Below are 72,089 nucleotides of genomic sequence, written 5' to 3'. Positions count from 1 at the left end.
TTCTCAGATCTTTTCATTGAGAGTGGCTGAAGTTGTTGGGTTTATTATATTTCCTCGTAAAACTGCCTCTGATCTCCATAGTCAGACATTGTATCCTTAGTCTCCCTGGGGTATTTGAATTGATGGACTGTATAAAAAAATTTAAGGCTATGTTATAAATAAAAGGTCCAATCATATCAAGTTTTTGTGGAGGGTTTATTGTCTTCCCTTTGGAGCTGGGGCCCCTGGAGGAGGAGGAGCTATTAAGGGAAGAAATTTATAACCAGGGAGCTTCAGAGGATTTCTCAAAAGCAATCCTGGCATAGGTCCCAGGAGAAAAAGGAAAAATCTCACTATCCTTTGTTCTGGTCACAATAAAAGTTAGTATAGACAATGAAATAATATCAGTACTTAACATATATGCACCAAATGATATAGAGTCCAAATTTTTAAGGGATAAACTAAAGAAGGTTAAGGAGTAAATAGTAAAACTATTCTAGTGGGGAGTCTCAATCTTCCCCTATCAGATCTAGATAAATCTAAACAAAATATAAATAAGAAAGAAGTAAAGGAAATGAATGAAATTTTAGAAAAGTTAGATTTAATAAATACTTGGAGAAAATTGAATAGGGATAAAAAGAATATACCTTCTTTTCTAAAGCACATGGTACATATACAAAAAATGATCATATACCCAGGGCATAAAAACTTCACAACCAAATGAAGAAAAGCAGAAATAATAAATGCAAGTTTTTTCAGATCATAATGCAATAAAAATTATATTCAATAAGAGTTCATGGAAAAGCAAATTAGAAATTAGTTCGAAACTAAATAATCTTATTCTTCAAAATGGGTGGGTCAAATAAATGATAGAAACAATCACTAATTTCATTGAAGAAAATGGACATGAGGAAACAACATATCAAAATGTATGGGATGTAGGACTCAGGGGGAAATTTATCCCTGAATGCTTATATCAATAAAATGTAAGAAAAGCAGATAAATGAACTGAGCATGCAAATAAAATAAAAACTAAAAGAACAAATTTTAAATCCCTAATTAAAGACTAAATTGGAAATCCTAAAAATAAAAGAAGCTAATAAAATTTAAAGTAAAAGAACTACTGAACTAATAATAATAAGTAAGTTTCTAGGAGCTGGTTCTGTGAAGAAAAAAAAATAATTATAATAGATGAGTATTGGTTAATTTGATTTTAAAAAAAGGAAGAAGAGAACCAAATTACCAATACCAAAAATGAAAAAGGTGATTTCACCTCTAATGAAGAGAAAATTAATGCAGTCATTAGGAACTATTTTGCCCAATTATATGACCATAGATCTGATAATCTAGGTGAAATGGATGAATGTTTACAAAAATATAAATTGCCTAGATTAACAAAAGAGGAAATAGAATACTTAAATAATCACATCTCGGAAAAAGAAATTGAACAAGCCATCAATGAACTCCCCAAGAATAAAGTACCCAGGATTAGATGGATTCACAAGTGTGTTCTATCAAACATTTAAAGAAGTTAATCCCAATACTATACAAACTATTGGTAAAATTAGCAAAGAAGGAGTCCTACCAAAGTCTTTTTGTGACACAGCTATGGTGCTAATATCTAAACCAGGAGACCAAAAAAAGAGAAAGAAAACTATAGACCAATTCCTTTAATGAGCATTGAGACAAATATCTTAAATAAAATACTAGCAAAGGGACTACAATAATATATCACAAGGATCATTCACTATGACCAGGTGGGATTTATACCAGGAATGCAAGGCTGGTGTAATGGGAAAACTATCAGCATAATTGATCATATCAATAATCAAGTTAACAGAAATCACATGATTATTTCAATAAGTACAGAAAAAGCCTTTGACAAAATATAACCCCCATTCCTACTGAAAACACTGGAAAGCATAGGAATAAAAGTTCTTTACTTAAAATAATAAACAGAATTTATTTAAAACCATCAGCATGTATCATCTGTAATGGGGATGTTAGAAGCTTTTGCCCTGGTCAGACCACACCTAGAATAGAATATTTACTTCTGGTGCCATGTTTTAGGAATATTGATAAACTAGAGAATGCTCAGAGAAGAGTAATCATATTGGTGAATGGTCTCAAGTTCATGTCATATGAGATTGGTTGAAGGAATTCAGGATATTGAGATATTGAAGAAAAAATTGTGGGGAAGGGAAGGCATAGGGTAGCTGTCTTTAAGCATTTGAAGGGCTGTCAAATGGAATAGGGATCGGACTTATTTGGTTTTGCCCAGAGGAAAAAACTAAGAACAATGAGTGGGAAGTTACAAAGGAAAGAAGGAAGTGAACTAACATTTATGAAGTTCTTACTATGTACCAGGCATTGGACTAAGCAGTTCACAAATGTTCTCTCATTTCATCCTCACAACAAATCGTCAAGGTAAGTGCTATCATGAACTTCATTTTACAGTAGGGGAAACTGAGGTAGACAGTCATTAAGTGGCCAGCATCATGCAACTACTAAGGAGAAGGGAAGGAAGTAAGCATTTATATAGCACCAATTGTGTGCCTGGCATTGTGCTAAATATTTTACAAATATCTTATTTGAATGTATCTGAGGCTGGTTTTGAATTTGGGTCTTCCTGAATCCAGGCCCAATGCATATTCCCTATGCCATTTAACACTAAAGAGAAGCATTTAAGTTTAATATGGGATGGGGAAGAAAGATTTTCTAAATATTAGAACTGTCCCAATATAGAATAGACTATGTTCAGAGATAGTAAGTTTTCCCTCATCGGATGTCTTCAAATTATAATGGATGGACTCCCTTTCCTTACTAAACATGACATAATGGGGTTTTTGTTTCAGATATGTGATAGATTAAATGACTTCTGAGGTTCTTTTCTCCCCTAAAATATTAGGATTCTCTGATTCTAGAACATGATATTTGACCTTCTCTGAATGGATTGGACCATTAGACAAAACCAGAAGGGAAAAAGGCCTTGGGTTCTTGCCACATGGGAAACAGTTGAAGGACATGAGGAAACTGAGCCTGGAGAAGAGAAAACATTGGGGCAGGGATGATAACATCATGAGTGTCTTAAAGGCCATATTAGACCAATCCCTTCTTTGTACAGATGGGGTAACTAAAGTCCTGAAATGTTCATTGATCTTCCCTAGGTCATATTGATAGACAGGAGCTGAGCCAGGATTCATATGAGATCCTATGACCCTTTCCACCATATCTTTCTGTGGATTAGTCACTTAACTTGAGCCTCAGTTTCCTTTATCTATAAAATGGGGGAATACTATATGTACCACTCCTTGTGAAGGCAGCTAGATGGCTCAGTGGATAAAAGCACTGGGCCCAGAGTCAGGAAGATCTGAGTTCAAATCCATCTTCAGATACTTCTAGCTGTGCAACCCTGGGCAAGTCACTTAATCCCCATTTGCTTTAATCTACTGGAAAAGGAAATGGCAAATCACTTGAGTACCTTTGCCAAGAAAATCCCCTGAATAGGATGGTCCATGGAATCACCAAGAGTCAGACATGACTGAGCAACAACAATATCACAAACCATCTCTTCTTAGATGGTTGCCTTAAACCCCTAAAGAAGTGAGAGTTTCTATTACTTTCAGACATGGCTAGGACTCAACTTTCAGAATAAATCTAGACAAAGTCTTGTGACTTACATTGTTTATATTGTTTATATGAGACCATATTCTCTTTCCTGTGGCTCACTCTTCTGTGAAACAAGTCAACAAGTCATTCATTAAATGTGTATTATATGATGGGAGAGGTGGTGGGAGGGGGGAGGGAAGAAAAGAAAATGATCTTTGTTTCCAATGAATAGTGTTTGGAAATGACCAAATAAAAACTAAAAAATTAAAAAAGAAAAAAAAAGAAGATAAAGGATTTCCTACTGCAATATTACTAATAAAAAATGTGTATTATATGCATGTCAGGCATTGTGCTAAGCATTGATGATACAAATACAAGCCAAAAAAAAATCCCAGATTTCTAAGAATTTATATTCTAATGAGTGATGATAATACATCAATAGGATCTAAAAAGAGGAGGAGAGTGGGAGAGAAAGTGCCTATGCAGGGGCTTTGGAGGGAAATACAGAGTTAGAAGTCAATTGAGAGAAGAATGAAGGATGGCTGACTGGGACCCCTTCTCAAAATGGAAGTTCTGAAAGGAACTTCCAATTGGAAGAAGGGTGCCTCAGGAGCAAAAAGGATGCTCCAAGGTGCTTAGGAAAGGTCAATAACACTTCCTAAGAGTTATCTAAGGAAACTCAGAATGGGCGAATGACTTGAATATAAAGAAGGAAACTATAAGTAAATTAGGTGAATACAGAATAGTATACATGTCAGACCTTTGGGAAGGGAAAGATTTTAAAACCAAGCAAGACTTAGAAAGAGTCACAAAATGCAAAATAAATAATTTTGACTACATCAAATTAAAAGGTTTTGTATAAACAAAACCAATGTAACTAAAATTAGAAGGAAAGCAACAAATTGGGAAACAATCTTCATAACAAAAACCTCTGACAAAGGTCTAATTACTCAAATCTATAAAGAGCTAAACCAGTTGTACAAAAAATCAAGCCATTCTCCAATTGAAAAATGGGCAAGGGACATGAATAGGCAATTTTCAGTTAAAAAAATCAAAACTATTAATAAGCACATGAAAAAGTGTTCTAAATCTCTTATAATCAGAGAGATGCAAATCAAAACAACTCTGAGGTATCACCTCACACCTAGCAGATTGGCTAACATGATAGCAAAGGAAAGTAATGAATGCTGGAGGGGATGTGGCAAAGTAGGGGCATTAATTCATTGCTGGTGGAGTTGTGAACTGATCCAACCATTCTGGAGGGCAATTTGGAACTATGCCCAAAGGGCGATAAAAGACTGTTTGCCCTTTGATCCAGCCATAGCACTGCTGGGTTTATACCCCAAAGAGGTCATAAGGAAAAAGACTTGTACAAGAATATTCATAGCTGCACTCTTTGTGGTGGCAAAAAATTGGAAAACGAGGGGATGCCCTTTAATTGGGGAATGGCTGAACAAACTGTGGTATCTGTTGGTGATGGAATACTATTGTGCTAAAAGGAATAATAAAGTGGAGGAGTTCCATGGAGACTGGAACAACTTCCAGGAAGTGATGCAGAGTGAGAGGAGCAGAACCAGGAGAACATTGTACACAGAGACTGACACATTGTGGTACAAGAGAACATAATGGACTTCTCCATTAATGGCGGTGTAATGTCCCTGAACAACCTGCAGCAATCTACGAGAAAGAAAAAACAAAATAAACTATCCTCAAGGAGAGGACAAACTGAGGGAGTAAAAACACCGAGGAAAAGCAACTGCCTGACTACAGAGGTTGAGGGGACATGATCGAGGAGAGACGCTAAATGAGCGCCCTAATGCAAATACCAACAACAAGGAAATGGGTTCATAGCAAGGACACATGTGATACCCAGACGAATTACGCATCGGCTAGGGAAGGGGTGGCGGGGGGCGGGGTTGGGGGGGAGGAAAAGAAAATGATCTGTTTCCAATGAACAATGTATGAAAATGACCAAATAAAATAATGTTTAAAAAAAAAAGAGTTATCTTAGGGAACTTCCAGGGTGAGAAGGAAACTGAGGCATGAAAGTAAAGACTAGAGACAGAAATGGAGACATTGTCTTCCATCTCTTCCCTTCTCTACCAATCCACTCAATGTAATGTTCCTTTGTCATTGATTGAACACATTTCTGCAGAAAGGGGATGAATGAGATAATCCTTTTCATTCTATGAGTCAATGAAGGGCTCTGAGGTCCCAGTGCATCAAATAATGCTGGTGTCATTATGCTTGGCTTCATGACAGACAAATGGAAGGAATCAAGTATGCACACATTTATTAAATGCCTGCTGTATGCCATGCACTAACGCTATAAAGACAAAATGGAAACAGTTGCTGTCTTCAGGGTGCTAACGTTCTATAAGGGGAAAGAGCTTGTATACATATACGTTTAACATAATTGATGGGATAGGACTGGATCTTCAATTTCTCTGCAAGGGGAAATCCTAAGGAGAATAACCTTCCTACCAGTGGCCCCTTCTCTGAAACATATGGTCTTAGAGTGCTGCCTGGGGAACTTTCTTGGGCTCACCCAGTCACAATGGGCAGCTAGGTTGTAGAGTAGATAGAACACTATATTTGGGGACAGTGAGGTGGCCCAGTGGATTGAGAACCAAAGGTCCTGGGTTCAAATCTGGCCTCAGACATTTCCTAGCTGTGTGACCCTAGGTAAGTCACTTAACCCCCATTGCCTAGCCCTTATTACTCTTCCACCTTGGAATCAATACACAGTATTGATTCTAAGATAGAATGTAAGGTTTAGGGGGAAAAAAGAACATTGGATTTGAAGTCTAGAGGATTTGAGTTCAAGTGTTGCCTCAGACTCAGGAATATCACCTAGCCTCTCTGAAACTCAGTTCTCTCATCTTCAAAATGGACATAATAGTATCTCCCTCATAGGTTGGTTGTAAGACTCAGTCAGTCACCAATAAAAATTTATTAAGGTTTGCTATCATGTGAGAGAATATATATATAAACTACTTTGTAAGTCTTAAGACAATATATAAATTCTAGCTCACATGATATTATGTCAGAGGAAAGATTTGAACCCGGATATTCCTTTTTTAAAAAGTTTATTTCAATAACACATTTCCACATAAGCTTTCCAAAGTCATAGGATCCACATTATCTCCTTCCCTTCTTCCCTCTCCTTTCCCAGAGCTGACAAGCAATTCAATTGAACCCGGGCATTTCTAACACCGGAGTCAGCTTGTTTCCCCTTATTCCATAATCCCTTTCCCATAGGGGTCTCATAATATTTTCAGACTTGCCAAGTCTTTGGCATACATTGTTTCAATTGGCCCTTATGATAAATCAGCAAGGTATGCACTGCAGGTGTAATTAGCCCCATTTTTCAGATGAATAACGAGAGACTCATTGAGGTGAAGAAATAAAATGTTTACTGTGCAAATTAAAACTGCTTGGCCTTTCCTCTGGGTGGGGAAGTGTAGATGGAGATGGTTAGCTTGTCTTCCCTTGGAAAAATGATTCAGGAATTTATGGGGGAATAAAAAATAGCCTAGCAGCTTTGGGAGTCCCCACTAAGAGCAATGGCAGGGGAAGAATGCTTGGGGAAGGATGGTTCAGTGGGAAGAGCCCTAGAATTTTTTTTTTAAGTCAAATTACCTAAATCTAGTATCAGCTCTCATTTATGCTGGGTGGCCTTGGGCAAGTCCTTTCCATCTCTGGGGGGATTTTTTTCAATCCCTCAATTGACCAACAAACAAACATGTATTAAACTCCTACTGCATTGCTAGGCACTGGAAATACAAAGACAAAAATGAATTCCAAATTTCAGGATGTTAATAAACCTATTTCTTTAATTCTCAAAAGAGCCACATGAGAGAAGTGAGATAGGAATCCTTATCTCCATTTTATTCCAGGAAATTTTGTATCGGGGTGTAGTCTTATAGTAGGCTATCAGCTTAATATCAGCTAGCATTCAAACAGGTCTGTAAAGACTTTAATAACAACCTTATCCAAGATCTGACTTTTTTGGTGTGAGAGCTTCCAGTGTGGAAATGACCTCCCCTGATTTAGATCAGCAATTCTTCAGCAATTTATAGCCTTATAGAAATGCCTGGGGCACTTAGAAGTTGAGTGATTTACCCTGGTAAGGGCACAAAGCTGGTATCTGTAAGATGTCAATTTTTTTTTTCATTTAAACCCTTCTCTTCTACCTTAGAATGAATACTGCATGGTTCTAAGACAAAAGAGTGGTAAGGGCTAGACAATGGGGGTTAAGGGATTCCCCCAAGGTCAACCAGCTAGGAAGTATTTGAACCCAGGACCTCTTGTCTCAGATCTGGTTCTCAATCCACTGAGCCACTTGCTGCCCTCAACATGTCAATTTAAACCCAGGTGTCCCTAACTACTTCTATCTATCAAGCTACTCTGCATCTCATCAGTAGGTTCTAAGGTATTATCTTCATTATCTAGATGGGAAATCTGAGTCCCAGAAAGTTTGTAGAAACATAAATTTAGAATGGGATGCATAGAATTCAAACCTGTCATTTTTGTTCTGGTTCAGTCATTTTTCAGTCATGTCTGATTCCTTGCAGGTGGTTTTCTCAACAGAAATATTGTACTGGTTTGCTATTTCCTTCTCCATCTCATTTTACAGATAAGAAAACTGAGGCAAACAAGGTTAAGTGACTTGCCCAGGGTCACACAGGCAGTATGTGTCTGAGACAAGATTTGAACTCAGAAAAACGACTCTTCTTGACTCCAGGATGGGTGCTCTATCCACTGAACCATCAAGCTGTCCTTCATCTTACAAAGAAGGAACCAGAAGCCCAGAGTCACACAGGGAATAATAACCAAGATGGCTGGGATTGGAACTCAGTTCCTTTGAATCCCAAACCAGTAGGTTTCCTAATTTGTCCTACCTCAGTTTAGCCCAGGGCAGAAGGACAATACAGCTCTCAGACAGCCTGGAGACGAGCAATGAACAGGGAAGTGAACCCTTGGCCACCATCCATAGGTCCTTCCCTTAACTCTTCCCACTGAAGTGGCCCCAAGCAGAACAATGCCCAGGTATTGCTTCCTGTCCTATCCCCAAACTTTAAATCCCTGGCCAGTGCTAAGAAAGGAGAGCCCCTGAGGTAACTAAGACTGATGGAAGATGCCCTTTCCTCCCCTTGCCCATACTCTGCTCTCTAACACACACACACACACACACACACACACACACACACACACACACACACCCTCCACTAGCTGCATTTTTCATTAGCCCCGGTGCTTGGTGACCGAAATAAATTAACAACATTTCATGGCAAGTGCCTCCTCGCAGAGATAGAAATAGAACAAATTCCCCCTGGAATGATATTAATACTGAGCAAGTTCTCTGGGATTAATGTCATTAGCTTGAACAAACACTGGAGGAATTAAGTCATGAAGTATTTGGGGCTCTAAACAGTCCCTCTAAGTCCTCCTCATTCACTAGAGTGGTGCATCTCATCAGCACGGGACCAGGCAGGAAGACATGAATTCAGATCCTGCCCGGAATACTTAGGAGCTGTGGGACCCCAGGCAGGTAACTTTCCCTCTTGGGGCCTCAGTTTCCCCATTTCTCAAAATGAGGGAGTTTGACTCAATAGCCTTTAACGTTCCAGTTTTGAATATGTGAGAAAATGTCAAAAGGGATGGGTCTATAGTCATGAAGATCTGAATTCAAATCCTACATTAGGCATTTCATAGCTATGCCTCACCTCTGTCTGCCTCAGTTTCCTCCATTCTAAAGTACAGATAACAATAGCACCAACTCCAAGGATTGGTTCAAGATTCAAATGAGATAATATTTATAAAAGACTTAGCATAATGCTTGGCACATGGTAGGTGCCTAATAAATGTTTCTTTGTTTAATTTTCTCTCTGACCTAGCCAGCTATTTGTAGATGTAGATGTAGTCTTCACAATAAACAAGTCCACTAACATTTGCTATTTATAGAGTACTTTGAGGGTGAAGGAATACTTAACATGTATTGTCTTGTTTAATTTTTGAAAAGATACTGGGAGGTGTAGGTGACTCTATTTTGGAAATAAGGAAACTGAGATTTGGAAAGTTAAGTCATTTACCCAGAGCCAAATAGTTAGTGAGAATCAGAAGCAGGATTGGAACTCGGGTTTCTCCAAATTCCAGGAAAATTTCTACATGCTAATTCTCAATGTTCTGGAGTTCCAACCCCAAATCACTCTTCCCTGTACTCTTCCATTCAGTGTTTTATTCAAGACCTCTAATGAGATAGAAGTTACAAGCCTACCTCAACCCCTCGGTAACTATTACCCTTTGCCATTCTCATCTGCCCATTTCACCATGGTAAGTCTTCTCATGCTTGGGGTAGAAATCTATGAACTTACTGAAGGGTTTGAAAGGTATGCTCAGCCTGCAGAGATGGTTTTGTTGGGCTGTGGGTGGCCACTGCTTATGCTATAGCTTCTTGGAGCTACGAGTGAGTGTTTTGAGTGAAAGGTGGACACAAATGGTTCCAATGGTCATGAAGGTGGTGGAAGAAGGCACTGTGGAGAGCCTAGAGCTTGGTCAGATTATGAAGACATCAAGGTCATCCACTGTATCCTGGGCCAGGGCCAACTTGTGCTGACTTTTGTCCTGCCACTGGATTTGAATGATTCTAGAAGAGAGAGTGAGGCTGATGACTTTATGCAACTCCGCCTCACTGGAATCCAATTCATGTACAAGTCAAGATATCATCCCATGATGTCATTGATCCTCTTCAAAAATGATCTCTTCATGAAATCATAAACAAAGCAGATGAACATAGAATAGTATACCTGTCACATCTGTGGGAAAAGAAGGAATTTAAGACCAAGCAAGAGACAGAGAACATTACAAAATGTAAAATGAATGACTTTTATTATATCAAATTAAAAAGGGTTTGTACAAACAAAACCAATGCAACCAAAATTAGAAGGAAGGCAACAAACTGGGAGAACATTTTAATAACAAAACTCTCTGACAAAGTTTTAATTTACCAAATATATGAGGAACTAAGTCAAATTTACGAAAAAATCAAGCCACCCCCCAAATGACAAATGGTCATGGGACATGAATAGACAGTTTTCACATGATGAAATTAAAACTATCAATAAGCACATGAAAAAGTGTTCTAAATCCCTCCTAATTAGAGAAATGTAAATTAAAACAACTCTGAGGTACCACCTTACACCTAGCAGACTGACAGAAAAGGAAAGTAATAAATGTTGATGGGGGTGTAGCAAAATTGGGACACTAATTCACTGCTTGTGAAATTGTGAATTGGTCCAACCATTCTGGAGGGCAATTTAGAATTATGTGCAAAGGGCTTTAAAAGACTATCTGCCCTTTGATCCAGCCATACCACTGCTGGGTTTGTACCCCAAAGAGATAAGGAAAAAGACTTGTACAAGAATATTTATAACCGCACTCCTTGTGGTGGCAAAAAAAAAAAGGACAATGAGAAGGTGTCCATTGATTGGGGAATGACTGAACAAATTGTGGTATCTATTGGTGATGGGATACTATTGTGCCCAAAGGAATAATGAACTGGAGGGATTCCATGTTAACTAGAACGACCTCCAGGAATTGATGCAGAGCGAAAGGAACAGAACCAGGAGAACATTGTACACAGAGACAGATACACTGTGGTACAATTGAACGTAATGGACTTCTCTACTAGCAGCAATGCAATGACCCAGGACAATTCTGAGGGACTTGTGAGAAAGATGCTATCCACACACAGAGAAAGAACTGTGAGAACAGAAATTTGGAAGAAAAACACATGATTGTTCAATGGGGATATGATTAAGGTTTTGATGTTAAAAGATCATTCTACTGCAAATATGAATAACATGGAAATATATTTTGAACAATGATACACTTATAACACAGTGGAATTGCTTGACAGCTTGACATGGGGTGGGGAAGATAATGGGGGAGAATCATAAATCATGTAACCATGCAAAAATATTCTGAATTTAAAAAATAATTATTAAAAGATCTCTTCAGAAACAACAATCCTTTGTTCTTAGTTCTGCCTTCTGGGGCCAAACAGAATGAAGCTAATCCCTGTTTTGTATGATGGATTTCTAAATATTTGAACATATCTCCTATGGTCCCCAAAGAATTCTCTCTAAGCAAACATCTCCAGTTTCTTTAACCCATTCTCACATAGTTTAAGATATAATGCCCTTCAGGTGAAGCTAGATGACTCAGTGGATAGAGAACCAGGCTTGGAGATGGGAGGTCCTGGATTCAAATGTTGACTCAGACATTTCCTAGCTATGTGATGACCCTAGGCAATTCACTTGTCCTCACTTGCCTAGCCTTCCCACTCTTCAGCCTTAGAACCACTATGTAGTATTAATTCTAAGGGGCTTAAAAAAAGATCTAATGTCCTTCTCGAGTTTAGATAAATAGTATATATAGTGATTACTTGGAGAAAGATGGAGGAGACTTGATGACTTGGATAAAGGTATATATACCATGTTCCCACACAAAGATGAGGGACAGTCTGAACCTACAATCTGAATAACCATCAGAATTTTAAAAAGATCTTAACACTAGTGCCCTGGACTGAATCTAGTAAAAATAAAATTAAACAAATGTAAAGTCATACTTAAGTGGAAAAAAATCAGTTTCCAAGTACAAGATGGAGGCAGTATGGTTAGATGGCAATTTGTCTGGTCGGCATATGAAACCATTAATGGACTTCAAGTTAAAGGTATGATGTGATAGCCCAAATAGTTGATGTGTTCTTTGTCTATATTAAAAGAGGGAAATTAATATTGAATTGTGATATTTATGTGAAAACATTTTCCCTTTAACCCCACTCCCAAGTCAGTCCAAAACAGTCTACCTCTATGCTTCCATTCCCCATTCTCCCTCTTCAAACCAGGTTAGGATATTTTTTTCTTTTGTTAAGATCTTAAAAGGATTATAGGTAGGGCTAATCAGCTATGATGAACTCCAAACCATTTCTAAAGTATGCTGGTATGGGAAAGAATAAGGCAAAGACCCATCTCCCCTCTGATAAAGCAATTAGGGAAGAGTTGAGGTCTTGAAGACTCTAAGTCCACTTCCTCTTTCAAAATATCCACCAGTGGGGACTGTCAAGAGAGATCCAAAAGTCAAGTTGTCAGGCCAATCAGGAAAAGGACACAGCTCCCTTTCTAAGAGGCAGAACTCACTCAGTCTTGCAGAGGAGGCTGGTAAAAAGTTCCATCCTTTGTTAATGGGAATTGCATGCCCCAATTAATAGATAATACTATCCTCCCAGAAATAATAGCCTCATCTTCTTCATTGGTTAAAATCTGAATGCCAAATAAGGGAATCATGAATTACTGGAATGAGGCAATATTCTTTTCCCTACTCTGCCCTCATCTGTGTTTGGTTCTGGGCACCACCATTTAGAGAGAATTATTGATAAACTACAGGATGTCCAGAAGAGGGCAACCAAGATGATGAAGGCGGTTGAGTCCTTGAGACATGAGTATCAGTTGAAGGAACTGGCCATGTTTAGAGGGAAGAGGAGAAAACTCAGGAGAGACATTAGAATTGTCTTCATGAATTTGAAGGGTTGTATATGGGTTCTATTTGGCCCCAGAGGGCAGAATCAGAAACAATTCATGAAAACTGCAAAAAGGCATCTTCAACATCAGTGAAACAGTCAAAACTGAATCCTGTCAAGGTGTCCAAATCCAGCTTGGTCTCAAAGACGAAATATGAGAAGGCATCTCCCTCTCACCCCTAGCTTTCTTGTAGAGGAGAGGGACTCTACATAGGAAAAGCTGCAAATAATGTTAAATTTTTCAATGTGCTTGGTGCCTCTCCCCCTTCGCTCTAAAGGATGATTCTTTGGGAAGAAGGGGACATATATTGAGAAATTATTGGGCTTGTAAAAACAAAGGGTAGCAATGAAGAATAAGAACAAAGACAAAAAATTTTGTGTTTTGCCATCAACAGTTCTCCAACTACAGTACAGTTTACCTTTTGAATTCTTGGGTATATTTTGTCATTTGTATTTATAACACAAAGGTTTGTCATCTACTATTTTATGAAGGATAGTAGACTTCTGGTGTCTAATCTGGGCTACTTGATAATGTCTTTCTGGATCTTAGCATCATAGATTTAGAGCTGGAGAGGACGTTGGAGATCAAGTTGAACTTCAACATATTACAGAGGATGAAACAGGAGGGATTCTAGGTTACTCAGTGGGTTGAGAACCGGGACCTCAAACTGCTTAGTACTTGCTGCGACTCTGTCTTGGAACCAATACGCACTTTTGATTCTAAGATGGAAGATAAGGGTTTTTTTTAAAAGAAGATGAAATAGAGGGAAACAGATTAAGTGACTTGCCCAGAGTCAAGCACTTATTACATGCCTGAGGCAGGATTTGAATTCCTACCCCTCATATCATGATTCTTCTCAGGTATTCTGTAGGTGTTAAATTATTCCAAACTGCTGGCATACGTTGCAGTTTTTACTTTTTCTTTGCAAAGTCTGCATTGATCAATAAGTCCAAGGTCTTTGAAAATGAATTTTTATAAGTTGAAGGTAGTAATGGCTGATCCTGTATCATTCTCATGAGCTCCTTCCATTTCTGTGAAATAAATCTGCTTGAACCACGTGATTTCTTTGATGCTTCTTCATGGTCTTCATTTTTGCTTAAATTCATGTGGGGAGTCACCTTTAGAGGGCCTTTTGATTCCATTCCTTCATCTTAGCTGTTCTAAAGATTCCACCTGGAAATAGAATCCAAAAGTCATAGCTATAAGCATGTGTATTATGAGAAGTGGTATTTTAACTCAGGTCCTCTGATTCCCAATTTAATGTTCTTTCTTAGAGTGATATTGTAAGAAAATTAGAGGAATATGGAATAGTTTACCTGTCAGTTCTATGGAGAAGAGAAGAATTTATAACCAAACAAGAAAGAGAGAACAAAATAAGATGTAAAATGGATAGTTTTGATTATATTAAATTTAAAATGTTTTGTACAAACAAAACCAATGCAATCAAGATTAGAAAGGAAACAACAAACTGAAGGAAACATTATAACAAATTTCTCTAATAAAAGTCTCATTTCTCAAATATATGAAGAAATAAGTCAAATTTATAATCCTCTTTCTATTTCTTTTCTTTCCTTCTTCCTTCCTTCCTTCCTTCCTTCCTTTCTTTCTTTCTTTCTTTCTTTCTTTCTTTCTTTCTTTCTTTCTTTCTTTCTTTCTTTCTTTCTTTCTTTCTTTCTTTCTTTCTTTCTTTCTTCCTTCCTTCCTTCCTTCCTTCCTTCCTTCCCCTTAAATTCTGTCTTAGAGTATTGGTTTTAAGACACAAGAGTGGGAAAGACTAGGAAATGAATTTGTGACCTGTCCAGGGTGGCACAACTAGGAAGGACCCGAGGTTATATTTGAACTCAGAACCTCCTGACTGTAATCCTGGTTCTCTATCCACTGAGGCACCTAGCTGCCCTCAATGCTCTTTCCACTGAACATCATAAATTACATTAATAGGTACAGGGGCCTATCTATATCCCTAGTCAGACTTTACTATTATTACATATTCAGTTGTTGTTCATTTATCTCAGTCACGTCTGACTCTTCATTACTCTGTTTGGGGTTTTCTTGGCAAATACTGGAGTAGTTTGCCACTTCCTTCTCCAACATATTTTATAGATGAGAATACTGAGGCAATCAAGATTAAGTGTCTTTCCCAGGGTCACACAGCTAGCAAGAGTCTGAGGCTATATTTGAATTCAGATCTTACTGACATTCTATCCACTGTGTCATCTAGTTGCCCTGAGATATGCATAATAATCACCTTTGTCCATTGGCTCTATTTGACCTCCCAATTCAGTTTCACAGCCTTCAGTCTCTATTTTTCCTTGGCATATATTGGGAATCTATGCTTAACAAACCCAAATGACATTTTGATATTATCAAAGCAGATATTCTGCTGAATATCACCCTACCAGAAATCTCCAACTCCCATACAGAATAGATGATGTTAGTTTTTGAGAGGCTCATTAGTATTACTCATCTAGCATGGAGACTAGATCAGAAGTTCTTAACTTGGAGATCACAAAGTCTAATTGGTCTAAATATAGATTTTAAGTGATCCATGAGTTTTTTCCTAGTATTTAATAACTACATTTCAATATTATTCGTTTTCTTTATAAACGTGTATATTTTATTTTATGAATTGAAAAACATTATTCTGAGGGACCCCAAGGTGGTTCAGTGGATAGAAAGTCAAGGTTAGATACTAGAGATTCTGGGTTCAAATTTTATTTCAGTTACTTCCTAGCTGTATGATCCTGGGCAAGTCACTTCACTCCAGTAACCTAGCCCTTATTGCTCTTCTTCCTTGGAACCAATAATCAGTACTGATTCTAAGATAAAAGGCAAAGATTTAAAAAAAAACACATGATTTTGAGAAGAGGTCCAGAGGCATCAACATACTGCCAAAGGAGTTTGTGAAACTGAAAGGTTAAAAACCCCTGTTGCTAGGGACACCAGTTGTTGTTTCATCAGTAAGGGTAAATCTCCCAACTTTGTACCCAGCCCTATGGGTATATCCTGTGTTTGTTGCTCCAGAATGAGATTACTTTGTGTTTCATTCCACCCCCACCTTAGATTCCCAAGGAAAGTTGCTACTTATAGAGTTGCTAAATATAGAAAATATTTATAGGCTTGAAATGTAGGGTTTTCCCCAGTAAGAGGAAGGACCAATTTCTAATGTACGAACATTAGGATAGGCAGGGTAGTTTATTTCCAGACAGGAAAGAGAATACTAAGCAATAAAGAATCACAGAATGATTAGAACAGAATCCAGTAACTTATCACAATTAGCACAATCATTTGGGAGAGTAATACATAGACCTCATCGGAACACCATGTCTGTAAGGCTGCTGTTTAGTCATTTTTTTATTTCATATCTGTACTAGTGTTGTCCAGTCAAACACCAATCAAGATTTTCCTTCTGGAGCTGTTGGAATCTGATTGCAGATCAAAGCATGCTGTCTTTCACTTTATTTCCTTTAGAAGTTTGGGTGTTTGTTTTTTGTTTGTGTGATATGTGTCTTCATCCATGACATGGGGAACATAGTGAGAAAAATAAAATAAAAGAAGATGAACGATATGCTGCAACTAGAGGAAAGGAAACACAAACACAGAGAGGCAAGGCAGTCAGGAATCTCTGGTACAAGCCTAACCAGCTGAAGGCACATTCCATGTGGGGAAGGAAGACCCTCCTCCTGCCCCTGCCATCCTGTGAAGAGGAAGATAGGTCCTTCCTCTAGCCCCAACTCATATCACATCTTCTCTTCTCAAAGGCTGCTTTCAAGAAACCAACCAGCCATATGCTGCCTCTTCTTCTACCTAATATGGCACTGGCTCTTCCTCCACATCTCTCACAGCTGCTCCTCTTTTGTCCTCCATTGTAGTTCAGGCCTTCATCACCCACAAAATCTTCAGATTCCCTACTGCTCTCTGATAAAGTTCACACTTCTCAGCTTGGCATTTAAAGCCCTTCATGATTTGATTCCAGCCTCCCTCCCCAGCCTAATTTCACGTTACTACATATTTCATCTAGAGCATGAAGGATCCTTATAAGTCTTCTAATACAACCCCTTTATTTTACAGATGAAGAAACTGAATCCCACTTAGGTGAGATGACTTATCCAGAGTCACATAGGTAGTAAATGATTTAGTGTTTGACTTCAAAGCTCTTTCTACCAAAACTCTCTCCTTAATGTGCTCAGTACTAGCCACCTTGGCCATTCCACCATCTTGGTATCCCATCTTCTACTTCCATTCCTTCCCAGAGACTCTCTCCCCATGTCTAGAAAGGACCACCTTCAGACCTCAGCTTTTTAGAATCCTAAGCTCTCTCTAAGACACTGCTCAGATGTCACCTTTCCTTAGCAGATTTTCCTGATCATTCTTGACATTTATACTGCTTCTAGGCTCAAATTATCTTGGGATCCTCTCTGGCTAAAGATGTATCCTTCCAGGTCTATCTGGCCTCAAACACTTTCTAGCTGTGTGACCCTGGACAAGTCACTTAACCCCCATTGTCCAGCTCTTACTGCTCTCCTGCCTTGGAACCAATACATAGTTTTGATTCTAAGATAAGAGTTTGTTTGTTTTTTAAAGATTATCCTCTGGTAGAATGTAGCCTCCTTGAAGGCAAAGGCTGTTTTCTATTTTGTCTCCAGAGCTCCAGTTCCTATTCTGAGTGGTTTGTGTTTGATGGGCATTTGACAAGTATCTTCTAACATGTGGATCCAGTCTTTGGAGCTAGACTAAAAACTCCTTCAGGGCAGGGATTGTATCTTACTCATCTCCCTCTAAATAGAACTGAGCTCAGTGCATACTTTCGGAATTACTGAGCCTGGAGGATGCTGCCTGAATGCCTGAGCCAGGTCCCTAAAAGGTGGGGAAGGAGTGAAAGCAAAGTAGGATTTAGATTTTGATAAGGGAAGGATGGACTCTGGCTGACATCATCGTCCAAGCCAAGGCCAATCAAGTCGATGAACATTTATTAAGAGTCACTTTTATAATGTGCCAGGCACATAAAGCTGCCAGAAGGCAGACTTCTGTCTGCTGGGGCTGGGGAGATAGACAACTAGGGCAGCTCCTCTTTTACAGACTGACCCAGACCCATAGATTTACATGCAGTGGAATATGAGCCCCTTGAGGTCAGGGACATTTTTTTTTTTACTTCTTCATTGGGGGGGGGGGGGGGGGAGTCCTTTGTATATCCCTAGTACTTGGTCCAGTCAGTCAACTAACATTTATTAAGCACCTTCCATGTGTCAGCCACTGTCCTAAGTTTTGGGCAAAGAGGGGCAAAAAGCATAGTCCTTGTTCTCAAGGACCCCCCAGTTTTTGTTTTTTGTTTTTTTAATCCATACCTTCTATCTTAGTATCAATTCTAAGGTAGACTAGTGGTAAAAGTTAGGCAGAGTTAAGTGACTCATCCAGGGTCATACAGCTCTATTTTGATTTAAGCCTAGATCCTCCCATCTCCAAGCCTGGCTCTCAATTCACTGAGCCAGCTAGCTGCCCCCCTCATAGGCTTAATAGAAGACACAACATGCAAAAATAAACAAGCTATAGACAGGATAATTTGGGGACAATCCTAGAAGGAGACCTCAGATGAAGGAAGATTGAGAAAAGGTTTTTTTTTTTTTTTTTGTAGAAAGTAGGTTGTGTCCAATTCTTCCTTTACCACATTTGGTGTTTTCTGGGCAAAGATACTAGAGTGAGTTGCCTTTTCCTTCTCTAGCTCATTTTACAGATGAGAAAAGTAAGGCAGTTAAGTGACATACCTAGGGTCACACAGCTAATATCTGAGTCCATATCTGATTCCACACTCAGCAGGGCTTTATCCACTGGGTCATCTGGTTGCCCCAGGAGGTAAGTTAGTACCTGAAAAATAATAAATGTGGAACTTGGGAAATGCTCTGTAGCTGGTTAGCTAAGTGAATAGAGGGCTGGACTTGGAGTCAGTCAGGTCTGGCCTCAGAAACTTACTAGTTGTGTGATCTTGGACAAGTCACTTAACCTTTGTTTGCCTCAGTTTCCTCAACTGTAAAATGAATATTAATAACACTTGTCTCCAAGGTTGGTTCTCAGGATCATATAATATTTGTAAAATGCTTTGCAATCCATAAAGTGGTATACAAATAGTAGCTATTATTACTATTGTTATTATTATTGAAAGATTATATAAATTTGCCCATTCCCCATACAAAATGAAGTGTGGACAGTTAGCAGTGAGGGGCCAGCTAGAAATTCTGGAAGCTGAAATACTTTCCAACCCCACCCCCTCCTCAGAGGCAGAGACAGTGGAGAAAGTGTCCCCTCTCCATATTAGGAAATCTTGGGAAAGGCTCTTAGCCCTGATACCTAGATGGGGAAGCCTCCCTGAAGGAGTTTCAGGGCTATGGGGAATTGTGGAGGAGTTTCTTTCAGGGCCTCTAACCCAGAGGAAAACAACACAGATGCTTCCCACAACAAAGAAACACTCCCATTCATTTCTGTCCCCTAACCAGTTCCCAGAGAAACCTATTTAGAGCCAAATATCTCTCCAGAGAAGGGCTCCCTCTCCCTGCTTCTCTCTCTCCCTCCCCCCCCTCCCTCTCTTCTCTCTCCCTCTCTCCTCTCTCTCCTGCTCTATCCCCCCTCCCTCTCTTTGTCCCTATGTCTCTCTGACTCTGTGTCTCTCTGTCTGTCTCCTTCTCTCTCTCCTCTTTGTCATTGTCCCTCTGATTCTCTCTGTGTCTCTGTCTATCTCTGTCTTCCTCCCTCTCTCTCTCCCTTCTTCTTCTCTTTCTCCCTCCCTCTCTCCTCTCTCTGTCTCTCTCCCCCTCCATCTCTCTGTCTCTCTCTCCCCTCTCTTTGTCCCTCTGTCCCTCTGACTCTCTGTCTGTCTTTCTCTCTCTCCTCTCTTTCTCCCTCCCTCCCTCTCTCTCCCTCCTCCTCTGTCTCTCCCTCTGTCTCTCTTTGTCTCTGTCTGTCTGTCTGTCTCTCCCTTTCTCCTGCTCTCCTGCTCTCCCCCCTCCATCTCTGTCTCTCTCTTCCCTCCCTTCCACTCCCCTCCCCTCTCTTTCCTTTTGAGATCAGATTACTCATTAAGAAATCAGATTCAGACTCCCACATCAGAGGAATCCCTGGGTCCTTCCTCAAATGCCTTTCCTTTGGGTGCAGAGCTGGCTTCAAGCAGGGTTGGGACCACCTGTCGCAGCTGTGATATCAGCCCAGCCTGAGGCTCCCCAGTTCAGCACTGATTTCACTGAATGAGCAACAAGACTCAGTCATCTCACTGGAAAAGGCCACTTGGGTTAAGTCACTCCAGGCTTACTGCTGAGCCAGCGTGAGGGGGTGTATTGGGGGAAGGTGGATCCCACAACTTTTTATTTTTATGCCGCCTACTAATAAAACAATAATAATCACCTGTTGTGGGTGGGCAAGCATTAAGGATTCCTAAGCTCTTCCCACAGAGTAGCCCTGTGATATATATAGCATAGCTAATGGAGGGAGGGGTCCCCAACACACTTGGCAGGGTGGGAAACTGAGGCTAAGCGATTTGAAATGGGAAGTAGTATGGTAATATGGAAAGAATATGCAGAGCAGTTGTTACAAATATGATTATTAATTATTATTATTAGAAATGGGAGATTGGAACCCAGAGGGTTGGTGAGGCGACTTGCCCATTGAGCTAGAGGTGACATAGGCTCATTCTAGAGGATTTCCATCTGGGAGACAATGGAGTGCTCCAGACTCCCTCCGCACGGTGGGGGCAGGGCGAGCGCCCGGCTCTTTCCGAGCATCCTTCAATGTGTGTGTCCCTATGGTGAAGTCGAAGGACGAGTGCGTCCCCAGAGCCTTCCAGCCAGTGACGGAGAAAGCGGGGAGCCAGGCAGGGGCCCTCCAGAGGAGGAGGAGGAGGGAAGAGGTGTTAAAAATAGCCGAGCCGGCTCTCAGCAGTTGCCCGCAGTTGCTGCAGTGTGGGTCCCTCCTTGCTGAGATGAGGGAGTGAGGGCAGACAGGGAGGAGAGGAGGAGGGAAGCCTCCCAGGGTCCAGGAGGGGCGTCTAAACTTGGATGGCCGCTCATTCCCAGCTCCCTGGGGAGACCAGTCAGCTGTTGGTCCCCGATCGCATTGCTCAGGAGGGTAGCTCATCAACTTCAAAACACAGCCTGACCAGGGGAGATTGCAAAAGCTCCCTCCCTCCCTCCCCACCCCCACTGTCGTCCCCACCCCCACTCCTGGCCAGCATCAAAGGACTTATAAACGGAGGCGCCCTGCCCAGCCCCGGAGAACACTGGAGAAGTTTCTGGGCTCTGCTGTTTATTTAAACTGCTGCTTGAGCTCAGGGAAAAGGACAGAAGAGACAGCCCAGCCGGCGGCCCAGACTGGCTCTGCAGCCCCAAAGGGTACTGGTGCCTACCTCTGCTTGCCTGCCCGCAGTCCAGAGAGAATCCACCCAGATCTGAAGGGGGCTGGGCACTTGCTGCCCTCTTCCCTCCTTCCCTTGCCTGGGTTTAAATCCCTTGGTGAGTTTTGGCAAAGGGAGGGCATATCTGGAGAGATTCCTGCCGCTGGAGGTTTGGCACCCCTATCCTGCCCCCCCACCCCCCAGGGCTGAGGCAGCTTCACCGAGGGAGGACTCTGCTTTTGGGGAGGGGCCTTGGATGGTTATTCACTGAGAAGCCACACAAGGAGCCAGTCAGGGCCAGAAGAGTCGAGTCAACTGTGACTGGTGCCCTTCGCCCACGGTGCCCAGCTAGGGCTGTTGCCACCGTTTAGGCGTCAGAGAAGGGCTATTCTGCCCTAACCCGAGCCTGCAGCCATGGCCGATGGCCAAATGCCTTTTTCTTGCTCCTACCCTTCTACCCGCCTGAGGAGAGACCCTTTCAGGGAGTCACCCCTGTCCACTCGCCTGCTGGACGATGATTTTGGCATGGCCCCTTTCCCCGACGACCTGACTGCTGACTGGCCTGATTGGGCCCGCCCCAGACTGTCTCCATGGCCAGGTCCCCTGAGGGCAGGCATGGCACCCATGGGCCCTGGCATGGCCCCTCCAGTCTATGGGGCCAGGTATGGGCCCGTTGAAAACCGAAGCCCACCCCCCTGTCCTGGGGAACCCTGGAAAGTCTGTGTCAACGTACATAGCTACAAACCAGAGGAGCTGACTGTCAAGACCAAGGATGGCTTTGTGGAGGTGTCCGGTGAGTGGGAGCCTGGTGGGGTGAGAGGGGGGCAGGGAAACCGTAGAGGGAGAAGAAGTGGGGCTGGAGGGAGAGAAGGGAGAGGGAAAGACAATTAGGTGATCAAGCAACAAGTATTTATAGGTGCCTAATAAGAGAGACGTAGTAAAAGGGAAAAGACTCCTGTCAATCAGTCACTCACCAAATATTTATTAGCCACTTAATATGGTCTAGCTAAACAAAAATGAGATCATCATCAGTCTGGAAGAGGCTACACTTCATTGGAGTAAGCCATGTGTACACATAGAAGCATATACAGAATAAATAGAAAATAGTTTAAGAAAATGGTGAGCTCTAATAGTCTGGGGAAGCATCAGGAAAAGCTTCATAGGGAAGAAACAGAGAGAGAGAGAGAGAGAGAGAGAGAGAATGAAGGCAAACACAGAAGGGGAACAAGCCTGGGAAAGAGTGCTAGAGAGACAGTTAAAAAAAGGAGAAAGATATAGAGACAGAGGGACACAGAGAAATGGGGAGGGCAAGGAGAGACAGAAAGGAACAAGGAGACAGAAGAGAGAAAAGAAAGATAGTGGAGGGAGGGAGAGAGATGGAGGGAGAGAAACACAAAGGAGAGAAGAGATGGAGTAGAAAGAGACAAAGAGAGAACAGAAATATACAAAGTGAGAAGATGAAGCTGATAGACAATGATTAAAAAAGAACCAACCCCTGTCTTTTGGATAAAAGTCATAAAGGGAACTTGCCTAGTCCTGGCAGGCACAGGCCCCTTGGAATGATTTAAGAGTTTAGGAATTCAGTCTCTATTGGCAAATATTTATTTCCTAAACCTTTGTCCCCTCTCTGGGAGCTAAAACACCTGATAACTTGGGAGAAGAAACAAAAGGAAAGAATGGGGGAGGAGGACTCTGGGATTTAGAGCAGGAGGGAAAGTTTGAGCCTCATCTAAACCAAAAATCTTCATTTTTTGAATGATGAAACTGACATGGAGAAAGGCAGGCTTCTTGCCAACAATCACACAGGTAGGAGAGTAGCTCTAGAACTGACTAAGCCTAAAAGGTGATATTTACAGTTGGGCAACTGGAGGCCCAGAGACTTAAAAGTCCCAAATCAAACAACCGGAGAGGAATAAATAAGAGTCATACTTAGATCCCTGGACTCCAAATCCAGGACTAACCCCCTCCTCACCACCCCCAACCCCAACCCCAGACATTGGAGGGAGGATTCGAATTCATATCTGACTGGTTTTCTAGCCCTAGCACCAAACCAAAGGCATGTCTTCTGAACCTACCTAACCTGCCTTTATTCACAGACTGGTTCTTGTTCCTCTGGTTGTAACCTTCTAGGATGACTAGATCTACCCATTGGGAAACAGAGATCAGGCCCAAAGAAAGGGTTAAATGTGAATGGAGACAGGGACTGGACAGACCCAGGGTGGGGCCCTTCTGCTTTGTTCCTAATCATTAGCTCATTTAACAGACACCACTGTAATACTCATAACATTCGATCCACTCCAGTGTGCCATTAGAGGGAAATGGGGAGGAGGGAGGAAGAGTAAGAAAGGGGAGGGGAGGAGAGGGGAAGAGAGAAAGGAGAGAGAGACAGAGAAAGACAGACAGACAGAGAGGGGGAGAGAGAAAGGAGAGAGAGACAGAGAAAGACAGATAAACAGAGAGGGGGAGAGAGAAAGGAGAGAGAGACAGAGAAAGACAGACAGACAGAGAGGGGGAGAGAGAAAGGAGAGAGAGACAGAGAAAGACAGACAGAGAGGGGGAGAGAGAAAGGAGAGAGAGACAGAGAAAGACAGACAGAGAGGGGGAGAGATAAAGAAGAGAGACCGAGAAAGACAGACAGAGAGGGGGAGAGAGAGACAGAGAAAGACAGACAGACAGAGAGGGGGAGAGAGAAAGGAGAGAGAGACAGAGAAAGACAGACAGACAGAGAGGGGGAGAGAGAAAGGAGAGAGAGACAGAGAAAGACAGACAGAGAGGGGGAGAGAGAAAGGAGAGAGAGACAGAGAAAGACAGATAAACAGAGAGGGGGAGAGAGAAAGGAGAGAGAGACAGAGAAAGACAGACAGAGAGGGGGAGAGATAAAGAAGAGAGACCGAGAAAGACAGACAGAGAGGGGGAGAGAGAGACAGAGAAAGACAGACAGACAGAGAGGGGGAGAGAGAAAGGAGAGAGAGACAGAGAAAGACAGATAGACAGAGAGGGGGAGAGAGAAAGGAGAGAGAGACAGAGAAAGACAGACAGAGAGGGGGAGAGATAAAGAAGAGAGACCGAGAAAGACAGACAGAGAGGGGGAGAGAGAGACAGAGAAAGACAGACAGACAGAGAGGGGGAGAGAGAAAGGAGAGAGAGACAGAGAAAGACAGACAGACAGAGAGGGGGAGAGAGAAAGGAGAGAGAGACAGAGAAAGACAGACAGAGAGGGGGAGAGAGAAAGAAGAGAGACAGAGAAAGACAGACAGACAGAGAGGGGGAGAGAGAGACAGAGAAAGACAGACAGACAGGGGGAGAGAGAAAGGAGAGAGAGACAGAGAAAGACAGACAGACAGAGAGGGGGAGAGAGAGACAGAGAAAGACAGACAGAGAGGGGGAGAGAGAAAGGAGAGAGAGACAGAGAAAGACAGACAGACAGAGAGGGGGAGAGAGAAAGGAGAGAGAGACAGAGAAAGACAGACAGACAGACAGAGGGAGAGAGGGGGGAGGGAGAAAGAGAGAGGAGGGAGGGGGTGGAGAGAGACAGAGAGAGAGAAGCTAATAAAATTGTGATCAGAGAAATTCAGCAGCCAAGCCTGGCTTTGAGAAATGGCGCCAGGGCCCACCTGCCTCAGACTAACTTGAGCTGTTCAGACAGGATTTTCAAAGGTATACAAGGCAGAATTCTAAACATCAGAGGCTTGGTACCTACTGGCGAAGGAGACAGCCTGGGCTGGGTTGGGTAGGGCCAGGATTGTCTGCTGATGGAAAAGGAGTCACTGGGATTAGGCTGTTTCTAGTTGAATGGAAAGAATCCTAGTTTGGGAGATGGCCCCTTTGAGTTCTGACACAAATTGTATCCTGTTGTCTGTCTAGAAGTGAGTCACTGTGGACTCAGTTTCCTCATCTGTCAAATGGGGATAGATGGTAGCCCCTGGAACTACCATCATACAGGGTGGCATAGCTTTTTAAAAGTAGAACCCTGTAGGAAAAAGAGGCAGTTATTATCTATAGCACAAACGCAGTGTACTTGGGAGTTGGGAAGACTTCAGTTCAAAGCCTCCTTATGACATTCACTTGATCATAGTCAAGTTGCTTAATTTTTCTTGGCCTCAGTTTCCTCATCTCTAAAATGAAGATAGTACTTGTAACACTGGTTTCATAAGGTTCTTGTGATAATGTGTTTAATTCACTTTTAAAAAGTGACTTTTTCTATCCTATATATCATATAAGTGTGCACATATGTGGATCTACACAGCTGATACACTCTACTAAGAAAGCAGAGTTGGCCTCTATAAAAGTGGTTTGAGAGGAGCAGGGACAATGCTAGAAGTTTGGAGGGCAGCTAGGTAGTGCAGTGGAAAGAACGCTAAGCCTGGAATCGGGAAGACTTGAGTTCAAATCTAATCTCAGACACTAGCTGTGGGACTCTGGGCAAGTCACAAAACCCAGTTTGCCTCAGTTCCCTTATCTGTCAAAAGAACTGGAGAAGAAAATGACCAATAACTCCAGTGTCTGCCAAGAAAACCCCAAATGGGGTCACAAAGAAATAGACACACCATAAAACTGAACAACAACAGGAGTATTGGGAGGGTGGGAGGAAGTCAAATCAAAAATCAGATGGCAAAGATGGACCAGATGGTCCAAAGCATCATTAGCTCAGGGGAGAATTCAGGTACAAAGCCCTGGTCTGGGAATCCAGACATTTGGGCTTGACCCTGGATTCTGGTGCTGCCTTGCTGTGTGACCTCAGACAAGCTACTTAGAATCTCTCTGGGGCTCTTTGTCACAATTGCTGACCATAAGCCCAACTTCCCATCTGAGTTGGGTATAGATAGTTTTTGTGAGCAAGGGCACCTGGGAAGTGATTATCAGAAATAAGAACAGTTTGATCCTGGCTCTGGTTAAACACTGATCTAAGGCCCCAAGAACTGAAATTTCTAGAGAGATTACAAAACATGCCACACACAACAGAGCCTTCCAACCACTCTGTAGAGCTGGGCAATGTGTTTTTTACACTTTACAAATGAGGAAACTGAGACTCAGTTAGATTAAAAGCTAGAACAACCCTTAGAGGTAACATTGAATCTAATCCCATCACTGTACAAATAAGGAAACTGAGGCTGATCAAGGTTAAATGATCTCTCCAAATTCACATACCCAAGATGGAATAAGAACTTAGATCTTCCTGATTCTTAATCAGAGTGGCTTAAATAATAATAATAACACTAATAAGTTACATTTCTATAATGCTTTCTTTCTGCCAGGCACATTATAATTATTATCTCATTTGAGATAAAGAGATAGTTGCCATTATTTCCCCATTTTATAGAGACTGAAGCAGAGAGTTAAAATGACTTGCCTAGGGTCACATAGACAGTATATATCAGTGGTGGAACCTGAACCCAAGACCATCGATTCCACTCCACTCCACTTGGAAGTATGCTAGAGACCTCCCTTGTCCTTTGATTATCACAGATTCAGGCCATTGACTTTATTAATATTATTATTATTTAAACATTTACCTTCTGTCATATAATCATAATCCATTCCAAGACAGAAGAGTGGTAAGGGGTAGGCAATTGGTTTAAATGATTTGTCTAGGAAATGTCTGAGATCAAATTTGAACTCAGGACCCACATACTCCAGGCTTGATACTCTATCCACTGAGGCACCCACTTATCTTCCTCTGACTTATTTTTTAAGCCCTCATCTTCCATCTTGGAATCAATACTAAGTATTGGTTCCAAAGCAGAAGAGTTGGGGGTTAAGTGGCTTCCCCAGGGTCACACATCTGGGAACCACTGATTTATTTTTAACAGGAGTCCTGATGCAAGAGAGATACGGGGGCTAACAGGCTTCCTTTGGGTCACAGGCACAGAGGAGACAACTGCCTCTTTTGAGATCTTGACAGGTATCTGGGTAGGGAAGGTACAGGAGAAGGGAGAGAGAATACTCAGTCATCTTTGTGCAAAGAGGGTTTGTCTATGCAAAGATACCTTGTCTCTTTGTTCCAACTTTTTCATTTGGAGAATGGAGGCAGAAGGATGTAAAAGGGTCACTGGCCTCTGGCTTCTACCATCTGCTTTTTCAGAGATAAGACATTGGATCCATGAGTCAATAGAGCCTCTCTTCCTTGCCCTCCCCGCTGCCATCCATCACAAGGAACATTGTGGTCATTCTTAATAGCTTTCTCTATCTTCTCTTTCCTGCCTGCTCAGAAGAAAGCATTTACAGAAATTAATTAGCTTTACAAGGAAAAGCAAAACAACATCCAATCTTGGAAAAGGTTCCCCTTAGATAATGCCCAGGTCCCTCCAGTCTGAGATGCATTTATTAAGTGCCTGCCCACCACGTATGCAATAGCCTGGTTCTCATAGTCAGAAAGAGCTGGGTGGGAATCCCATCTGTAACATATACTGACTGTGTGACTCTAGACAAGTCATTTCAATTCTCAGTGCTCCTAATACATCTCTAAGTTTCCAAGAAGTTGCTGATCTGTGTTGGTAGAAGAAGTTTCCTCGCCCAGAGGTTCCATATGGTCCATCCCCAAGATTTCAGAGGGTTAGGTGCTAGAAATACAAAGTCAAAAAAAGAAAGAAATCAAAGAGTATAGCAGGAAATGAAATCAAATGATCAGCAATCATATATTAAGTACGTGTTGTATACCAAATACTGTGGTAAGTGCTGAAGATAGAGACAAAAATGAAACTCAAAGAGCAAATTATATTCTACTGCAGGTGAAGGAAAAAAGAAAGGAAGGCAAGAAGTATGCCTCATACTGAAATAGTGATAGGTCATAGTCTGCTCATTTCCACCATGTGTCTTTCCATTGCTGTCTAGGTAGTGATGCCATCGTTAGACATTTAGAGACATGTGTCTTCCATGCCTTGTTGCTATATAGTAACATTAGTCAAGCTTTAGTGATGAAAAGGTGGACTTCACTTTCATGGCAAGCTCAGGGGAGTTTACTTTGTAATTTCCCAAAAGGATTTCAGCCTGCTCCCCTTCAATTCTTGGACCAGCTTATTGCCCAGATGAACTGTTTGTCCCAGATGTAGAATATTGGATGAAATCCATAGAGTATTCATTCAAATATATGTTGAAATATGGACAATAGATGGTTCTCATCCATTTGGTCTTTCCTGTATGGATGAGCAGGCAAAGTTTTGAGTAATCACAGATGTCTTCCAAGAGGCTCTCTCCTTTGGTTAGTTTAACAGAAATGATTTTCCTTCTTTTTAAAAATTTTTTGTTATAAATGATGTTTTTTAGTGAGGAGACATTTGAGAAAGGAGGACTATTATACTAGCCCTGAGCAGAAGTGATGAAAGTCTGGACTAGGGTGGTGGTTATATGAGAGAGACAAAGCAGAAGAATTGAAGAAACCCTCTTGATTTCATAATGTTTCAAGCTGGAAGGAATATGAAGTCCTGAAATCCAACCCATTTATTTTACAGTTCAAGAAGCTAAGACTGGAGGCTAAGATCATGTAATAAACAGCAGAGAAAGGAATTCTCTACAGTGGACATAATATCCAGTGCCCTCTCCCCAGTACCAGGTTACCAGCAGCATGATGCATCTGGGACAGAAGCAACAATTTTTTCCCACTGAAAAACATAATTTATTAATACTTTCAGTGAGTGAACAAGTGAAAAAAGAAGTTTCGGGACTAGGCTCAAAGTTAATACTCATTTTCCTGTGCCTTCTGAATCTAAAGGTCTGTCCAAAAATAACAACAGCTCAGATATCAAAAAATCCTAGAATGTCAGAGCTGGGAGGGGCTTTAGGACAGGGAATGTCAGAGTTGGAAGGATCTTAGAATAAAGACTGCCAGACCTGGGAGGTCCTTAGAATCCAGAATATCAGAGCTGGCCTTAAAACAGGGAATGTCAGAGCTAGGAAGGGATTTAGAATGGGGGATGTCAGATGGAAGGATCCTTAGAAGAGGGAATATCAGAGCCAAGAGGGTCCTTTTTGAGGATTCTCTTCAAATTATAGAAGAGGAAACAGGCTAAAATGTTTTATGGGTTAAAAAATTATTTTCCATCTACATGATCTCCTTTGATCTTTACAACAACCCTGTGAGATCAGTTAGAAGAAGAATATGTACACCTTTACAATTTGCAAAGCTCTATTATAATAAAAAACCCCATAATAGCAGTGTTAGCATTCCCATTTTGCGGTTAAGGAAGCTAACGCTCACTGATAGGACTTCTAATAAATATAGTGATGAAGAAGAAACTTGAAGCCTGGAACTGAAAAGGAGAGGCTTATCTGTCTGACCTGGGACCATCCACCTAATGTCTCTGGTTCTCAGTTTCTCTACCTGTAAAATGAGGGGGGATGTGCTAGCTGGTCTTTAAAGTCCATGAATCTGTGAATGTAAGCCTGGCCCCAAAGAAGAGGAGTGAACCAAGAGGCAGGAAAGATTCAGCTTCGGTTCTGGGCTTGGTCATTAACACTAGGAGATCTCTTGGGGGATAATGTAGGTCAATGGATATAGTGCTGGCCCTGAAGTTAGAAGGTCCAGATTTTAGTACAGAGAAGGACTTGGAAAACCACTAAAGTTTCTTTGCCAGGAAAACCCCAAATGGGATCAGGAATAGTTGGATAAGATTGAAATGACTGAAAGACAGCATGATTTAACAGCTGTGTAAACCCCTGGCAAATCAAGACATCCCCATGGACTCTGGGTCATGGGTCTAATGGGGGCCTGACCCTACAGAGGTCTCTTTCCCTTTGCCTCATCAGTGCCTTCACTCTGGAGTAAAAAGCCAGGGAAATCTATTTTTCAAAGTTTAGGCGTCGCTCCTATTGACAGTTTATCCAGATGTAGGCAACAAGATGGCCAAATATCTTTCTGCAGATACTTTATTTCCCTATCAAATCTCCTAGCTAGCATAGACAGACCATGGTTTATTTCCTTCTAAGAGCATAGAGATTGGTCCTTGAACTTGGAGTTAGGAGGACCTGAGTTCAAATCCCACCTCAAACACTCCCTAGATTCCTAATATTGAGCAAGTCAATACACTGTTCTGGCCCTCAGTTTTCTCATCTATAAAATGGGAGATTGGACTCAGTGCTTCTCTTTTTTTTTTTTAACCTTTACCTTCCATCTTGGAGTCAATACTGTGTATTGGCTCCAAGGCAGAAGAGTAGTAACAGCTAGGCAATGGGGGTCAAGTGACTTGCCCAGGGTCACACAGCTAGGAAGTGGTGAGGACAGATTTGAACCTAGGACCTCCCGTCTCTAGGCCTGGCTCTCAATCCACTGAGCCACCCAGCTGCCCCCTGGACTCAGTGCTTCTAGAGTTCCTTCCAGGCTCTAAATGTATGATCCTAGTGAAAGGAAATGGTAATGAAGTTGGCATAGAGTCCTTTAGGGTTTATTAGAACATTTGGGATTTCAAGGGTCTCTGATTATGCAGCAAATATACTTTTTGCAATAAGATACTGGGAGCCCTTTGCAACTTGGTAGATGATTCTCCTCTGAAAGGCATGTTATATATGTCATATATACATCCTTATATAATATACATATGTAATATATTAATGTATATATTAAACTTATATGTGATGTCAAGAATATATACTATACATACAATATTTATGATACATAATATACATTCTATACTATGTATATCTATTATATAATAATGGATATACTATATAATGTGTACTACAGATGCATAGTCTACATAACATGTTATACATAATATACATGCTACATATAATATATGTAATACTATACACATTGTGATATGACACAAAATATACATTCTATAAAATCCATATCTATAACATAATTCATATAAAATATAATATGTATACTATGAGTTATACATAATATATATTAATGTATATATAAGACCTCTATTATTTCTGATGTCTATACTACATTATGTACATACTGTATGTATGTATCATACATAATATACATTCTATACAATGCACATATTTTATATAATAATGCATACTATATAACATATGCATATGATATTTTATACATAGTATACATTTTACATAATGTACAGGTATTAAATAATGTATAACAATACAATATATATTATATAATATACATACTATATGTGTATATTCTATAAAATATATATTATACATACACATTTACATATTATATCTAATACTGTGCATACTATATATGTGTATATTATATATAATGTATATATCATGCCTACAATATGTATCAATATGAGCATAGAATGTCTAGAATTTATATAAAGCTTTAAGATTTGTAAAATATGTAGCCAATATTATCTCATTTGATCCTTACAACTATGCTGGAGGTAGATGCAATTATTGTTTTCATTTCACAGATGAGGAAACCAAGGCAGACAGAAATGAAGTGATTTGTCACAGAGCTAATAAGGATTTGAGGCTGGATTTGATCTCAGGTCTTCCTGTCTCCCAATGTGACATTCTATCCATTGTATAGTTTATTATTTTATTATTAAAATCCTTCCCTTCTGTCTTAGAATCAGTATTGTGTGTAAGTTCCAAGGCAGAAGAGCAGTAAGGGCAAGGCTATTGGGGTATTACAGGGATTATCGTGACCATTTTAAAGATGAGGAGATTTCAGGTTCTGGTGAGGTTTAGTGATTTCCCCAAAAGTTATTAAAGTAATAAATATCAGAAGTGAGATCAGAACTCAGGTCCTCTGACTCTAAAAAGCCTGGCTTTTCATACAACAAGCTGCTCCCACCCCCAGATTCAGAGCCTGGGTCATGGTTAATCCAATCCCTTCATTTTGCAGAGGTGGATACTGAGAGCCCCAATGAGGTTTAATGATGAACCAACACAACATGGCGCCTGGCATATTGTTATTCAGTCATGTCCAGCTAGAAGTGATCCCCATGGACATTATTCATTGGGGCTTTTTGGTAAAAGTCCTGGAGTTGTTTGCCATTTCCTCCTCCAGTATGTCTCCATCTTACAGGTGAGGAAACAGAGGCAAATAAAGGGTAAGTGACTTGCCCAGAGTCACTCAGCTAGGAAGTGTCTGAGACTAGATTTGAATTCAGATCTTTCTAACTCCAGACCTGGCTCTCTATTCACTCTACCATCTAGCTGCCCCTGCTTAGCACATAGTAAACTTTATCTAACACCCTTACCTGCTGTCTTAAAATCAATATAAGTGCTGGGTTCCAAACAGAAGAGTAGGAAGGGCTAAGCAATGGGGGTTAAGTGACTTACTCAGTCACACAGTTAGGCAATAGTTGTTTGTCAATTGACTTCCCTGAAGTCACCCAGGTAGTAAATGCCAGAAACTTTAGAGACCTAAGAAATCATCTCAGCCAATCCCTTCATTTTGTAGATGAGGAATCTGAGGCTCCAAAGAGGTCAATGACTCACCCAATGTCATAGAGCTGGTGGGTGGCAGAGCCAAGACTCCATCCCAGCCTTCTGACTACTTATCTAGCCACTCTCCACTACAAGACGTATTTCATTAGGGGAGATGAGTGTAGGAGGACAATTTTTTTTTTAAAGCAGAAACATGGAGGTGGGATGGTAAGAGGCTCATTTGAGGGATGGCTAGGCTGCCATTTTCTAGTTTAAGAACAGGGAGGAATGGAGATGAGTCATCAACGGACCCTCCCTCCAGCCTTGGGTTATCTGTTAATGAGGAGCATGTGATGATGGCCCATGTTATGGGCACTGCCCAGAGAGCAGCCATGCCAACCACATGGCTGAAGAGTTTGGCATGGAAGTGCCCTAGCAAGACTCAAGCAGAAAATAGCTCTGTGCATTCAAACTGGGCCACGGTTAAAAATGTTCCATCCATGCCCTGGGTGGATCTGTGGGCGCCTTTGCTCCGAGGCGTGGGTGGCAGGATTGGCCTGGCTCCTTGGCAGAGTGCAGCCCTTCCCTTGGCGCCTACAAGAGCCTCCCACCTGTTCACTACCAAGGACTGTCCATCCCACCTCTCAACAGCCTGAGCTAACGATATATTTTTGGCATGGGCAAGTCACCACTTCCCAGGCAATCCTGGCCTTTGGAGCTTGGAGAAAACCCACTTTCCATGTTATTCTCAGCATTGAGTGATGGCATCAGGTGGCAAAGGGAGAGAGAGTGGCACTGTAAAAACAAACAAAACAAAGGCAATGCCATTTGGGGAAGGAAGGGTTCAAATTCTCCTCTGATATTTAGTGGCTGTGTGGCTCATCAGACTGTGGAGAGAGCTAACAGGTCCCAAGAGGCCACTGAATCCAGACCCTTCTGTAGGAAGTGCTCATAGGATCCTAGATTTAGACTTAGAATGGACCTTAGAGATTGCTTAGACTTTTATATCTGAGGAAACTGAGGCTCCTATTGAGAGGATGACTTGTCCATGATTATCTAGGTCATTTTACAATGCTGGGTTTTGAAACAGTCTTTGCCACTGTGATGCAGTGAATAGAGCACATCTCATGTTTTTTAGTTCAAATCAAGCCTCAGACACTCAGTTTCCTCATCTGTAAAAGGAAAGGGTTGGGGGTTCAAATCTGACCTCTAATACTTTCTAGCTGTGTGACTCTGGCCAAGTCACTTCAACCAGTTTGCCTCAGTTTCCTCTTCTATAAGATGACCTCAAAAAGGAAATGGCAAACCATTCCAGTCTCTTTGCCAAGAAAACCCCATTATGAGGTCAAGAAGATGGACAGGACAACTCCTTTTTGAGTTCAAATCTGGCCTCAGACACTTCCCAGTTGTGTAACCCCGGGCAAGTCATTTCATCCTGTTTGCCTCAGTTTCCTCATCTTCAAAATAAGCTCAAGAAGTAAATGGCCAACCATTCCAGAATCCTTGACAAGAAAACCCCAAATGGGGTCAAGAAGATTGATGGGAAGACTCCTGTTTCTCAATTCAAATCTGGCCTTAGACATTTATTAATAACTCTGTGACCCTAGGCAAGTCACTTCATCCTGTTTGCCTCAGTTTTCTCATCTTTAAAATGGGCTCAAGAAGGAAATGGTCAACCATTCCAGTATCCTTGCCAAGAAAATCCCAAATGGAGTCAAGAAGATTTACAGGAAGATTCTTCTTTCTGAATACAAATCTGGCCTCAGACACTAAGTGTGTGATCCTGGGCAAGTCACTTTATCTTGTTAATGTCCCAAATGACCAAACAACAATTTCACTTGTAAACAGGGGATAAACACAATATTGATCTCATGGGATTATTGTGAGGCTCCAATGAGATCATGTCAGTCAATAGACATTTATTAAGCATCTACTATGTGCTAGGAAGAGAGGAAAGAATTTAGAAAGGAATGATCAGAGAAGTAGGAGGAGAACTAGAATAGAAATAGGACATAAAAATCCCCAAAGGAGAGCATACCCAGACCCATCCTCATTTTAGAGCTAGAAGGAACCTCAGAGGTCATCATTTATTTTGCAGATAGGAAAATCTGAGGCCAAGGAAATGCAAGGCTTGTGTGAGAAGGACACACCAATAGTAGTATTCTCTGAGGCAGGATTCAAACTAGGGTCTGACTCCAGAGCCAAATGCTCTTTTCGTGTCCTCATGTTTCCTTTCTTTCCATCCCTTCTTTGCTTGCTTATCTTCCCCAAGTTTTCATCACTTACCTTCCACATGTAAAGCACATATGTAGGTACCAAGGGGGGAAATGTAGACATTAAGGACATGTTCTCAAGTGGGTTCTTATAGCTCTGCTGACCTCATTTGCTTGCCAGCAGAAAATGGGGAATGGGAAAATGAGATCTCCCCTGATTCCCAAGGCCCCAGGCAAGGAGGAGAGGCCTCCCTAGGCTTCTGGAATGATGACTTTCTGGGCACACTGACAAGTTGTATTTTTTTTCTCCTCTAGGCAAACATGAAGAGAAGCAACAAGAAGGGGGAATTGTTTCCAAGAACTTCACAAAGAAAATCCAGTATGTATCCACTAAGGGCCTTTGGTGTGTTCTATGTGATATTCCTGGGTTCAAATTGTTCTGAGAATGGCATAAAGAAATCACTTTCTGGCTGCTTGTCATCACAAGCCTTGGATTTCTAACCACAGCTCCATTACTCACAGGGAAAGTAAATCCAGAGATGAGGTAGTCCCCTTGTCTGGGTACAATATGTCCTGGATGAAGAGGGCTGATGATCCTTCCGTCCTCTGCCTTGGACAGATCACAGCTTTGAAAGCCACTTTCAGGAAAGTTTTAGAGAAGCTTGGGGAACTAGAGGAGGGCAAAAGGGGTAGAGGTATTGCCAGGCAAGTTCAGCAGAGGGAACTAGAGATCATAGATTTAGAGCTAGGGCCATGGTGGTGAACCTATGGCATATGTGCCAGAGGGGGAACTCAGAGTCCTCTGTGTGGGCACTCCAGCACAGAGTTTGCCAGAGTTCATTACTAGAAAGCCAGAGGGATCAGGGGTAGGCTACTTCCCTCCCCCTCTCCACACACACTAGAGGACATTTCTCACATTATTTCCCCCCCCCCAAAAAAAAAGATTCACTATCACTGTCTTAGGGGCTCTTTTCCTCACCTGTCCAGGGTCAGATAATTATTTTATTGAGTAGCTAGATGGCATGGTGGATAGTATCAGATGTGGAGTCAAGAAGATTTGGTTTAGACTTCTTCCTCAGGAAGCCTAAATATGATCCAAAGTCATTTAGGCTCCCTATGCCTCAGTTTTATCATTTGTAAAATGAAAGAGTTGGACCAGAGGGCCTCTTGAGGATCCTTTCAGTTCTATGGTCTCTCTGAGACAACTTCCTTGGACTTCAGTTTCTTCATCTGTAAAATTAAGGGGTTGGGGGTTCAAATTTGCCCTTCAACACTTCCTAACTATGAGACCCTGGGCAAGTCACTTAACTCCCATTGCTTAGATCTTTCCACTCTTCTGTCTTGGAATAAAAAATAAATATTACTGATTCTATGACAGAAGATAAGAGTTGTTGGGGTTTCTTTTTTAAATGAAGGCTTTAGACGATATGGCTTTAGAGGGTTCTCCCAGCTCTAGAACTAAAATCTTTTCCAGTGGTAATTCTGGGATTCTAGAGCTTTAGTTTCTCTAAGAAAGGGTAATAAGCCCTACCCTGTCCACTTCAGAGAGCCGAGGAATCAAATAATGGAAGCACTGCAAAAAGCTTCATAAACTCAGAATTTAATCCTCCCACAAATGTGAAGGAAGGTGGCCCTCCTTAGGGATCAGGAATTCCCAGCAGACTGTTCTCTCTCTGAGAGATGATCCCCCTGAAGAATTAAGGGTCCCTGCTCCATGGATCGGGGGCCAGTCTGAGCACATTCCTCCAGGATATTACAGCCCCTGAAGACATGAATGAGCAGGGCAGCTGACTGGCTGGCACCTGGAAAGCGGGTTAGGAGAGCGATAAACATTCCAGGTCTGGAACATGATACTCAAGGACACAAAGTAGGAAGAGCAGGACAGAGAAGAACAAAGGAGTTAGAAGAAGCCCAGGCTCAGGGGGACCTCGTTGGAGGGCGGGCAATGGGCCATGGGTCTATATTCAAGGGCTGAAACTGCTAGAACCCTCTACAACATTCTCCAGAGTCAGCTGTTAGAGCATCTGCCAAAGCCTAGGACAGGGAGGCAGGGCATGGCAGCCATCTACCTGGTGGGCTTCCAAGAATAATAATAGCTAATAATGGTTAGCATTTAGAGAGTGCTTTCATGTTTGCAGAGCACTTTATGAACATTGGCTCACATCCTCACAACAACCCTAAAAAGTAGTGCTGTTATGTTATTACAGATGAAGAAACTGAGGCAGACTTGCCCAAGGTCGCACAGCTAGTATTTGGGACCAAATTTGAAGTCATGTCTTTCCCCCTTTTCCCTTCTTATCTCCTTACTTTGTATTTCTCTTGAGAAAGCTTCAGGAGATGGAAGATTCTTTATTATAGAAAAATACCTTTGGATTTGCAGTAAAAATGTAGACTAGGTTATTCATATCCCAGCTCTTTCACTTACTATTTGGGAGACTTTAGGAAAGTCATGTTCCCTCTCTGGCCTGAGTTTCCTTAACTGTTAAGTGAGAGGTTTTGTGAAATAGATGACTTTTCAAGTACCTTCTGGGCAGCAAATTGGTACAATGGATAGAGCATGGAACCTGGAGTCAGGAACTCATCTTCCTGAGTTTAAATCTGACACTTAATAGCTGTGTGCCCCTGGACAAATCATGCAGTATTTTGCCTCAGTTTCCTCCTCTGTAAAATGAGCTGAACAACAGACCACTGGAGAGTTTCTCTCCAGATGGGGTCATGAAGTGTTGGATGTAACTGAAACAACTGAACAACAACAGGTCCCAGCTCTAACCCCCCTACAAACACATGGCACCAAACACCAAGGTCTCCTAATTTGTTCACACCAACAGCTTCCTTTCTCTGCTGCCAAGTTCAGCATGAGCAGGCTCTGAATGGAGACCCAGGGTTCCTTAGGTTGTTATCGCCCTAGATCCCTCCTTTATGGCAGTGCAAACATTTAGATGGGAGGTCTCATGAAAGGAGAGGGCAGCCAGCCACCCCCACCCCAACACCCAGCTCAGAACATTAAAGGGACTTAATCTCTACAGCTCAGCCCCACCCTGTTCCTTATTCCTCCCCTCCCCTTCAGGAACACATACACATGTACTTAGTCTTAAAGAAGGTGGGAACCAGTCATTCAAAAAGCAATTATTAAGGGTCTACATGTTCCAGGAACATGCTGAATGCCTCTGTCTTCACCTCTGTTTCTATCTGTCTCTCTGCATATTTCAATCACCTGTCTGACTCCCCTTTCTTTCTGTCTTTCTCTATTTCTGTCTCTGTTTCTCCATCTTTATCTATCCTCCCCCTTTGTCTCTCCTCCATTCCTCCTTCCCTCCCCCCTCTCCCTCCCTCCCTCTCTATTTCTCTCCTTCCCTTCCTCCCTCATTTGCTGTCTCCTCTCTCTGACTCCATCTCTTTCTCTGTCTCTCTGTCTCTCCCTCCTTCTTTCTCCCCACCTCTCTCTCTTTTCTTCTCTCCCCTTCCACTTTCTCTCTCCCTCTTTCTCCCTCTGTTCACCTTCTCTCTCTCCTCTCCCTCTCTCTCTCTCTCTCTCTCTCTCTCTCTCTCTCTCTCTCTCTCTCTCTCTCTCTCTCTCTCTCTCTCCCTCTCTCTCTCTCTCTCTCTCTCTCTCTCTCTCTCTCTCTCTCTCAGTCTCTCGCTCGCTCTCTCTCTCTCTCTCTCTCTCTCTCTCAGTCTCTCTCTCTCTCTCTCTCTCTCTCTCTCTCTCTCTCTCTCTCTCTCTCTCTCTCTCTCTCTTTCTCTCTCCCTCCCCATGTAGGCTCCTAGTAACTTTAAGCTGCCTTCTCCTTAGCTCTTGAAACTAAATTTGATAAAGCTCCAAACAAAGAAAGCCTCTGTCCTTCCTCTCATTCAGTCATAGTCCCCTGTGCATCTTTCACTGGAGACTGAGATCAGATGAAATGTGTCCCCACAGGGCAAATGAAGGGAAAATGGAGAGAGAGATAACTGAAGTCTGAAGAGGAGATTGATGAAAAAATCTCCAAGGATTAAGACAAACCCTCTGGGAGAGGAGGAAAAAATGATGGAGTGGGATGGGGAAGGAGAGAGGAGAAAGAGACAGGCTATCTTTAAAAAGCTGCCTATTCAATTGATTTCCCCATGCAAATTGTCCTCAGAAAATGACTTTGTTGGAAAACTACCTTAACAAGATGCAAATCTTGGCATCCTCTGGCAGACTCAGATAGCTGAGATCCTGAGGATGGAAGAGCAGGGCTAGAGCCAGGGAACCAATGGAGTCTCATTCTCTCAGTCTTCTATTCAGAGCACCCTCAGGTCTGAGCTGGAAGGGCCCTCAGAAGTCATCTCCCCCAACTCCTCCATTTTACAGAGGAGAAAATTGAGGCCAAAGAAACAAAGTGACTTTTTCCAAGGTTATATAAGTAAGAAGTCTCAGAGATGATAATTGAACCTAGGTCTTCTTTCTGACTTTAGAGTCATTGTACCAAGAGTTCAAGATATCAAACCCTTACTATATTCCAAGCAATGTTCTAGACTTTGAGGACACAAAGGTAGAAATGAAATCCTACCAACCCTCAAGAAGCTTACACTCCTTTTTTTAAAAAATACCTTTAGCTTCTGTCTTAGATTTAATACTAAGTATTGGTTCCAAGGCAGAAGAGTGGTAAGGACTGAGCAATGGGGGTTGAGTGACTTGCCCAAGGTCACACAGCTAGGCAGTGTTTGCAACCAGATTTGAACAAGGACCCCCTATGTCCATTTCCAGGACTGGCTCTCTATTCACTGAGCCATATAAGCCCAAAAGTTTATATTCTACTGGATGAAAAGTTTGTACAAAGAAGAATAAATAAAAATATTATGGGGGAAAGGAATGGGGATGCTATGCTCCCAGGCCCCAGTTACCAATGAGTTCACTCTGAGATCTAGGCACCCCTTAGGTTAGTCTGTAGTGACTTTCCAACATCAATGGACACATACAACTAAGAACTCAAGGCTCACTGAAAAACATGTTGAATTTAGAGTCTCAGGAGCTGGGTTCAAATATTAACTCTGCCCTCACTGCCCATCAGACCTGGACAAATCACTTCATCTCTCAGGGTCTCAGAGAATGTGGGAGTTGGACTTGAATGCTATAGGATGATTCTTCTGGTTTTTTAATAATAATAGTTACCATGTATAAAGCACCTACTATGTGCCAAGCACCATGCTAAGCACTTTACAATTATTTTCTCATTAGATCCTTGAAACAACCCAGGGAAGTAGGTGCTCTTATGATTTCTTTTGTAAAGGTGGAAAACTAAAGCAGACAGAGGTTAGATGACTTGCCCAGGGTCACACAGCTAATAAGTATCTACAATGAAATAAAATAAAAACTTCCTAACTCTAGACCCAGACCCAAAATATCCACACTATCAACTAGCTGCCTATTTGTCCAACTCTAATTTCCTTTCTGACCTACAGGCTCCTATCTCCAACGACCCACTGGACATCTTGACCCAAATGTCTCATAGACATCTTAAACTAAACATGTCCAAAATTGAACTCATTATCTTTCCCCACCAAACTCTCCCATCTTTGTAACTTGCCTACTGTGGTCCCAGGGAGCACAATCATCCCAGGCACCTGGCCTCTCAACTCCTCAGACTCTCCCATGTCATAACCAAGTGGTAGTCAAGACCTTTATTTTTTGGAACTCAGTGTTTTACACCAATTTGAGTTTAAAAAAAGAAGATATTCTTCTTGCCCCACTCAACCCTTTCCTCTTTGATTTGGGAAAACTAAGAATGAAAACCAACAAAAGCCTGAGGCATACAAACTCAAGAGTCACTAGCACATTCCAAATGGGCCAGGGTCAGTCTTTCCTGAGTGAAACTTGTCTGTTCCTCTCTGTTTCCACCACTCAGAACCCTTTCCTCAGCTCAAAGCCTAAGTCTATACCACCCAAGTGGATCATTCACATGAGGAAATAATTTGACTTTTTCTGCCTCAGTTTCCATTTCATATAAAGGAAGATTACTTTGACTTTAAGGATATCTTCTTGCTTAAATAATTTATGATAAAACAACTGACATGGCAATAATAAGGCCAGGACTTGAGTTCAAATCTAGCCTTGGGCATTGACTAGCTGTGTGTCCTCAGGCAAGTCCCTTAATTTCTATTTGCCTCAGTTTTCTCAACTTTAAAATGGGGATAATACCATGACTTCCTAAGTTTGTTGTGAGAATCAGATGAGATAATATTTGTAAAGTAATTAACACAATTCCTGCCACAGAATAGAAGCCATATAAAGATTTATTCCATTCCCCCCCATAATAAAAAAAAACAATCTCTGCTAAATATAGGATTGTAACAAGGGTATGATGACAAGGGGTTTGCTTCAGGGTTCTGATTTTAGAAGTAATTGGAGCTAACAATACTTACAGCCTTTTGTAGGGCTAATGTAAGCTCCTCCCTTGAACTCCCCATTCTTACCCAGTGTGGACCTCTCAAACAACAACCTAATTTCACACCTGAGTTTCCATCCCTCTTCTTAGCAGGGCTTTGTTAAGTGCTATTTCTCCTTTTTCTTTATTGTCCCCAAATGTCATAACATCTTTGCCCAAATATGAGTGTCTTTATTTTTTATTTAAACCCTTGACCTTCCATCTTGGAATCAATACTAAGTATCATTAAGGGCTAGGCAAATGGGGTTAAGTGACTTGCTCAGGGTCACACAGTTAGGAAATGTCTAAGGTCAAATTTGAATCCAGAACCTCCCATATCTCCAGGCCTGGTTCTCTATCTATTGAGCCACCCATCTGCCTCTGTGAATGTCTCTTGACAAGCTCCCAACATACAGGTCTTGTAACTACACAAATCACCACTTTGGTGAGCCCTTAAGTGGTTCAATAAACCAACAGACCATCCCTGATAGCTTGTATGTCTTGGTCTGGAAGCTTTCTCCAGGTGGAAGTTAAAAAAAGGCTCCCCTGGCCCCCTGCCCAGTTCTCTCCTTTTCTCTTTCAAATCCCCCTTTTCTCCTGCTAATCTCCTCTGCAGATTATATTGGCTAGAATGCACCTGGGGCCCACCTCATAGGGCTCATAGGACAAGAAAACCATCTTTGCTTTAATGATTTGCTTATATAGTTTTTAGATCCCTCCCATGCTTATAAGGGAACCTGACTTGGGAACTATTTTCTCTAGGTAGGAGAGGGAATGGGTCCCTGCTGGGAGGGAGACAGAAGCCTTCCTGACACACCAGAATTGTTGCGCTTAAGGCAGGGAGGCAGCCCAGTGCTGAATTGGATAGCAGGAGACTTAGCTGAGGAAGGGACAGCTGGGTGGCACCATGGAGAGAGCCCTGGACATGGAGTCAATAAGCCTTGACTTCAGATGTGATACTTACCAGCTGGGAAACCGAGGGCAAGTCACTTCACCTTTCTTTGCCTCAGTTTCCTCATCTGTAAAATGAGGGACTTGGACCAGATGATCTTTTTTTTTTTTAACCCTTACCTTCTGTCTTAAATCAGAAGAGCAGTAAGGGGCAAGCAATGGGAGTTGAAATGACTTGCCCAATAGTTAATATTCTATGATCTAATAGTTAATATTCTATATTAGAATAATGAATATAGTGAATATTCTAATATTCTAATAGTTTATATTCTATATTCCAATAGTTAATATTCTATGATCTAATAGTCAATATTCTAATAGTTAATATTCTATATTAGAATAATGAATATAGTGAATATTCTAATATTCTAATACTTAATATTCTATATTCTAATAGGGAATATTCTAACATTCTGATAGTTAATATTCTAATAGTTAATATTCTATATTCTAATGTTCCAATACTTAATATTCTATATTGGAATAGTGAATATAGTGAATATTCTAACATTCTAATAGTTAATAGTCTATATTCTAATAGTGAATATTCTAATTTTCTAATAGTGAATATAGTGAATATTCTAACATTCTAATAGTTAATATTCTATATTCTAATATCTAATAGTTAATATAGTAAATATTCTAATAGTTAATATTCTGTAATAGAATAGTGAATATAGTGAATATTCTAATGTTCTAATAGTTAATAGTCTATATTCGAATAGTGAATATTCTAATTTTCTAATAGTGAATATAGTGAATATTCTAACATTCTAATAGTTAATATTCTATATTCCAATAGTTAATAGTTAATATAGTAAATATTCTAATAGTTAATATTCTGTAATCAAATAGTGAATATAGTGAATATTCTAATGTTCTAATAGTTAATATTCTATATTCTAATAGTGAATATTCTAATTTTCTAATAGTGAATATTATAACATTCTAATAGTTAATATTCTATATTCCAATATCTAATAGTTAATATAGTAAATATTCTAATAGTTAATATTCTGTAATTGAATAGTGAATATAGTGAATATTCTAATGTTCTAATAGTTAATATTCTATATTCTAATAGTGAATATTCTAATTTTCTAATAGTGAATATAGTATATATTCTAACATTCTAATAGTTAATATTCTATATTCTAATAGTGAATATTCTAACATTTTAATAGTTAATAGTCTATATTCTAATAGTGAATATTCTAACATTCTAATAGTTAATAGTCTATATTCTAATAGTGAATATTCTAATTTTCTAATAGTGAATATAATGAATATTGTAATAGTTAATATTCTAATATTCAGTTCAGGAAAGTCTTCCTATAGGAGGTAGTACCTGAGTTGGGCCTGGTAGGCTCAGGGTTCTCATTTGTTAGCCTAGAAACAATGAGTAAATGCTGGCATGTGTGTAAAATGGCTCCAACAGTTCAACAAGCATTAATGTAGCACCTACTGTGTGCAAGGCCTTGTATTTGGCCTAATGGATATGAAGATGACCAATCTGGGAGCACACATGTTAGTGCTGGACCTTTAGAAGGGACCTTTGAGACCAATCCATCCAATCCCTCCATTGTACAGGTGAGAAAAATGAGGCCACGGAGGGGTTGAATGATTTGCCCATTGGAGTGTCCAAGGCCGGCTTTGAACTCAGATCTTTCCTGAGTCTTTCCCCCCTCACTTTGAAGCAAGAGCCATCCAGTTCTGTGTTTCTCCTCTCAGACTCCCAGCCGAGGTGGACCCGGTGACGGTGTTCGCTTCCCTCTCTCCGGAGGGCCTGCTGATCATCGAAGCCCCCCAGGTGCCTCCCTACTCGGCGTTCGGAGAGAGCAGCTTAGACAGCGAGCTGCCGGTGGACAACCATGAAGTCACCTGCGCTTGAAGAGGCCTCCAGAGGAAGAATTCTCGTTGTCCTCCTCCCCCTCCCCTCCCCCAGACCCTAGAGATTCTCTCTGATTCCAGATGCAATTACATTAGCTCAATAGAGGTGTATGTTGGATAGAAAAGGTTGTTTTCCTGCTCTTGCCATTGAGAGGCCTCCCGCCCGGAAGCATCCTCTCCCAGAGTGCTTAGCTACTGATGCCTGCCCCGTCCTGATGAGAACTGGCCCTGGGCTTCTCCCAGGATGGAGAGCTGGCCCTCCCGACCCCCAGAGGGGCCGCTGATGATGGCAGCCCGGCTGCTCTGCTCCCAAACCCTGCCCCCCTTTTCCCAGGGCCCAAAGCCATGCCCAGAAATACCCCCGAGGCTTAGGTGGGCCTGCCTCAAAAGCTAGCTCTCCCATCCCCCTAGTGCTGCTCAGCGAGCCCCTCTGCGTTCCTGCGGGCCACTAGCCATCCCCTAGCCTCACAAAGAGAAGGTTTTAGAGGTCTTACATGCATTAAGTGTTTATCTGTAAATTAGACCGAAGTTGGGGGGTACCATTTTTGTTGTTTATATTTGCTCTAAGTTAATTAGATATTTATGGAGAAGGACCCGAATGGGGGATCTCGGGCCCCCTCGGGTCATTTGCTGGCTAACTCTTCTCTTTGACCCCCTCCTCTGTCTAGTCCCCCCCTCCCTTTTTTCCAGGTCTAGATTTTCCCAGGAGGGAATTGCCAGGTTTGGACCTTGCCAGGAACCAAGTGCCAGCCAGACAGACAGAACTGACAAAGACAGGCTGGGAACTTTCCACAATGTGACAGTGTCATGTGCTTGGGTGGGAACATTTCTGTATTGTGCTGATTTTTTTCCAGTTGTGCTCTTGTTTGAGGGGAATTAACTTTATGAATAATAAAAAAGAAATCGATCTTCGTAGCTTCGTGCCCCTTCCTCATGCCTCGCCTAGATTCTGATCTAATGTCAGGCTCGGGATTTGGCAGGAGCAATAAGGGCGATGTATTGATGGATCGGTATCTAGGGGACCTGTAACTAGGGTGAGGCCATCTGGGCTTTGCTCCAAGGGAGCTGCCAACCCCTCTGGAAGCAGCCCATCGCCCTGTTGGACAGCCCCACTTCTCTGCTAGAATCAGAGTCACCTTCACTGTTCATCTTCAGAGGCCATGATTGGTCACCAGATGGATGGGAGTCCGGAATTGTTCTCCTTTGAATTATTGTGGCCACAGTCTAAATGGCACTGGTCCTATTCACTGCAAGCTCAAAAAAATCTTCCCTTGTTTCTCTCAGCTCTTCGTATTACTCAATAAACAAGATTCTCCCCCATCAAGTTTCTACCTGTCCTACCACCCTGGCTATAATCCAAGTCAAATAAGTCCAGAGACCTTCAGAGCCAACCTTTTCAGCCAAGGGAATGACCATGAAGCACAAATCAGGAAATACAGTACTGCAGATACAGTGTGGGACTTGGAGTCCAGAAAACCTGGGGTCAAACTCTAAGTCAGACATTTATTTAATAACCATCTGACCCTGGGCAATGCCTCTGTGCCTCAGTTTCTCCATCCAAAATAAGGTTAGCTGCGATACCTCTGAGGTCCCTTCCACATCTAAATCTGAGATTCTAAAAATAAAAATAATATGATAAATATATAACATTTATAATGTTATATGTAAATATATAACAATTATATAATATGATATTATATATAATAAATAATATATAATATTAAAAATATAAATACATATTAAAATGAATGTTAGAAGACATATAAATATATACAAATAAATCAATAATATAAATATAATGAATAAATATAATAAAACTTAAAATAAAAGAATAAATATAGCTATTATTCTATTGGTGTAGGTGACCTTGAGTCAATCACTTTGCTAGAATCTGATTTTTCCAAGGAGAATCTAATATCCTATGAACTGGGTCAAGATTCTAGCTCTATCCACTGATATCCAAAGTCATTCAACTTCTTATGGTCTCATTTATAGAATGAGTAGATTGGACTCTCACTGTGCCTCAGTTTCCCTACCTGTAAAATGAAGAGATTAGATCTAGCTACCTCACAGGTCCCTTCCACCACTAAATATAGGACATTAATATGTTGCAGGTCTCTCTAACTAATTTGGGAAGAAGGGAATTCATTCATGTCCTGGGAAGGGATGGGGGGAGTTTAACCAACTTAGATCTAAAACCAGGCTTTCCTAAGCTGCTTCAACCTGGGAAAGAGGGTGCCAAGTACCCTCTGCTGAGATGGTATCTCTTCCCATGAAGCCCACCACCCATGAGACCCTTGACACAGTGGTATCTCTTCCCATGAAGCCCACTACTCATAGTAAAGTGAGCTTCCAGCTCCCAGGGAAGAGGGATCTCACTGCCCTACTAATGTCATCTTGGCATAGAGTGGTGCCTGTTATTTCTCCCTGCTTCTTTGGAAATCCACTTCCATCCAAGGTGCCCCCCACCCCAGATCTCTGACAGCACCCACTGCCTGGGTGCAGAAGGTGATATGTGGCCATCTGTGGATTTGACCTTGGAGGGAAGAAACAAATTAATGTGGCTTAAAATAAATTCTGGGAATCAGTGGCTGCTTTTTCTCATCTTGCCTCCCCTTGAGTGCATCTCCAACTCTGCATTACAGGGGAAAAAATCAATACCACCTTCTGACATGAAGCAGTGCCTAGATCATCAGCCACCTCCTTATCATTTAACCTTCAACTCCCTGGCGCGCACACAGAAGCCTCAGCTCCTCCATCACCCCATCCTCAGCCCTGTCCTGCACATTCTCAGAAAAGAGAGAAAGCACTTCCCTGCCAACACCCCTTCCCCCAATCCTCCAGCAACAGCTCAGAGCCAAGTTCCGAATCAGGATCCTGATGCCAACAAAGAGGCACCGTGCCAGGCTCAGACCTCAGCACTCTGGGTTTCTGCCCTGCTGCGAATGCATAGAACAAATGGTGCTGAGTCACTTAGCCTGTTGGTCAGCTGGCTGATTCCAAGAGCCAGGACCAAGGTCATTCCCTAGGTTAAAAACCTTCCCAAAGCCCATGTGGCTACCCATGCTCCCTAGAATAAGGTGAGGCTTGGTATGGTGGGTAAGTGGTGACGAGAGCTTAAAGAAAAAGGAGTAACTAGATTTTGGAGGACCTTTCAGGACCCACAGGATTTAACATGTTGTGCTGATTGGATAGCAAAGGGTGGGCATTGAAAAACAGGGGGTGGACACTGGGGAAAGCAATGGACATAAAGTCAGGATACCCTGAGTTCAAATCCTGCCTCAGATACAACTAGACAGTTGACCCTAGGCAAGTCACTGAAACTCTCTGGGCTTCAATTCTGCTCAGAAGAGAACAAATCTGGGGTACTGTACCCACCTACATATATAGGAGACCTGTCCTCATCTTCCCATTTGCCAATGTCCTCCAACTCAGAAATTACTTTACATTTACTCTGTAAATGCCTGTATTTGTTTTGTGTTTACATGTTTACAAGTGTTTACTCCTTCAGGAAAAAAAATGGCTTCATTTTTGGCTTTATGTCTTCAGCATTTAGAAAAGGGCCTGGCATATCACAGGTGCCTAATAGATGTGGAAGGAAGGAAGGAAGGAAGGAAGGAAGGAAGGAAGGAAGGAAGGAAGGAAGGAAGGAAGGAAGGAAGGAAGGAAGGAAGGAAGGAAGGAAGGAAGGAAGGAAGGAAGGAAGGAAGGAAGGAAGGAAGGAAGGAAGGAAGGAAGGAAGGAAGGAAGGAAGGAAGGAAGGAAGGAAGGAAGGAAGGAAGGAAGGAAGGAAGGAAGGAAGGAAGGAAGGAAGGAAGGAAGGAAGGAAGGAAGGAAGGAAGGAAGGAAGGAAGGAAGGAAGGAAGGAAGGAAGGAAGGAAGGAAGGAAGGAAGGAAGGAAGGAAGGAAGGAAGGAAGGAAGGAAGGAAGGAAGGAAGGAAGGAAGGAAGGAAGGAAGGAAGGAAGGAAGGAAGGAAGGAAGGAAGGAAGGAAGGAAGGAAGGAAGGAAGGAAGGAAGGAAGGAAGGAAGGAAGGAAGGAAGGAAGGGAAGGAGGGAGGAAGGGAAGGAGGGAGGAAGGGAGGGAGGGAGGGAGGGAAAGGAAGCGAAGGAGGATAGTGTCAGTTTCTGCCTTTCAAATCCCACTCTCTTGTTATCTCTTCCAACATTCATCCCTATCTAACTCAGCCATAGACTTATTAGATAGTACCTATCCTTTTAAGACAGGAAAATATGGATTCAAATCCTGCCTTATTGGCTGTTTTACTCTGGGCAAGACACCTAACCTTTGCCTCAGATTCCTCTCCCCCCAAACAGGAATAATAACAGCCCTTTCCTCCCAGGGTTGTTGTGAGGACCAAATGACCTAATATTTGTAATGTGCTCAACACAGTGTTTAATAAATGCTTCTTCCCTTCTCTTTCTCCTCTCCATTGTGACCTCTGGAATCCTCTTTTCTTGTACACAAATTCTCCTTCATCCTAGCTCCCATATATTCATCCTTTTTCTGGCACTCATCAAAGTTCTTACCAAAGAGGAAGTGTTACCCCAGCAGTGAGTGCTCTTGGGGTTGATAAAACCTGGGCATAAGACCAAGAATCATGTGCCATAGCTAAGGGGTTATAATAAAAAAAATTAAAGAAGCAATAAAAATGATCAGCAGTCCTATGAAAAATTGCTCCAAATTGCAAATAAAGGAAGAAAAAAATATAAGCACCATTTTGAGACCCTTCAGATTGGCAAAGATGATGAAAAGAGGGAGCAGTTGGCACTGGCAGAGTTGTGGGAAACTAGGCATATTAACACACTCTTGGGATTTATTAGCCATAAACATACTTGGGGAAACTTTGGAACTTTGTGAAAAAAGTCACTTTCTTGTCCATCTCCTTTGTCCCGGAGATTCCACTGTTGGGAATATAACTCCCAAGATATCAAAAACAGGAAGACCCTGGATTACCAAAATATTCACAGAAGCACATTTTATGGCAACAAAAAAAAAGCTGGAAGCAAAGTGAATGTCTATGGACTGGGGAATGGAGGAACAAATTTTGGCGTGTGGATGTAGTGGATTAGGATTATGTCATAGTCGCTTTGTCAGCAGGCATTCAGTAGGCACTAACTATGTGGCAGGCATTGGGCATACAAATGTAAATGGAGGGCAAAGGAGACCTGCCCTCAAACTCACATTCTAGTAGCAGAAGCCACATATAAATAACAGAGAACATGCAAGATATATACCGAGCAAATGGAAAAGAATCTCAGAGGGAAAGGTATTAATTAGCAGCTGGAGGCAGGGAAGCAGGAGAGACAGACTACGGAAGGTATTATTTGAGCTGAGTCTGGAAGGAAGCCACAAGGCAGAGGTTAGAGGACAGAGTATTCCAGGTGTGAACCAGGAGATGCCTATGATTATGGCTGGGTCATAAAATTTGTGTATGGAGGAAAATGTAAGAAGACTGAAAAGGGAAGAAGCCAAGCTGTATAGAACTTTAAATCCCTAACAGAAGAATTAATATTTGGTGATGGAGATAATAGAGAGCCATTGGGGCTCACTGACAAGGGAAGAGAGGATGGTGTGGTCCGACCAGTGCTTTAGAGAAGTCACCTCAGCAGCTGTGTGGAGAATGGATTGGGTGGGAAGAGAATTAGGTCATTGTAAAAATCTAGCCAGTGGATAGCAAAAATCTGAATTAGAGTTGGTGGTTGTATGAGTGGAGAAAAGGGAATATAAAGGAAAAAGGTTATGAAGATAGAAATGGCAAGATTGGGCAATGGATTGGAGTTATTCAGTCAACTAACATTAAGGTAGCATCTACTGTGAGTCAGGCATTAGATAGTAGTAGTCTCTCCGTAACCGAGGATGACAATTGTCTTTGTGCGTTTTTGTGCACAAAGACACTTGTGCATGAAGATTTAAGTGGAAAAGTCGATGCACAGAGACAGTCCCACTCTCTCGGCATTGGAAGCCTGGGTCCATTGGCACGAAAAGTCGCTACATCTGGAGACTTCCTCAGCTGCATTGGATGGCCATGTTGTCCTTTGTGCTCCAACACGCCCTGAGCACTCCACAGTGCCTTGCTGTGTCGCCATCTTAGCCGTTGAACCTTCTTATTGGTTTCTTCCATCTATTCAGCCGAAGCAGTCTTCACATGCTGGGTGAGCAAAGCCCTGGTTCACCAGGGGTCTAAGACCCGATGGCTACCCTCACAAGGTTTAGCCGGCTTGTCGAAGCTGTTGCCCGGGGTGTGGCTGCTGCCCCATGCTAGCAGCTACTGGGAGCCACAAGTGAGAGTTGGGTGTCAGGTGAGGGTCAGAGGCTGGAGAACTGCCCTAGGAGAGCACGAAAAGCCCTCCATACCAAAGATATTACTCCTCCCTGAGCACCCCATACACCCCAGGCATTAGATACAAAGGCAGAAGTGGCTCCTTTTCTTGGAAGCTCATAACTTAGTGGGGGGGGGGGAAATATGCAAGCAGTATGAAAAATGAGATATAGACAGGATAATTTGGGGCTAATCAAGAGAGGGAGGGCACTATAATTAAGGAAGACTGGGAAGGATTCTTTCTTTTTTCCAGTAATATTTAATTTCCCTCCAATTACATGAAGAAACAGTTTTTAACTTTTTTCTCACATTTTGAGTTCCAAATTCTTTCCCTTCCAAGACAGGAAGCAATTTGATATAAGTTATACATGTACTATCATGTAATACATATTTCCATATTAGTCATGTTGTGAAAGAAGTCATATCACACACACACACACAACTCTTGAAGGAAATAAAGTGAAAACTAGTATGTTCGATTTGCATTCAAACTCCATTAGTTCTTTCTCGGGAGGCAGGGGCATTTGGCCTAAAAAAGATCATCTTGGATTATTGTTTTGCTGATAATAGCTAGGTCATTTACACTGGATCCTCAAACAATATTGCAGTTCCTGTGTATAATGTTCTCCTGGTTCATCTCATTTCACTTTGTATCAGTTCATGTAAGTCTTTTCAGGTCTTTCTGAAATCATCCTGCTTATCGTTTCTTATAGCACACTAATATTCCATTACAATCATATAGCACAACTTGTTCAGATATCCCCTAATTGATGGAAAACTTGTTCATACATTCATTCTCCAATTGATGGATATCCATTCAATTTCCAATTCTTTGACACCAGAAAAAGAGCTGCTATAAATATTTCCTTCCACCTTTTTTTTTCATCTCTTTGGGATACAGACCTAGTAGTGGTATTCCTGAGTCAAAAAGTAGGCACATTTTTATAGTCCTTTGGGTATGGTTCCCAGGTGCTCTCCAGAAGGGTTGGATCAGTTCACATCTCCACCAACAATGCATTAGTATCCCACTTTTGACTGGAAGGATTCTTGCAGAAGATGGGACTTAAGCTAAGACTTGAAGGTATGAAAGAAACCAGGAGGGGGAGATGAGGAGGAAGAGAGCTCCAAGCCTGGGAGAAAGACCTGTGATGTCATTGATATTATAGAAGTTTCAGGTAAGGAAATTCCCTGTTCCAGGGCAGGTCCTTACCTGCTCTACAATTTATAGTTTTAGAGGTTAGCCTAGAACACCAAGGTTAAGTGACTTGCCCAAGGTCAATCATCCATAGTGTAAAAATAATATACTCAATAAATTGATTATGGATATAAGCTGATTAGATACTCTGCTTGCTGTGCTTACAAAGTATCTGCAGTTTATATAAGTGAAGTGAAGTACATAATTAAACTTCTCTTCAGGGCCAGGCACAAGGATGCTAAGGGGACTCTTGTTATACAAAAATAAACTATTTATTGAGAATATAAGAATATAAAAGGATTTCTAACTCTAAGGGATTCTAACTCCACCCAAATAAATTCCCTGGTTCTGCAAAGAACTGCTTCTCCTGTTTCCACAGGTTACACTGATCCTTCCCTGATCTGACGAACCCAAATTTTCCCTATTCTTCAATAAACTAACACTATTATCCTTATAAGAAGTATATAATTCTTAACTTTGTCTCCAACTTATAAAAATAACAAAGGCTAGTTGGCTGAGCCTCAGCAAGAACCAAGTTAGGACTCTGAGTCATAGCAGACTTTGAGTCCAAACCAAAGACCAGGTCTTTCTTTGGTCTTCTCAGAGATAAAACAAGTTATGAAACAGCAATAGACAGTCACTAGTGTTTCCCAAGTTGGAGAAGGAAATCACTTCACTCCTTCAGGTTTTTCCCTCCTTTCCTTCTATCTCATACAGTGAGGAGAGAGAGAGAAAAAGATGTCACCTGCTCCCAGCACTCCTAGAGAGAGCAAATGCCACTCCCAGAGAGCAACTGCTACAGAAAAACCATTACACCTCCCCAATACTCCAACACACTGTCAACATTTGAAAGTGACACTCTGTCTCAGATCTATTTCAAACTATAATTCTTTCTCAAGCTAGCTTCTACACTTCTTATAGCTAAAGTAATGTAACAAGACTTAATTTCTAATATCATCCTTATACTAGTAAGAGTTTGAGGTAGGACTTGAACTCAGGTCTTACTGGTTGTTAAGTTGGCTCTCAATCCACTATGCAACAATTTCTCTATTATTCCCCCCTAAAATAATGACTATGCAATTTCAGAGTAACATGGGAAGGCCTGTATGTAATGATACATAGCAAAGAAAGCATAGTCAAAAAACCACCTTAATATAAAATGACTGGGAGCAGCTGGGTTTCTCAGTGGTCAGAGCTCCAGGCCTAGAGATGAAAGGCCCCAGATTCTAATCTGGCTTCAGACACTTCCTAGCTGTGTAACCTTGGGCAAGTCATTTAACTTACATTGTCTAGTCCTTACCACTCTTCTTCCTTGGAATCAATACATGGTATTCTAAAATGTGTGAATTGTAGATTTTCTCCACCCTGCTTAGTCTTAGAATTCTAGCAACCAGGAATGTATACACCCCTACTTAAGGATTAAGTGTTGAGGAAGATGGCCTATGACTGATATGTGCTAGCAAGTGACAAATAAGAAACAACTGACAGACTCCCTGGGCTGTCCTAAATCAAGCTTAAGCTACCATTGGTACATGTGTGATGCAGGAAGTGATGTAAAGAATGGTCTATATATTTTGTGTCACTTCTCACTCTCGCTCTTTCGGAGATGTTTTTTTTTTTTTCAGCGTTGGGAGCTTGTGGTAGCGTTCTTAGCGTGCTTGGTGAGTGGTTAGGCTGATTCCTATTTTCCTTTACCTCCTAAAGTGCTATCCTCCTAGGAGATCCCTCATCTTGGAGGAGGCCTCATGGCTGGAAGCTGAGCTAGATTGAGAAGGCCCCTTGGCCTAGGCCTCTGAACTCCTATTGGCTTGCCAGAGCAGACTTATACCCTTTCCTCTCTCTCCTTCTTCTTAATTTTCTTCCTTCTATTGTAATTCCCAAACTGACTTGAATATTTTATTGGGATTGAATTTTAATCCTTGGCGACCACTAGTATAATATATTCAGTCAACAACCTCTGATTTTACCCCTTACAGTCAGAAGATAAGGGTTTATATAATATATAATATGACTATTAATATAACAGAAAATAACATTAAAATTCATCAGTCAACAAACATTAAGCACTTACTATATGCCAGGCATCAAAATTCACCCAAAGGCCGTGATCCATATTGGTTCTCTATCAGAACTTCCTTTCCAGATCTGAAGTTTAAAGCCTGGAATTATCCCCTTTGCCTCCTCCAACCCATAATGAGGTAGAATGGACCATGGACACTCCATCAGGAAGGGAGATATATGGTTTCAAGACCAGAATGTTGCTACCAGTAGAGGGAAAACCCTCTGGCTTTTGAATTGCTTTCATAGGCAAGTCACTAACATTGCCAGTTTTAGCTATCTCTTACGTGGCCTATCACAGCTCCTGTGAGTGAATTTGGAGGTACCACCAATGCCTTTAAACTGGGGTCCAAAAAAGGGTTTTTGGCCCCACCCCTTTAGCTGATTTGGCCATCTCTCCATTTGGCAGCACTTTGGGGAAAATCTCTCTCTGCCCCACCTTGATTGCAATATCCGATGTAGGGCCATTTGCAAAAGGCCCCACCCATTTGGAGGGATTATTTTTACATTTTGATTTTATATCACCTTCATTCTGTATACTTCCCACTTGACCTACATAGTTAAACCACCCTTATTAACAACAACAAAAGCAACAAATCTAAAACTTTGAGGGTCAGTGGGCAGAAATCTGGACCTGGAATCATGAAGACCAGAATTCAGATCCAACCTCAGACACTTACTATCCCGGTGACTCTGGGCAAATCACTTGACTTTACTCAAACTTAGTTTTCTCATCTGTAAAATGGGGCTAATAATGGCACCTACCTTCTAGGGCTGTTGTACCAAATGAGATAATATTTGTAAAGCACTTTGCAAAGATTAAGGTGCTCTATAAATATTATTATTATTAAAGGTGACCAGCATATATTGAGTACCAAGCAAGAGTCCCTAATTTGAGCAAAAAAAAAGGAAGGAGGTACAGCTCTCTCTATTGATTCCTAGATTACAATATAAACTCATTTAGTTATCTCAAGCCCATCTGATTAGTCAGCACTTCTAGTCAAGCTGGCCAGCTCCTGTCTGAACCTCACTTTTTAATAAAAGATATTTTATTTTTCCAATTACATGTAATAATTTTCCACACATGTTTTCTGAAGTTATAAGATCCAAATTGTCTCCCTCCCTTCCTCCCTTCCCTCCCCCTCCCAGAAATGGTAAGCAATTTGATCTGGATTATACTGGACTTCACTTTGGATCAAGAAACATAGATCTGGGGCCAGAGGGGGCTTTTGAGGTCATTTAGCCTGATGCCCCTCAGATCAGTCAGCAGTCCTGGCTCAGGATCACAAAGAGGCTGACTTGGAACTCAGATCTTACTGGAGCTGCTTTCATACTACTCTTGGGAGACAGAATGGTATTAAGTGCATACAATGCCAAACATCAGAATTCACCCAAAAAGCAATGACCCATGCTGGTTCTTTATCAGAGCTTTCTTGCCAAGTTTTGTTCTGGTCTGAAATTTAAAGCCTGGCATCATTCCCACTGCCTCCTCTTATTGGTGCTGTTCTCTCTCACTGTGTTACTATGTTTGGGAGGCATGATGGCATAGTAGAAAGAACCTTGACTCTGGAGGCAGAGGATCTGGGTTCAAATTTCACCTCTGTGACATTGAGCAAATTACCTTTCTAAACCTCAGTTTTTCCACCTTTAAAATAAAATTGTTATTCAGTCGTGTCTGTATGTCCATGATTCCATTTGGGATCTCCTTGACAAAGTTCCTAGAGTAGTTTGCCATTTCCTTCTTCAGCCCATTTTACAGTTGAAGAAACTGAGGCAAATAAGGTTAAGTGATTTGCCCAGGGTCACACAGCTAGTATCTGAGTCCAGATTGAACTAAAATCTTCTTGACTCTAGACCAGATGCTCCACACACAGTGCCACCAGCTGCCCATGAGAGTTAATGAGGACATCATACTAAATGGCCTCTGAAGTCCCTTCCAGCCCTAAATCCTTTATGTACACCATAATCCTCTCATGAATGTCATGGAAGATGCAAAATCAGGATAAAAAAGAACACGGGAGACTGTGTCACAAATCGGCATAGGGCTGCAGCCTTGGCTTCAGTATTAATAAATTATAACTAGTCTAATAGTGATTCTCTGGCCCCTACTGCTTGCAGGTCAAATATGTTGCCTCTCAGTCCCCCAGGGGTTCTCTGATCACCTTGCTGGGATAGGAATCTCTCATCTCTGCCACTGATTCAATCCTTCACCAATTGTGTCCCCCTTATTTTTGGTATCTATGCCTCCCAGTTCTGTTTAATCATTTCATTCTCAGCCTTTACCTAGGAATATTTACTTCAGAGGCTAGCAGAACAAATATAAATAGCAAAAACAAATATAAAAGAATAAAGAAAATAAAAGGTTCCAGGGCAAAATCATACCATCCATCCCTTTGGTCTCTGGGTAGGAGATTAGGTTCATTGCTAAATTCAGTTCTTAGCACTAGTTCCAAATTCTAAATCCAACCTTCTCCCCACCCCCTCCATCTTGCATCCTAAGATCTTAACTTCTCAGGACTATTCCCTTCTGGCCACTCACATAGCCACCATCTTTGAATATTACCTTACACCAGAGGTATTGGAATAGCTTCCTAACAGGTCTCCCTGCTCCCAAGCTCTCTCCACTTTAATTTTAGTCTAATCAGCTGCCAGTGATCCTCTGGACAAATTCTAGCCCAGGATCCCAGGTTCTGAGATCTCCATCACAAGCCCAGACTCCACTTCCCAAACTTAAAATTGAAAAGGACCAATAAAAACAAGACCTAAACCCCAGGCTTGGCTTGGCATGATGTGAACACATTGGAAAGCTTAATCAATGTTTACTGACTGAATTGGTGTCACAAAGTTTAAGTGGGATGCAGGGAGATAGCTTTCCCTGCCCATCATCTTGTTTGGTGCCCTTGCTGAGAAGGAATGAGTCCTTCATCCCCTATCCACCACCAGAAAGAGAAAAGTTCTGTGCCTCAGTTTCAAAGATAAAGACATTTCCCATTATGGGACCAATGAAAAGAGGTTGCTCCTACCTACAAGGTAAGCCAACTGAGGATATCTTCTCCCAGTAGTAGATCTCTAGTATCTTCCATGTTCGTGCTTCAGTCTTAGTTGGTCTGGCACATGTTAATACCCCAATAGACTAGACAAGTTCTAACGGACCTCAAGCACTTGTTTTCCTTTTCCTTAAATCTAAGCAGATGGTTCCAGTATTATGAATGATTCATAGACCATCAAAATCGGAAAGGACCTTAAAGATCACCTAGTGTAACTTAATCAGCTTACAGTCCCTCTTCCATCATCCCCACTTTCTCACTTATCTCTCTAAATGTCCACTGTCTGCTACTCTGCTGTCTCTAAAACACACCTCAATTCCCCATCCTCAAAAAAAAAAAAGTCTTCCTTGATCCATCCATTTCCATTAGCTATCAACCCATTTATCTCTCTGCCCTTTTGTGGCTAAACTGCTTGAGAAGGCTGCCCAGAATCCTCTCTTTCCTCTTTCTTTTTAATTCTCGGCATTCTGGCTCCCAATCTCATCATTCAACAGAACCTGCTTTCTCCAAAGTTATCAATGATCTCTTAATTGCCAAAGCTAGTGGCATTTTTTTTCAATTCTCACTCTTGACCTTGATACAGCTTCTGACACTGTTGAGTGCCCTCTTCTCCTGGATGCTCTTTTCTCACTGGATTTCTATGACATTGTCCTCATTTAGTTCTTCTCTTCCCTAGCTGACAGCTCCTTCAAAGTCTCCTTTGTGGAATCATCATCCAATGACCAGTGTTCCCCCAAAATTTTGTCCTAGGTCATCTGCTCCCTTTATACTTGGTGATCTCATCAACCCCCATGGGTTCAAATATCATCTCTCTGCAGATCAAAGATTTACTATCCAGCCCTAAACTCTCTCTGAACCTTGAATCTCACATCAAAAACGTTCATCAGGAGAAGCTGACTTCAAATCTGGGCTCAAACACTTTCTAACTGTGGGATCTTGTGCAATCTCAGTTTACCTCAGTTTCTTCATCTGTAAAATCAGGATAATAATAGCACCTACCTCCCAGTGTAGTTTTAAGGATCAAATGTTATATTACAAAACAGATAGTAAGTGTTATGTAAATGTTAACTATTGGGTATTATTATTATTATTATTATTCTATTGGACATCTCAAACTGGATGTCCTGTAGATATCTCAAACTGGTCATACCCCAAATCAAATGGATTATCTTACCCCCCAAACCCTCCCTTTTCCCCAGCTTCTCTATTACTTTTGAGAACATTATCATCCTCCAACTTCTCACTCTCATTCATTCAACATATCTAATAAATTATCAGATCTTGTCTAGTAAATGTCTGAGGCCAGATTTGAATTTAGATCTTCTTGACTCCAGATCTGGCTCTAAATACACTGTCACTGCCCATGAGAGTAAATGAGGACATTGGACTAAATGGCCTTCGAGGTCCCTTCAAGCCCTACATCTTTTATGTACAATGACTTCTCCTGATTGTCATGCAAAATCAGATGCAGATGCAGATGCAGATGCAGATGCAAATGCAAAAGAAACCTGGGAGACTGTCACATACTATCTTCCTACCCCTTACCTATGTTCTCTTCTCACCACTCACATAGCCACCATCTTTGTGCAGACCTTCATCACCTTATACCTGGGCTATTATAACAGCTTCTCAATAGGTCTCCCTGTCTCCACTTTACTCCTAGTCTAATTAGCTGCCAAAGTGGTCTTTTTTTTAAACCTCTACTTTCTGCCTTAGGATCAATACTTTGGTTCCAAGGCAGAAGAGCAGAAAGGGCTAGGCAATGGGGTTAAGTGACTTGCCCAGGGGCACACTGCTAGGAAATGTCTGAGGCTAGATTTGAACTCAGGACCTCCCATCTTCAGGTCTGACTCCCAAACCTCACAGCTACCTAGCAGCGCCCCCAAAGTGATTTTCTTAAAACTCAAATTTGACCATTTCACCCTCCCTACTCAATAAACCCTTGTAGATCCTAATTAGGGGCATCTAGATGGTACAATGGATAGAATGCTTGGTTCAAATCCTACCTCAGATACTTATTAGTTGGATGATCCTGAGCAAGTCACTTAATTCTGTTTACCTCTATTTCCTCATCTGTAAAATATGCCAGAGAAGGAAATGTCCCCCTCCACTACCATTCCATCAATGCTTTGCCAAGAAAATCTCAAAATGGAGCCATCAAGAGTCAGGCTCGACTGAACAACAACAAAAGCTCTGTATTCTCTCCAAGATCAAATATAAACATCCTTGTTTGACTTCGAAAGCCTTTCATAACCTGGATCCTTCCTACTTTTCTGGTCTTCCTACATTTTACTCCCTTTTACACACTACATAATCCAGTGACATCAGCCTCCTCACTGTATTCTTCACGCACCTCCATGTTCTCTATTTTTTCTCTGACCATTAACGTTTGTGGGCTCAGCCACTGGCAGGGCAAAGAAACAAAGTCAAGAGATGTGAGTCAATTAACAGCATAGCTTGCAATGGAACCCAAGCTTCCTGGTCTTAGTTTGGGGGGACTTTTCCCCATTACACCAAAGAGTCTTAGCCTTTTTGTTGTTGTTGTTAATGGGACAGATTCCATTAGGGCCAAATGTTGGAAATCATCCTGACACCTTTCCAAAAAACATTGCTGGTGTAGACACAACATTAAAGTCCATGTGAGGATTTTAGGTTTGGAAGATATCTTTGATATAAGTTTTTTGCCATCAAGGAATGGAAACCCAGAAAGAAGTTTCTTGTCTAAGATCGCATTGGGATGAGTCTTTGACTTAAGTGTCTTAACTCTCAGACCAGCCCTCTTTTTACTATCCTTTTATGATTTACAATCCAACAACAACAATAGCCGACATTTATGTAGCTCTTACAAAAGGTCCTTATCTTCTTAGAATCAATACTCTGTATTGGTTCCAAGAAAGAGAGGTAAGGATTAGGTAGTGGGATTTAAGTGACTTGCCCAAGGTCACACAGCTAGGAGATTAGCCTTGAATCCAGGTTCTCCAATCTGTAGGCTTGGCTCAAAATTCACTGAGCCACCTAGCTGACCCCATTTATACAACATATTAAGGTTGGTATAGCTCTTATCTCACTTAAATGCCTACGATGTTCCAGGCAGGGTATACAAAGACAAAAGTGACACAGTCCTTACCCTGAAGGAGATTATTGTTTACTGATGAGCTTTGTATATACACTAATAAGTAAATTAGTGTATAAAAACATAATATGCAATTTCTTTTATATGCTTTTATTTATTTTTTTCAGTTATATGGAAAAACAATTTATGACATTTTCAAATTTACATTTTCTCCCTCTTACTCCCCTCCAAGGCAGTAAATAATCTGCTACAGGTTATACCAGTACTTTCATGTAATACATATTTCCATATTGTGCTTGTAGTGATAGAAGACATCACACGTACGTACGCTAGAAATCTCATGAAGGATTTATAGTGGAAGATGGCAGGCTTTGATCTGCACTCAGATTCCAGGAGCTCCTTCTTTGACTGTGGAGAGCATTTTCTTCATGTGTCTTCTGTGGATATGTTGAGACTTGCTTTGCTGATAATGGTTTGGTCTTTCATTGTTGATCATTGTATAGTATTTCTGTTACTGTATACATTGTCCTCCCGGTTCTTCTCACTTCACTTTGCATCAGTTCATACATGTCTTTCTGGATTTTTCTAAATTCATCTTTCCTTTTGGCACAATAGTATTCCAATTATAATATAATGTCAAGGAGAGAGAGGTCAGAGGTTGGTAGAGAATTGGAGATTTCCCAGTCACTGCCACCTCTCTGTGTCTCTCTAAAATTACCAAGTTTCAAAGTTTGAAGATCCAGGCTTCTAGAGAGGGGTATTTCTTAAGCAACAGCATCCTATCTGGAAAAGCAGAGGACTTCAGATCCAGATTTTTTAATGAGAGAAGGGGAGATTCAGGGTAGTGTCAGCCCTTTGGAAGGAAAGAATCATTTCTCCAAAACTGGAGGACTAAGAAGGGACTAAAGCCAGGACATGGTGGGAGCAAGTCATCTGAGCTATTTTTATGAGTTATTAATACACTAGTGGTCCAAAGGGAAGCAAACTGTCTCCTTAGCAGCCCCGAGGGCATTTCCCTTCCAGGGGACTCCAAGCCTTCAAGAGAGTAGCCAAAGGTTAAATGCCTGTGGGGGTCCCTTGGGGGAAAATGAAATTCATGAGTCTATCAGGAGGAGAGAATTCCTGTCCAGCATCCCTAAAATGTGCTTCCTTTGCAGGAAGTCTATGCTTTCAGGGAGGTAGGTAACTGGAGGCAACCAGGGAGTAATTGGGGTTTGAACCCATGTTTTTTCTGATTAAAAGTGTAGTGATCTTTCCCCTGCATAGTTTTGTATCCAGCTTAAGTGAGGAAGAGGTGCAGAGTCATCAGCCTCACTCTCTCTTCCAGAGTTATTTCAGTCCAGTGGCAAAACTAAAGTCAGGACAACTGGTGATGGGCCTGGATGCAGTGGATGATCTTGGCATCTTGGAAGTCTGACCAAACTTCAATCACTCCATAGCACCTCTCTGAAAGCATCTTCATGGCTGTTGGAACAACTTGCTCTCATTTATCCACCCTACCAGGGGAAGTCTTCATGTGCCTGGAGCAGACACCTCCCTGACTCACCTAGGGGTCTATGGGTTACTCTCAACTTGGCTTAGCCCATCTTCTGAGAAGGCTTTATTGGGATGTGGTGCTTCATGGAGCCACAGGTGAGAGTTGGGTGAAAGGTGTACATCAAAGTTGAATGAGCAGCCTTGACCCTCACACCAGAGTTCTAGTACTTCTTGAACAACAACCCATACATCTACCCTCTACTACTACCATTCTTCCTCCTCCTTCTCCTGCCATCACCACCACTACCACCACCACCACCAGGAACAAGAACTCACATCTATTTTGCATTTTACTTGACAACAACCCTTTGAGGGATCAAAGAATCCTAAGCTTAGAAATGGAAGGAATCATCAAACCTTCATTTTTCTTTAAAAATAAAAAATAAATCTCTAACCTTCCATCTAAGAAGCAATACTAAATATTGGTTCCAAGACAGGAAGGGAATGAAATGTAGGCCATGGAGGTTAAATGACTTGTCAAGGGTCACACAACTAGGAAGTGTCTGAGGTCACATTGACCCCAGGACCTCCTGTCTCTAGGGATGGCTCTCTATCCACTGAGCCACCAAGCTGCCCACACCTCCCCATTTTTCAGAGGAGTTAAGTAACTCAATAAAATGATTTGTCCAAGTTATGGAGTGATAAAACCCACTTTTGTTTTTAACAGATAACCTGAGACTCTGAGAAATCAAGTTTCCTGCCCCAGTTTGGCATGGCTAGAAAATGTCTACGGTAGGATTCTGCCTAGTAGAAGGTTTCCTTTCTCCATCTATCTCCAGCACTTGGACCACTGCAGTCATGGATGCCCAGAGCCCCATATCCTAATGCCTCCAGCAGGTCTCAGGGTTCTTTGGATCTTTCATATGCTTCCCTCTTCCTTTGAAACATCCCCTGTTCCATTCCCTTGGCGCCATTTTCTGCTGAGTAACAGCAGATTTCTGGAGTAGTCTCATTTTAGCCAGATAACTATTCTCTGTGTTAAAGCATCCATCATTCCTCCCACCCACCCTACCCCACTCCTAGACACAATTGCTTAGTCCTGTGAAAATGCCACACACCCGTCTCCCAAAGGCACCTCCAAAGGCAATTAATAGTAGGATTTGTAGGCTCTGGGTCAGGAGGCTGCTGGGATAAGTGTGGATATTCATTTCTCGTGTCACCTCACCTATATGGTTCCTTCATCTGTCTGAGCACAGGATCACAGGACTTAGGAGCTAGAAGGGAATGTCCTCTTTCTTCTAGGATAACTCAGCATCACCAACCACCATCAACCACCACCATTGCCACTACTAAAATACTACTACTACTACTACCATCACCACCACCACCACCACTATTACTATTACTACTACTACTACTACTACCATCACCACCACCACCACCACTATTACTATTACTACTACTACTACTACTACTACTACTACCATCACCACCACCACCACCACCACTATTACTACTACTACTACTACTACTACTACTACTACCACCACCATCACTACTACTACTACTACTACTACTACTACTACTACTACTACTACTACTACTACTACCACCACCATCACTACTACTACTACTGCTACTGCTACTGCTACCACCACTTACCAACTTGGATAAGTCACTTACTTGCTCCAGGCTTTAGTTTCCTCAGAGCTGTAAAGAAAGGTCTCTTTTATCCTCAAACCTATAATCTTATGAACTCCACTTTATAGAGAAATAAACTGAGGTTCTGTGATGCTTCAAATAGTCAACAAACATGTATGAAGCACCTTGTTTGTGCCAGGCACTCTGCTAATGCTGTGATGCTAGGAGTAACCCCACAAATGGCCATTTAAGCCCAGGTCCCAGGACTCCGTGTCTGTGTCTATGGGTATCTCTGGTACACCACCCTGACAGAGGTCATTAGATCCCATATCACCATAGAGTTTAAAGGGGAAAAGACCCCAGAAATCACCCAGTCCAACCTCTTCCCAAGCCCAGAGAGGGTCTGATCCTCCCAAGGTTGCACAGGACTCGCACAGAGACAAGATTCACACCAGATTCTCTGCCTCCAAAGCCATTTCCCTTTCCACTGGATCCTCTGGACAGATAGACCTGACATCCTGGCTGCGGATATGAGTGATTGTCATGGCGGATATGGGCTTATCCTCTGGGCTCAGCAGGAATAATCCTGTATTCAGAGCAGGTTCAGAGGATTTGAGTGACTTCTGTTTTCTGCCTGTCAGTCTTCCTGGTGGGTTACTAAGGGCCCCCAATGACAACAAAGACTGTTTTTTCATGACCTCATCGGTGTGCCTCTCCCCTCCTCCCAGGCCTTAATCCCAGTTCTGTGACATCGGAACTCATCTCCCCAGCAACCAAGTGTGATGTCACAAACAGAGGGCTGGACCCCTGCCAGTTTGGGTGAGCTGAGCTGCAGGGGCAGGTGAAAACAGAGCATGGACGCAGGATGGTTTCCCTGTTTGTGTTTCTGGTTTTTATTCAGCTGAGATCCATCTGGTGGAGACGGAAGCCACATACCCCACGCCACACATATGTTTGTGTGTGTGTGTTGGGGTAACCCAATGCCTGCGGGCTCCCATGCCCATAATGGAGCCGTCTCCTCCTCCCATGGGCAACGCCCCAGTGCCAAAGGCTCCACGAGACAGGAAGGTCACTGAACAGGAGCTCCGCAGCCCAGAGCCCCAGCGGATGTTTTCACTTTGTTTTGTTTCTCATCTTCTTTTAAACAAAAGGGCTCGCCTTCATTATGAACTTATCAGTACAGAATACAAGCATCCGTTACACAAAGATGAACAAAGAAAAGGATTAGACACAAACCCCCAAACTTCAGCAATATATGGTTCCTTCAGTGTTCTCCATACACAGGCATTCTATAGGCTTTGCATCATCCCATTCCTGGAACACTCTTCCTCCTTATGCTCCACCTGGTGGCATCTCAAGCTTCCTTCAAGGCTCAGCCCACTTGGCCCCTCCTGAAAGAAGAGGTCTTTCCCCTACTTATTTTGTGCAGTCTTTTTTCAGTTGTGGCTAGCTCCTCATATCCCCATCTGGGTTTTTCTTGGCAAACTGGAGTGACTCGCCATTTCCTTCTTTGGCTCATTTTACAGATGAGGAAACTGAGGCCCACAGGGTTAAATGACTTGTCCAGGTTCACACAGTGTCTTGAGGCTAGATTTGAAGTCGGAGATGAGTCTTCCAGCTCTAGGTCTGGTGCTCTGTCCACTTAGCCACCTAGCTATCCCTTTTCTAGTAATTAGTATGAACCAATGTGCATATGTAGATATATGTAGATATGTATACACAAAAACATGCAGATATATGTATATGTGGGGAGAGAGAAGCAAAGAAAGAGAAAAAAGAAACAGATGCATGTCTATAGAGATGATAGTTATGAATGTATAGTTAGAGTGATGTATGAGCAGATAGATTGATGTTGACGGATGGGTAGAGCAATACAGGTGAATTGGAATGGGTGGATAGACAGATAAACAGACAGACAGATGGATGGGGAGAGAGAGGTGGATAAATGGATAGATATTCATGGATATAGATAGGTAGATAGATGTGAATGGATAGTTAGATAAGGATGAATAGAGAAATTGATAGGAATGGATAGACAAAAATGAATGGGTGGATAGATAGATCAATATGGGTGAATATATATGGATAGATAGATGCAGAAAGGTAGATAGATATGAATGAATAGATAAATTGCTGTGAATGGATGGAAAGAGAGAAAGAGAGACAGAGAGGGGCAGAGAGAGGGAGAGAGAGGGAGGGAGAGAGACAGAGAGAGAGGAAGACAGAGAGAGAATATTCTCCTCTCATCAGCCCATTTCCAGAGTTCCACTACATTCAGTCCTACCAATCCCAATTTAATGAGCCATTGTTACAACAAAGGAAGGTGACCAAAATGACAAAAAAAAATCCATTAGCCCATACCATGCCATGTGAGTTTTGTTTTTTGTCTGGAGGGAACGTGGATGTTTAGCCGGGGGAAGAGAAGACTGGGGGGACAGGATTGGGATTTCCATTTTGCAGAAATTCTGCCTTATTTGAAAGGTGTCATATGTGAGACATTATTTGCAGAACACACACCACAGAGAGCATTTCCTCTGTGCCTATAGTTCTGACTTTTTGTGTCCATACTGTTCCTGCAGTAGAATGGAAGCCTCCAGTGATTAGGCTCCTCTACTCTGTGTTAAATTTGAATGTACAATCTGCAAATATTTCATGTTTGTGTTTATTTTGACCTACCCACCCAAGGAAATGAAAGTTCCCAAGGGGGGAGGGACAGGGCAGGGACTCAAGGTCTGGTGCTCTTCTCAACACACTCTGCTGTCTTCATCTCAACGACTTGACTTGGTGTGAATGTTCTTATGCCAGGATCTGAGCATGTCACTGCTTTGCCCAATAGCCACCCTAAGCTCAGAGCATCCCTGAATCTACAGCCTGAGGGAAAGCTAAAGGCTACCGAATCTAAGCCCCACATGTTACAAAGGAGGAAACCAAGGCTCAGAGTTCAGTCAGTAAATGCCAGATCCAACACCACAAGGTGAGTGTTGGAGGCAGAGTTTGAACCCAAGCCTTCCTAACTTCAAGTCCAGCCCACTCTCTACAATAGCAAAGTCAAACCACCTCACAGCCAGCAATTCCTTACCTAGCAACCATGAAACTTTAAAAACTGTATATTTTTCATAAATGCATTTAGAATATGTGCAATAGAATAGAATAATGCAATAGAATCAATACTCCTGTGTATTTTATATGCAAAAAATATTGTTCTGAGAAGGCAGATAGGTGGGTTCAGTAGATAGAATGTCCAACCTGGAATCTGGAAGACTCATCTTCCTGAGTTCAAATCTGGATTCAGACACCTATTAGCGATGAGATCCTAGGCAAGTCACTGCACCCTGTTTGCCTCAGTTTCCTCCTCTGTCAAATGAACTGGAAAAAGAGATGGTAAATCACTCCAAGATATTTGCCAAGAAAACCCCAAATGGGGTCATGATGAATCAGATACAACTGAACAACATCATTATTCTGAGAAGGGCTCCATAAGCTTCACCAGGCTGCCAAAGAGGCCCATGACTCACAAAAAAGAGTTAAGAATTCCTACCCTAGATCAATGGCTTTCAATCTGCAAGGAGCACTAAAAGCCACCTGGTCCAGTTTCCTCGTCTTATGGAAACTGAGGCCCCAGAAGGAAAAGGATTTCCTCAAAGACTCACCTATTTTCAAATAGGCTATTTAGAGTTGGAAGGAGACCTTAGCATTGGTCCCTACTGCATTGAACTCCTTTAAGTCCATTTCAATACTCAGGACATTCAGAGAAGACAAAAGCTGGTAGGAGATGATACCAAGTCGCAAGTTCAATATTTAATTTTTAGCCCCCCCAAACCACCTTCTCCTATGGATATACTAGACTGAGTTCCATCTGAAGAGCATTCCCTCAATCCAGGGATTGATTCAAGGGCACCTAGGGCGATCTGATGAAGCCTATGGAGCTCTTAAATCTTTTAAAATACTTTCAATTACTATGAAATGCTAATTGAAAATACAGGTGTCATTGTTATCCTGGTTGAGTTCACAAACCTCCTGATATCTAGCCACTGAAAGGAATCCATAGACCCAGGTTAAGAACCCCTGCCCAAAATAATGGGGACTAGTGAACAGAGTTGACCTTATAGCCAGGGAGACCTGAGTTCAAGTCCTACCCCTGGTACTTACTGGCTATGATCCTGGATAATTCATGAAACTTATTTTTAAACCCCTCACCATCCATCTCAGAATCAACACTGTGTATTGGTTCCAAGGCAGAAGAACAGTAAGGGCTAGGCAATGGGGGTTAAGTGACTATCCCAGATTCACACAACGAGGAAGTATCTGAGATCACATTTGAACCCAGGACCTCCCATCTCTAGGCCTGGCTCTCAACCCTCTGAGTTGCCTCCTCATTAAACTTCTTAATGCTCTAGGCAATTCTCTAAGAATTTAAGTTGCTGAGAAGTTGCCTGGCTGTCTTGGTAAAAGGAAATTCTTCATTGACCACTCCCTAGGAGGAGAAAATCGGAGGTCCCTATCCCCAATGTCCCTAGACCAGTCTAATGCAGAAAGCTCAGACTCCAGGGACTCCCTGTTTGTTCAACTGGCTCTGGGTCTTCTCTTCCCCTCATAGTGTCTCAAGATCAGCCAGGCAGAAACACATCCCTGTTGGGGTCCTCACTACCCCCCTCCCCTCTACATATCTACATATCTCTCTTAGGACCAATGACCTAGCCTCAGCACTAAGTAGGGGGGCAGCCAATAATCTGGAAGAGAAAGGGAAGAGGGAGGAACCTCCCAGGGCTCCAGGTTTCCAATATAGATGAATGAGCAGCTTGGCAAAGCAGGGCGCTCTCCGCCCTGAGCAGAATCGTTGGTGGTAAATAAATCATTGATTTTCCTCGCTGGACTTGCCAATTTCAGCTGGAGAAAATGAGTCGCATTTATCTGTTGTGTGAGACACTCTGATTTCTCGGGGCCAGGAGGGGGTAGGAAAATATTCACATGTACATGTTCACACAGCACTACCAACAGCTCCACCATCACCCACGGGGATTGGGGAGACCGGGCATCTCATTCCAAGAATCCTAGCGTGCCATTCTTCTTACCCTCTTTTTTGGGCACTATTTTCAGGGTCTTCAAGTTGTTTACAAATAAATGTATAGGAAATGGAAAAGACTACATTTTGCATGTCCCCTTCCTTTCCTCTCCTTATTTTCCTTTTTTAATGAGAGAATTTTAATTCTCTTTTTTATTTATTTTAAAATAAAAATAAAACAACTTATTTTTATTTTTCTAATCAGAGAAAAAAGAGGTTCAGACAAGGGACTGAGCTTCCTTTCAAACCCAGAGATCATTCAGGTAGAAACCTTTGGTAAGTAACTGTTGGAAATGAGAGAGCCAAGCCTAAGGCTATTGTTGTACTCTTTGTTTCTTATCTCTGCCTGCTAAACTAATAATGGCTCATATCACAATAGAGTAGGAAGAAAGTGGTTCAATGTTAGAGGCTCTAAGTTCAAATTAAGCCTCTCAGACTGACTACTTGAGTGAGTGGCTTAGCCTCAATGGGGTTCAGGATCCTCAACTGTCAAATGAGGGGACTGGACTAGAAGACCTCTGGGATTCTGTCTATGATTATAGATTTAGAGTCAGAAAGGAACTCAGTGTATAAATTGGGGCTATACCCAAAGGGCTATAAGATTTGACAGACCCTTTGATCCACCAATACCCCTATAGGTCCCTATCCCAAAGAGATAAAAGAATAAGGGAAAGGACCTATTTGGAAAAAAAAAAAAAACAAACAACAAATTCTAATAGTTCTTTTTGTGGTGGCAAAGAATTAGAAATCGAGGGGATGCCCATCCATTGGAGAATGTTGAGAGAAGTCATGATATATGATTGTGATGGGACACTAGCATGCAGTAGGAAATGATGAAGGGGATGCTGCAGAAAAACTTGGGAAGATATATGAATTGATGCAAAGTGAAGTAAGCAGGACTAGGAGAACATTGTAGGCAGTAATAGCAACATTGTAATGATGATCAACTGTGAAAGCCTTAGCCACTCTGATCAATACAATGATCCATGGCAACTCCAAAGAACTCAGGAGGAAAAATTCTATACATCTCCAGAGAGAAAACTGATGGACTCTGAGTGAACACTGAAGCTTTTTTTTCCCACTCTATCTTTGCCTTTTATTTTGTTTTTTGCAAGATATCTAATATGGAAATGTTGCATAACTTCACATGCATAATGGGTATCAATCATATTGTTTCTTTCTCAGTGAATGGGATGGGGGAAGCCAGAGGAGAGGGAGGGAATTTGAAACTCAATGTTTTTTATGTTAAAAAAAACCTTAGAAAATTAAATGAAGCCATTATAAAAGGGAGGATGTATCATTTGGAAAAGGTTGGAAGAATGATAGGCCATTCTAAGTTTGATGTCTTTTTAGGATAAACAATTCAGAGAGATGATTTAAAAACAGGGAGAGGGAGGGAATACTTAGCAGCTGTCTTATCCAGCTCTCACATAGAAAAGTCCTGACTATAAAATACAGGACAAATATATTGATCCTTTGAACTCTAAATCAAGAGCACTAATCAATATTAACAGATTTGTATAGTTCTTTCTTGCTAATTCTTTAAATATACATGTATGTGAATAGATGTACATAAATGTACCTTTATGAACATATTTATATATACAGGTGTGTATATTTATGTCTAAATAGAAATTATTTCAATATAGTATACATTTATAGTTAAATACTGTACACATTTATTTACACATAAATATATATGTACTCATATTATACACAAACATATATGAACCTGTGTGCATGCTATCCATGAGTATATATACATATATTATATTTAGACATATAAGCATGAGCTTGTATATTTTACATATATAAATGTGTTTGTGTTTATATAGACATATATGTATGTTAACAAAATGCTTTATATTGGATCATAGGTTTAGAACTGAAAAGATTCATAAAGGACATCTATTCCAACTCCCTCCCTCATTTTTTCAGAAAAGGAAACTGAGGCCCAGAGAGGGGAACAACTTGTTCACAGTCACAAGATAGTAGGTGGCAGAGTAAGGATTCAAACTCAGGACTGGATTGGAGTGGACTCAATAGCCTTCCATACCTTCTCCATAGAGCAACCAGCCAACCTCCCAGAAACCTCTGGGTTTTGTTAATGTTTTAGGGCTACTGAAATAGTGCTGGGCTGTGCGTGTGTCATCTGCCACTGTCACTCCTTGAGCAGCCCACCTCCTTTTCTCGTCATACGTGTCCTTGATAATGTCTTTTATGCAACTTCTGGCATGCTAGTCATCAGTGGTAATATGATCTCACCTGCTTGCCTTCACCATGCATCATTCCATTGACATTTGGATCCCTTTCCTTTGAGATTCTTCTGTGATTAGAGTGCCTCATAGTCACAGCCATATTGCTCACTATCTAATAGATATTCATATATGTTGTGGTTCAGTCATTTCACTCGTGTCTGATTCTTCATGACCTCATATGGGCTTTTCTTGGCAAAGATGCCAGAGCAGTTTGCCATTTCCTTCTCCAGCTCATTTTCCAGATGGGGAAACTGAGGCAAACAGAGTTAGATGATTTGCTCAGGGTCACACAGCCAGGACATATCTGAGACTAGATGTGAACTTAGGAAGATGAGTCTTCCTGACTCCAAAGTCAGAACTCCATCCACTCTGTTACCTAGCAGTCTCTAGCCCCATTTTACAGATAGTTAAACAGAGGCTCAGTGAGGTTAAATGAATTGTCCAGGGGCACCCAATAAGTTAGGATAAACATTCAAGTCTTCCTGACTTTAAGCTTAGCATGCAATCCCCCATGCCACATAACTCTTTATTTACAATTACACTTTTCAAAAGGATTTTTACATCTATTGTCCCCCCTGAGACTCACAAATTCATATAATATTGAGGTGACAAGGGTTCCCATTTCATAACCAAGGAGATGGAAACACAGAGGGGTGGTTTTTCCCATAGCTTATGGCAGAGTCAGAAATGGAAATGAGGCACATTTTTGGCTCCTTCTCTCAAATTAACCCATGAGTTACTGGCAAAATTGCTACAGCCCCCACCTGAGGGAAAGCAGATCTTTTCTCTTTTAACTCAACCTATCTTCTTCTTTTTTTTAAACCCTTACCTTCCATCTTAGAATCAATACTGGTATTGACTCCGAGACAGAAGAGTGGTAAGGGCTAGGCAATGGGGGTTAAGTGACTTGTCCAGGGTCACACAGCTGGGAAGTGTCTACAGTCAGATTTGAACCCAAGACCTCCTGTCACTAGGCCTACCTCTCAATCCACTGAGCTACCCAGCTGTCCCCCTCAATCTATCTTCTTGAAGAGGTCAGAGAGCGTTGTTGTTGTTGTTGTTGTTTGCTTGTTTGCTTTATTTATTGCAGGCTAAAAAAATTAACAAGTACTTTCTTTCTCTTCCCCCAACTCCCCATCCACCTCTCCCCTCCCCTCTGAAAAAAGAGAAGGGTGAATGGAGGAAGAGAGAAAGGGGGAAAGAGAAGAGAGACAGAGACAGAGAGAGAGAGAGAGAGAGAGAGAGAGAGAGAGAGACAGAGACAGAGACAGAGACAGAGACAGAGACAGAGAGAGACAGAGAGACAGAGACAGAGAGACCGAAACAGAGAGAGACAGAGAGACAGACAGAGACAGAGAGACAGAAACAGAGGGAGAGACAGACAGACAGAGACAGAGAGAGACAGAGAGAGACAGAGAGAGAGACAGAGATAGAGACAGAGAGAGAGAGAGAGAGAGAGAGAGAGAGAGAGAGAGAGAGAGACAGAGGTAGACGTTCTTTGTAACAAATAAGCAGAGTCAAGCAAAACCAAGATCCACACTGGCCATATCCAAACGTGTCTCATTTTGCCTCTTGCAAACTCATCCTCTCTGTCAGGCATTGAGCAGCATGCTTGATCATCCGTTTTCTAGCATCAGAATGGGTCATTGTGTGAATTAGAGTCCCCATACCTTATAAAGTTCCTACTCT

The 72,089-nt window shown here is 41.7% G+C and overlaps 1 protein-coding gene across 1 annotated transcript; it reads left to right on the top strand.

Moving 5' to 3' along the window:
• The first annotated feature begins 20,897 nt into the window (after window positions 1-20,897).
• HSPB8 (heat shock protein family B (small) member 8) lies at window positions 20,898-45,184 on the top strand. The gene is made up of 3 exons (XM_056821660.1): window positions 20,898-22,336; window positions 35,361-35,424; window positions 44,111-45,184. Exons 1-3 carry the CDS (start codon window positions 21,958-21,960, stop codon window positions 44,268-44,270), a joined length of 603 nt encoding a protein of 200 aa, XP_056677638.1. The 5' UTR covers window positions 20,898-21,957; the 3' UTR covers window positions 44,271-45,184.
• The last annotated feature ends 26,905 nt before the right edge of the window (window positions 45,185-72,089 follow it).

This window comes from Monodelphis domestica, chromosome 3 (assembly GCF_027887165.1).
Source record: "Monodelphis domestica isolate mMonDom1 chromosome 3, mMonDom1.pri, whole genome shotgun sequence".
Taxonomy (NCBI): Eukaryota; Metazoa; Chordata; class Mammalia; order Didelphimorphia; family Didelphidae; genus Monodelphis; species Monodelphis domestica.
This window is presented reverse-complemented; position numbering and strand designations above follow the sequence as displayed.

What these genes read in the sequence shown, in the direction of transcription:
- HSPB8 (XM_056821660.1), top strand. Translation starts at nt 21,958, where the DNA reads ATGGCCGATGGCCAAATGCCTTTTTCTTGCTCCTACCCTTCTACCCGC. An exon ending in TGGCTTTGTGGAGGTGTCCG is followed by an intron (nt 22,337 to 35,360) that starts GTGAGTGGGAGC and finishes TTTCTCCTCTAG; the next exon opens with GCAAACATGAAGAGAAGCAA. An exon ending in AACTTCACAAAGAAAATCCA is followed by an intron (nt 35,425 to 44,110) that starts GTATGTATCCAC and finishes TTCTCCTCTCAG; the next exon opens with ACTCCCAGCCGAGGTGGACC.